Here is a 72,089-nt window from a genome sequence, read left to right as displayed (position 1 = left end):
ACACCAGACATAAAATAAAAAGTTCATTTTAAGCACCAAACAAAGTCTTATTTAATCTAATAAATCCACACACATGGTTTTGACAAACACACAATGGTCTTCAACAACGTCCTGCAAAGAAAACATTAGTAGTTTGTTATGATCATGTCTTCATCCCACAATTTCCACATGCTACAAGGAGATCATTAGTAACACAATAAGAATATACATTTCTTAACACCATTAATGTGTTACTAATTTTTAATTTAACTTCAATGCATCTATTAAACAACTTCACTAATGAAAGAAACAAATAAATAATTTAGTTGTACAATTTTTTTACCAAATTAATGCCTTCGATTTTGCGAACAAAATTCATGGCAAAGATAGACAATGCGCCACTAGTTAGGTTGATGGCAAATAGCTTTACAAATGGCAACTTTTTTGAGTCTTTTAGACTGTTCGCACAAACACGTTGACTACAGATGTGTTCACCTGAACATATGCCTAAATTTTTCTTTTGCAGCGTATGTTTGCGTGAACGTCATGTTCACGTGAACATGCAAAATTTGAAAAATTTTAACCTTTTTTCATATATTTTTTTTTTTTTTGCTCTTTTGACTTCCATAATTATAGGAGAATGATCTCCTACTATAAAATAAAAAATGTCAAAATGTGGTGCTCGGAGCAAGCTTACCAACAACTATAATTGTAATACATATTTTAATCATTAAGACTTTCAAATATGAGTTTAACTCGTTATAAGTTCATTACCGATTGAACATCAACCAACTTTGACACCTCGGGAAAATTAGTAAATTAGGTCAATTTTTTTTTGAAAAATATCTAGGAACTAGCTTATTGAGATACCTTTCTAATAAAAAAAAAAAAAAGGTTTATGATAAATTGACTTCAAATTATCTTTGTCAAACATAACGTATGTTTGAATTACAGTTCATGTCACTTCAAAACTTCATAAACTATACAATATTCAACCAAAATAAATCAAACCAAATGCATCCTCTAGATATTGATGTTACAAATCCAACGCCAAAAGAATTACTTCATTATCATTTCTAAAAAAAAAAGTTATGTGTGTCAAACGGACTGTCACTCTTTAAAATATTGAATTTTATTATGTACCACTTTTCGGAGGACATAAAAAAATTTGACATAAATAATTTTGTTTTTTAGATTAAAAAATATGGTTACAAAGTAGGAACAAAGTACTCAAAATTACTAGTTTATGTCATCTTGAAATTATTTATATTTTTGGAGATATAGTCACTTGAACATGATGTTTGTTGCAAAAATATTGATTTCAGTGTCAAAATTGGTCAAAAAGTGGAACCCATTATTGTGGGATCACCCAAGTTCATCTTCTTTAATGGTTGTATTGAGAGACGAGGTTTATGTAGAATAGCCACCTAGTTATGAAGTTTCAGGTGAGAAATACGGAATGTATAGATTGAAGAGAGCTCTGTATGGTCTTAAGAAAGCTCCATGAGTATGGTATAGTAGGATTGACTCATATTTGATAAAGAATGGCTTTGGTAAAAGTGATGGTTAGCCCACTCTCTACATCAAGGCAGAAAATGGTAAAGTGTTGATTCTTGTCTTGTATGTAGATGATTTAATCTTAACTAGAAATGACAATTTCCTAATTGGTGAGTTCAAAGAGGCCATGAAGGATGAATTTGAGATGAAAAATCTAGGTCTCTTGAATTATTTCCTAGGCATAGAAGGTAAACAAATACATGATAGCATCTTCATCTCTCAAGAAAAGTATGCAAGGTAGATCTTGGAGAGATTTAAAATAAAGAACAGTAAGGTAGCCCTAACACCAATAGTAATAGGTATCAAGTTTAGCAAGGAAGATTGCAAAAAAAGTGTGAATACAACACTATACAAGAGTATAGTTGGAAGCTTGATATATTTGACAACAACTTGGCCTGATATAATGCATGTAGTAAGTCTGATTTTCAAATTTATGGAAACACCAAAGGATTCCCATTGGCAATTGGGAAAGAGGATCCTAAGGTATGTGAATGGTACCAAGGGATTTGAGATTTTGTATACTACACATAATGATTTTAAGTTGTTTGGTTATACGGATAGTGATTGGGTTGGAGGTTTAGATGATAGGAAGAACACTTTGAGATACATGTTCCATATATGATTAGGTGTAATTTCATGAGCATCCAAGAAGAAACCTATTGTTGCTCAATCTACAATAGAGGCTAAATTAATAGTAGTGAATGCAGTAGCATGTCAAGCTATTTGGTTAAGGAGGATGTTGACAGATTTGAATGAAAGGCAAGAAGATGGAGCCACAATATTTTGTGACAACATCTCCTCAATTGCACTATCTAAAAATTTAGTCTTCCATGGGAGAAGCAAACACATAGAGATCATATATCACTTCATTAGAGAGTTGGTAGAGAATGGGGATACCAAGATGGAATTTTGAAAGTCAGAGTAGTAGCTAGCAGACATATTCACTAAACCTTTAGGCATTGGAACTTTTATGCACCTAAGAAAAAGTCTTGAAGAACTTTCTAGGCATAGAAGTAAAAAAAATGCATGATGGCATATTCATCTCTCAAGAAAAGTATGCAAGGTAGATCTTGGAGAGATTCAAAATGTAGAACAGTAAGGTAACCCTAACACTAATAGTAGTAGGTCTAAAGTTGAGCAACGAAGATTGCATCAAAAGTGTGAATCCAACACTATACAAGAGTACGGTTGGAAGCTTCACATATTTTATGGCAACTTGGCCTAAAATAATGAATGCAGTAAGTCTAATTTCCAAATTTATAGAAACACAAAAGGATTCCCATTGGCAAGAAGGAAAGAGGATCCTAAGGTATGTGAATGGTACCAAGAGATTTGAGATTTTGTATACTACACATAATCATTTTAAGTTGGTTATTATATGGATAGTGATTGATCTAGAAGTCTAAATGATTGGTCTAGAAGTTTAGATGATAGTGATTTGAATGAAAGGAAAGAGGATGGAACTAAAATATTTTGTGATGACATCTCCTCAATTGCACCATCGAAGAATTTAGTCTTCCATGGGAGAAGCAAATACATAGAGATCAGATATCACTTCATTAGAGAGTTGGTAGAGAATGGGGATATCAAGATGGAATTTTGTAAGTCTGAGCAGCAACTAGCAGACATATTTACTAAACCTTTAGGCATTGGAACTTTTGTGCACCTTAGAAAGAGTCTTGGTGTAATTTGTTTGGGTCAACATTGATCCTTATTTTGTTAGCTTAGGATGAAGGGGGGATGTTGGAATATTTAATATTTTTGGTTGTCTTGTGCCCACCTACCAACCTGGCATCCCAAGTTTCTAGCTCCAATAGTCAAATGCATTTGTTGTGGTAGGTGAGTTCAAATATGCAAAAGAGGGTGGAAATTTTTTGTGGACAACAGGAAAGAAAAAGAGAGGGAATGTCCTTCATTCCATAACTAATAGTCATTCTCATACAAAGTAAATTTTTGTATAGCAACAATAGTAGAGAATGTTTTCGAGTATTTTGTGCAACAACACCTATGAGAGTTTGTCCTATTGAAGTAGTGATTGCTCCAATCTCTTTGTATGCAGCTATACATGCTAGAAGTTTATTTTATGTACAATAGTTTTAGTTAGTTTTTGTTTTTACATTCTAGATTTGTGATAGTTCATTTTCAATTAATAGAAAGCAAGCAATCAATCTTGCATACTTCCTACCTATTACACTTGTGTTGTCTCCTTCCTTGTTTACTCGTCTGTGTGCTTGGTTGTAGGCAAAATAGAGCAGCACTCTATTCCTTTTGTTTGTGTTTTTTGTGAAATGAAATTTGTGATTTTCATGTGGGTTAACACGCTATTTCAATAGGTGTTAACTTTACTCGGTATGCTCTTGGTTTTTTTCTTATGCTGAGTAGTTTCTTTGATGACCAGGTGATTTGGTCCTTCATCTTCCTAGTTGTGTGGGGTTAACATACAAATAATCCCCATTCTGTTTGGTGTATTTTACAAGAGCAAGTTAATAAGCAATTGTATTTGCATTTTTCCTTCTTTTGTTGCTAGTATATGTTAGCCAAGTTTCTAACGGCATCTGCATTTTATGTTCTTCGATGGAGTTCATTTTGTCCTTCTCTAGATATTTAATTGTAGTTTGACTGATACAATTTCATTTTTTCTCCCTTCAATTATTTCACAGTGGTTTCTTAGGTTTAGATATGTGAGATTGAACAAAGGTGAGCAATCAGTAATTTTTGCTCTTTGAAACCTAGAATGAAAAAAAGACTTTAAATACTAAATTCGCTCAAACAATAGATTTTAGATCTTTTTTCTTTTTTCTTCACCTCATTACAATTTGCAAGAAACTAAAGATATTTTCTCCTTGGGATATTTCATTTAACTTAATTTTTTAATTATAAAACTCTGCATTTTGTATATAGAGTTACAATGGAAAATTAAATTTTTCAGGTATAAGTTTTTTTAAAGTTTAATAAACTTTTATTTTTAATATTTTTTTCTTTATAATATTTCTAGTAGCTTAACTTTCTATCAGATATTTTCTACTATTTTATTTGTTGGGAAGGGTAAGTCTTTATGTTTGAACTTATAGATGCCCTTTTCTACTACAATTCCAAAAAAAATTCTATTATATGTGCTATTTAACGTTAATGTAAACCAAATTAGTTATATTCATAAGAAGACTCAAACATATGACTTTTTGTGTAACAAAGATTAATTACCTCTAACCATGAAATGCACATCAAGTATGTATATTCATATATTGTCTTTTTGAAGGAGGTGCAATATATTGATCATGAAATCAATTAAAAAAACATACATGTACATAGTTACTTTGAATCAACAATATAATAAACCTACTATATAATAATAATATCAATATCTTGTAAGGAAAATCCAAATTTAATGCCCTAAAATAAAGAATGGTAGTACAAAGAAATATATTTAGTCATTTTAGCAAAATAAGTTTTGTCTATATCAAAAGTATATTAGAAACATTATTTACCGTCATAAAAACACCTTTATATTTTAAATATATGACATTCAAATTCTAACATTTTTTTTATTAAGCTCAATAGCATAAGGATATTGTCTATTACTCACCTTAACTACCCAAGCTCTATGCCCTCTCTAACCTTGGGAGGATGGTCTCCCCCCACCTTTACCCCCACCCCCCCACTAGAGTTAGGGTGTGTGTGTCTAGATCTGGAACTGGTATTGTTTGCTACAGACCAAAATTTTTGTGACCTAAACCAAGAAGATATTCCTCTGACGAAACCTTTAACTATCCCTGATGACTATGCTTGCTTGGGCCCCAAACCCCTCTATGGTCCCTAATTGACATCTATATCAATGGTTTTCTCTAAGTCAAACTAGTTGAGTGTTTTTGTCAGATCCAAATTTCCTATGGACTATGGTGCAAAACCCATGATCTATCTAAGGACCACTAGTCTGATGATTGCTCTACCAGATTTAGTGGCCGATTCAATTGCCTTGAGGTTTACCTTTTGTCTTGTTGGAAATTTTGTCTCCTTCCAACCCACGGTTGATATAGTAAGGAAATGGTACTCTATGAAGTGGAAACTCTTTGGGATAATATCCATCTTTGTGGTGACTGGTCCCCTCTTCCTATTTAGAGTCACTACTAAAAAGGATCGTGACTCAGTCATGATGGGCTCCTAGAATTTTGGCAAACACCCTTTGTTGATGGTGAAATGAAAATTGGGATTAAACTAGGAAAGGGACCTCTACAAGTATGATCTGGTCTAGATATGGTCACCTAGTCTCCCTTTAGAGTTCTAGGATGAGTGGGTCTTTAGATGGATAGGTAACTCCTTTGGGTAGTTCATCAAAATGGATGATATAACTAGCTCTAGAACTAAACTGGGCTTTGTTAGATTCTATATCAATGTAGGAATGAGAAAACCCTTACTAACAATGGTTGACCTAAAATCTAAATGGGCCAACTAGTCACAACTGATAGTCTATGAGGATGCATCCTGCTTTTTCCAAAAGTGCAACATGTTTGCTCATTTGGCTATAGATTCTTTGAAGGGTCAAAAACTCAAAGACAAAGAGTCCTCACCGAGTGTGGTGGTGGTTGAAAGCTTAATGAAAATTGTTGAGATGGCTAATAAGGAAAAAAGCCTAGTGAATAAGGAATGAATAGGCTTGACGGAAACATGGGAGGTGCCATCTTAGGACTTGATTGAAACCCCCACAAAAAATGGTGAGAAGATATGAACCCTTGTGAAGTTGGACACCATTGGAAAAGGTGAAGAAGTATAAATTTTTATGGATGATATAGTTGACTATGAAGAGGGGTGGGGAGGGGGGATTTTTGACATGCTCACTCTATAATTGTATGAACATGTGAAAGGATAGATGAATAAATTGATGGAAGTTGACTAGTGTGCTACTTTGTGTTGTTCATCCCTTCTGTTAGGGAATGGATCACAACTCATTGATGGAACCCTAGTGCCCTCACTTCTAGGTATTATTGAAATGCTTTCCTCAATCACTGAGCTACCGAATCTTTACCTTCTTAGCAATGATGTTGAATGGATAGTCTCAAAATGTAAGCCTAAAGGAGGATATAATGTGGATGTAGGTTCATCCATGAGGATTGAGAGACCTCTAATTAGGAACATACATCAAAAGGAAACAAAGAAAAATATAGCACAAGAGAAATAAAAAACCCTAAAGGAAACTCATAAAAGATGAAGCTCATATCTTGGAATGTGAGAGGGTTGAATAGCCCCAAGAAAAAATATGAAATAAAAAAAATGATCATAGAGCCTACATCTGACTTGATTCTTTTGCAAGAAGTTAAAATGACTGAGCATGTTTTCTCTAGAGTTGCTAGTTATGCTTGGCTAAGGGCTAAATTTTCTTACAATGAGGCTAATGGTGCCTATGTTGGCATTGCCAAGATGTGGAACCTAGACAAGGTGGTGGGAATGGCCACTTGTATTAATCCCTATTTTTTGGTCATGAATTTCACCTCCCACACTGCTAATTAGAACCTTTTCAACTTCTATGCCTTGAATACTAGGAATAGAAGACTAACTATCTGGGATGATGCTACTAAAGTGGAAGAAACTATGAGACAAGAAATAATTTTGTGTATGGGATATTTTCACACCCGTCTATATATGTCAGAGAAAATAGGGGGTTTGGAAGACTTTTCTGATAGTACGCAAGATTTGGAGGGCTTTCTTAGAAGGAATGACATGATTGATATTGATCTTCTAAGTGTTCCTTTCACTTGGTATAATAATAGATTGGGGAAAATTGTGATTGAGGTTAGACTTGATAGGGCTCTTATTTCTTCTAGTTGGGACATTCTTAAACATTCTTCCTTAAAGGTAGAGTCGAGGACCATTTCAGATCACTCTATGCTAGTGTTTTCCTGGTTAGAGAATCAACTTACTAGAGAGAGGCATTTTAGGTATGAAATCATTTGGCACTCACACACTAAGTTGAGAGATTGTATTGCATGGTGGTGGAAGGATCTAGTTGAGGGAATGACTATTTTCCATATCACTGAAAAACTTGAATGAATTTGAAATGATGTGCGGGGATGGAGAAAATTCTCATTTGGGAACATTTCCAAGGAGAAGAAATCAATTGAGAAGAAGTTGGAATCCCTCCAAAACCAAATTATTGAAGGAAATACTAATATTGAACAACAACAGGGGGAGATGGAGTGTCAAAACTTATTGAAGACACTCCTAAATCGGGGGGAATTTTTCTAGAAACAAAGATCAAGAGTTCAGTGGTTGGAGGAGGGTCACCAAAATACAACCTTTTTCCATAGATCAACATCAAGAAGAAAAATATGTAATACCATAAATTTTTTGGTGGACGATAATGGTCAGGAGATTAATGATATGGAGGAGATAGAAGGTAAGGTCAATCTCTATTTCAAGGACCTTTATAACTCCCCTACCTTACAAGTTAACAGTAACATGTAAAACGATAATTTAAGATCTTTTTACCTTGTTGTGAATAATGAGATTAATGAGGACATGACTGCTAAGGTCAAGGATGAGGAAATCCAAAAAGTTGTGTTTAACATGAATCAGTACAAAGCCCATAGTCCTGGTGGTTTCCCCTAGATTTTTTTTCAAGAATTTTGGGATATTGTTAAGTATGATTTGATCCATGTTGCTAAATACTTTGTTGGAATAGGCAATTTATTGAAGGAACTCAACCAAACCTTCATTGTTCTTGTCCCTAAGACTGATAACTCTAGTTTTCTGGAAGACTTTCAAACTATTAGTCTATGCAACATGATTTATATAATCCTTTCCAAGATTATGGTAAACAAAATCAAGCCCCTACTTCATAAGTTTATTCATCCCTAGTAGAATGGTTTTTTCCCTAGGAGACACATTTTGGATACAATCATAACTACACATGAGGTTATCCACTCTATGGATAGGAGAAAGAACCTAGATATGGCTCTTAAACTGGATATTTCCAAAACTTATGATAAGGTTAGGGGGAATTTATGATTTCTATTCTCTCTAAACTTGTTTTTAATGAAAATTCTATCAAAATGATAAAAATAAATTTTTAATACTATCATGTTTTCAGTGCTTGTTAATGGGACTCCTAGAGAAATATTTTCTTTGTCCCAAATGGTTGCACCAAGGTGACCCCCAATACCCCTATCTTTTTGTTATTGTGGCAGAGGTCCTTGGTAGAAATTTTCTTTCCATGAAAAATGTTGGCAACTTAAGATGTGTTAGACTTGCATCCTTGTGTCCTCCAAAAAGTATTCAACAATTTTAGGATGATACCTTCTTATTTGGAATCTCTTCTATCCATGAATCCAAGGAGTGGAAAGTTTTCTTAAATCAGTATGTGGAGGTCTATGGACAATGCATAAATTATTAGAAAAGAAAAGTATATTTCTTCAACGTTGTTCCTAGCTTAAGAGGTAAGGTTACTCAAATTCTGGAATGCCAGGAGGCATTTCTCTGAGACACTTATCTTGGCCTCTCACTCAAAATCAAAGAAGCCTCAAATAAGTTTTGGAATGATCATGTTGAATGCTTCCAAAGAAAATCAGTGGGCTAGAAAGGCAAGATTTTGAGTAGTGCTAGGAAACTCCAACTTCTCTCTGCTTCTCTATGGGGCATCTTGATTTACTTCCTTTTGATTTTTAAACTTCCTAGTAGATTCAAAGATAACCTTGAAAAAATATAGGGAACTTATTATGGTCTATCACTAAAGAACAAACTAGGATGAGTTTGGTTAGTTGGGAAAAATTTTGTCATCCTAAGGATCTCAGAGGTTTAAATATAAGAAGGATTGGACATATGAATAAGGCCCTTCTAACCATAGTTGAATAGAGGTTTCAATAATTTGATGATTAATTGGTCCAATATTGTAAGGGCCAAGTATCTTGGATGAGAATTTCTTCATCATGGCCTATGGACCCAGGCTCTAAAATTTAGAATAATATGATGCACACCCAAATTTTTTGAAGATGGGGTGTTATTGGATTGTTGGGAATGGTGACAGCATTGATTTATGGGAAGATCAATGGCTCCAAGATTACCCACTCAAGAAAAATAAATTCCTTCCTCTGTGTGAGATATGCACCAGAGCTAATGGATCCATTACCTGAAACTATATCACCTTGGATCACCAATTGATTGGGATGTAGCACCAAATTCCTACAAGGGTTGATCTTGCTCGAGAACTTCAAGGCCTACTAAACAATTATAGGATCCTCTCATCCCAATTAAGGAATCCTTGGTTTGAAAACTTACTCCCTTGGGGGACTTCATAGTGAATTCATCTTATCCTTATTTCCTTGGGGATGGGGTGACCTAGGTAGATTGGAGAAAGTTCTGGCACCCATGGATCCTTCCAAAGATATAAAAAAAATTCCGGTGGATGACTTTACACTGGTCTATCCTTACTATGGAAAATCTCCAAAGGAGAGGATTTCATCTTGCACATTGTTGTGTCCTTTATCTTCAAGATGCAAAATCTATACCACACCTTCTTATTCATTGCCCTTTTGCCTTGGAGGTGTGGAGGGATGTGCTTGTCTTATGAGGGATGTAGTGTTGTGCTAATGAAGGTATGCAACAATTTGTTCAATGGAATGGTTTTTCTTCAAACCCATAACTAAATAACTTATGTTTAATAACTCCTACTTATATTTCATAGGAAATATGGGGGTAAAAGTGTAGACCTATGTCACCATTTTACAAAGGAAAAGGCTAACAAAAGTATAGTTGTTCACCTTTCAATGAAATAAAATTGGTATTATTATTCTAAATTTGGAAATGAAGTAAACTAATAAAATGTGTAGAAATTGATGAAGTTTAAGATTACATTTTTAAATAATTTTTTGGAATAAGAAATCATATATTTTCCTATTTTCTAAAGATAAATTTTAGTTGCTGAAAAACTTTTGAAATTAGGGGTCTAGTTCCCACCACAAAAGTACATGGAAATAAACTTATCTCTCTTTGATCTCAGATTATGTTCTATATAACATATTTAGCTAGAAAAATCGAGAATAAAAATTGTCTTTGGATAGGATATTTTCTCTTTTATAACGATTCAAATTTCAACTTATTCATGTAGGAGTTGATGAAATCCAACTCCGCAGTCGCCAAGATCACCTACATGCAAATAGCTTGCTGAAGAGAAACCGAAAGAGCAAGAGCAAATATTTCACAATAGGAAAATGAAATTGCTATGTGAATGGATTGATTTACAATGAGAGAGAGACTGTTTAAAAAGGCCTCATGGAAGCTTGTAGAACAAGCTGGAAGGAGGTAGAGGACAAAAATGACAACTCAGCACATATCCTCAAAAAGTGGAATATGCTAAAAAAGGAGAAAACTCCCGAGTTGTCAACAACAACCACTACATGCATTAAATACTAAATATGCATTAACCTAAGTAAGCTTAAGCAATAGAATAAATAATTAAATATTAATTATTTACTCTAACACCCCCCCTTAAGTGAAACTTAGGGAAATGCCTTAAGCTCACAAAACTAAGATGAAATGCAAAATGGGTCCTGGCAACGAGGCCATTTTAGGTACCCATGTACAATGCAACCTCTGTAAAACGGAGAAAGAGGGAAAACCCTATGGGAAAAACCCTCCTCCAAAAAAGAGGTAAAAACAACATGCTAAAAAAACATGAAGTGAAGGAAGGAAGGCCTCAACCAATCCCCCCAAGGACAACTTCCGCCAGAAATGTTTCAAGAGACTCTCTCAAAACCATAAGTACAACCAGCCCCCCCATGAGAATAGACACCAAGCCCCCCCCATAATGATGGAGCTCCTGTAGAAATGATCGAACCAATGAAACTCCAATTCGGAAGGAACAAAGGCACGAAACAAGGAAATCCCTGTGTGAGAGGAGCAATTGGAAAGCCTAGCTGATGTCCAGAAGAGAATGTATGAACCGAAAAGGGAATCCCCAAGGCAGGTGTGATGACATTGTCATGAATGTCCACTGAAGTATCTACAACAAGGGTACCTGGAGTCTCAATAAATGAAGCTGGAAGATCAGGTAGAGCGGAAGGAGAATTTTGTAGAGAAGGAAAGCCCTCAACTGGATGTGGCATGGCAGTCAAAATAGGGATCTCAGGAAAAATACAAAGGTTCAAGTATCCTGACTGCACCACATGATGCTCCTGCAAAAGAGAAGTAGTGTGCTCCAACAATGGAGATGGTGGACCAAAGTGTGAGAAGGTATAGAGATGAGTGGAAGGATCAACTACCCCTGTAGCAATAAGATCTCCTGTAGCACTATCTCGAATGAAGACTGAATCAATAGTGAACTCAACTGTCTTCCCTGATCCACTGCGTGTAATCTGAGAAATTGAGAGAAGGTTGGCAGACAAAGATGGAACATACAATACATCATTGAATATACCATCTTGGATGTGAACTGAACCTTTCCCACAGACTGGTAATGCAGTGTTATTCCCCATGAGAATGTGAGGAATAGGAGAAGCCTCAAGAGTGGAGAAGACACCTTGAGAAGATGTCATATGGTGAGAAGCACCTGAATCCAGTATCCAAGGAACCTGTGAAGAAGATGCAATAGAAGCCTATAATGCATGATCCTTTCCAAGATCTGATGTAGATGTTGAAGAGGTGGAAGAAGCCTGAAAAGAAGACCCTTGTGAGGTAGAAGAGGATGGAGAGGAAATAGTGCTCTTCTGAAGGAGAGCGTGCAAATCAGCAATCTGTTTCTCATAGCCATCACATCTCTTCTGAAAACAACGTGCCTCATCATGAGATCCTTTCCCACAATAGGAACAGGTAGGAGTTGCGGTCTTCTTTTTCTCCTTCTTGTTAGAAGATGATGAACTAGTAGAAGAGGGATCTGATAGCTGCTTCAACTTTTGTTCCTGTGTAACCTTGGAAAGCAATGCCTGTGACTGAGAACTTGAAAGTGAATCCATTTGAGTAATCTTCGACTGTTCACGGGTTAACCGATTACAAAATATCTCAAATGAAGGCATCCTATGTCTATCACCCAAGGCATCCATAGTGGAGTAGAAAGTGGAAGAGAAGATCTGATACTGTCCCTTTAACTTTGAGAGTACCAAAAAGATACACTCATCATCTATTTTGTTCTTCCCACATCCCTGCAAAAGTGTACGTAGAGATTTGAACTTCATCAAGAAGTCCTCAATGGTGGGAAAGTGATCAGGTGTCAAAGAAGTCAATTCTGCATCTAGCTGAAGTGCCCGAAACTCATTCACTTGTCCAAACAAAGTCTGAAATCTTAGCCAATAAGCCCGTGGAGTAGTCAAACCATCCAGGTGAAACAACAAGCTGTCTGAAATGTTGAGTGCAATAAGCCCCATGGCTTCATCCATCTTGTTCCTGTGTTGTAGAATCTCATAAGGTCATTGGAGATCAGGCTGATGCTCATCCAAACAAGACCATAGACCTCTTGACATTAGAAGTCTAGTCATTTGTGCCTTCCATGTGTGGTAGTTGTGTGGTGTGAGACGGGATATAGATGGATCCGCCATTAAGAGAAAGAAGAAGACAGAAGTAGAAGGGTCTTAACTGAAGTAAATTATAGAAAAGAAAGACACCCCCCCACAAATGTATAAAAATATCTCCCAAATACCACAAAAAAAACAACTAAGGAAAGCAAAAAACTAGAAAGGAACCTGGATTTGTTGATGCAGAATAGGAAACAGAAGCCTCTACTTTGACACAAAAATTGGAAGCTCAAACAAACTCAAAATTGTGTGAAACTAGCACCAATGTGTTTGTCTCTAAGTCAGCTTTTCGACGCTTCTTTTGGATTGGAAAAAGACCTCCGTATGCTCAAGTTATAGCCAAAAAACCAACTGCTGCTCAAAAAAACACTTGCTGGAAAATTACAGACACGGGCATAAATTTGACGGCCGTATGCCCGTCACAAACCTGTCGCCGGCAAAAAAAATCCGTCACGGCAAGGTGATGTCACATGCCGGGAAAGTGACGTCAGCGGAATCTTTCAGCAGCCACGTGGCAGTCGGTGGTTGGAGAGGCCGCAGGGCGGCGGAGCAGCGAAAACCGCAGGTGGCGGTGGCGCCCGGGAGGAAAACCCGGCGGCGCCGCTGTTTGTGGTGGCGGAGATAGCTGTGCCCGGGCGGCAGTTGTTTCGGGAGGCGCCGCGGTCGGAGCCGCTGGCGGAGCGGCCTGTTGGAGGTGCGCGGGCAGAGATCGGGTGGCCCCGCGGTGGTGCGTTGGCGCTGCTGCGGTGCTGCCCGTTTAAAATTTTTTTTTTATTTTTGCACTGTCGCGCGTCCGTACGATGGTACGGCCAGACCCTGAAAAATTTTTTTGCCTTCCGGAGCTCTGTCTCCAAAAACGAAAAGTTTTATATGAATTTTGACTGTAAATGGCCTTCTGGATCCAATGGTGATGTCCGTTTGGGCTGAAAGTGCTCCAAAAATTTGCTCTAGCCCTGATTTGAAGAAAAAATGCACAAACAAACTAGGGTTTGTGACTTCAAATCACGGCTTCAAAAATCCTTCAAACAAGAAGCAGCAGGGAGGCTCTGATACCATGTAGGAGTTGATGAAATCCAACTCCGCAGTCGCCAAGATCACCTACATGCAAATAGCTTGCTGAAGAGAAACCGAAAGAGCAAGAGCAAATATTTCACAATAGGAAAATGAAATTGCTATGTGAATGGATTGATTTACAATGAGAGAGAGACCGTTTAAAAAGGCCTCATGGAAGCTTGTAGAACAAGCTGGAAGGAGGTAGAGGACAAAAATGACAACTCAGCACATATCCTCAAAAAGTGGAATATGCTAAAAAAGGAGAAAACTCCCGAGTTGTCAACAATAACCACTACATGCATTAAATACTAAATATGCATTAACCTAAGTAAGCTTAAGCAATAGAATAAATAATTAAATATTAATTATTTACTCTAACAATTCAAATAGATAGTTTTCATCTCCCACCACATTTTTCAAAATGAATCTATTCCAACCAAAAGAAAAATTATAGATTCTAGAAGAGGACTCTTTCCTCCAGAATTTCATATAATTTTCAAATTTTCTTGATAAGATTTAATATTTTTTTCTTTCTCAAAATCAACATCTTCTCGAGTGTTATACTTGTGGAATTTTTTAATTACAATATACTATATCTGATTAAAATACTATGAACTCTATATGAGAATATTATTGACTTTGAGATCTATTGAATGGCATTTATAAGTTATTAAAAAATATCATAAAAAGTAATAAGAGTTATTGAAATGTCAATTTTTTGAAATAATTTCATTTATTTAGTAATTGGATACTAACTTGTATAAAACATGCATTTAATAGACATTTCCAACTAGAAAGGTGTGAGACAATATATAACTTAGCTAGAATAAATTTATCAAAATCATATGCTTCAAAAAAATTGTTTTTTAGATAGAAATACTCATTTAATTCATTTGTTCTAATAAGTCAACTTGAAATGTGACACAAATTTATACTTTTACCCTTGGAAGGAATAGAATAACAAAATATTTAGGGATAAAGCTACTACCAGTTTAGGGGTGGCTCAGTAGGTTATCAAAATCCTAAAGGAATATAGTGTAATCTGGTGGTGGAACCCCCCCACCCCCCTAGGTAGACTTGATATGCAATGGGCATCACCTTGGGGAGTGGGCAAAATGGTGGCACTATTTGATAACTCCAAAACTTTCTCTAGGAAGAATACAATGTGGAACCCTCTGCCTAATACATGGTTTAAGTTTAATTTTTATGGCTCAACCATGGTGGGAATTTTTTTTGGTAGGGGTGTTTTACTCAATTCTATAGGTAAAATGGTTATGGCTTATTCTAGAAACTATGGAGGTGGCTACAATAATGAAGATGAAGCCTTAGCTCTTCATTTTGGAATGAGACTCATGAGGAAACATGGAATTAATAGGCTAATGGTTGGGAAGGATTTGATGTTAATTATCAAATCTACTAAAGGGAATAGTCGAAGTAGTTGGATGATCAAGGTGATAATTGAGGAAATTTCTAAGTTGGTGGAGGAATACCAGGAAATCTAGGTGTGTCATATTTACCATGAAGGTAATGGCATGGTGGATGAATTGCCTAAATTCAGACACAATGTCATGAGGCTAACTAAATGGGAGGACATCAGCCTAATTCCATCATCAACTAAATTATTGATGGAATGTTAAAATACTTCTAAGATAGCAGTTGGAATCATCACACCACATGGAAGGTCGTCAAGTTTTCATGTGGGTGGAAAAGAAAATGGCCTCATAAAATTTACATTTGGAAAGATTATATGTGGATAAGCTTTTATGATCTCCTTGCCATAAATGCTATTTATTTCCATAAAAGGATAGAGGTAATGGATTTTCTTAGATTCAAAAAACTGATTGAAAAACATAATAATGACACCTCACTTATACCCCACTACAATTATGGTTGCAATTGGGTGATTATGGAAGAAAAGGGACAATTAACATGTGCCATGGAAAGAGATTTTTTGGGAATTGGGAAACCTTGTGGTCTAATGACAACTTTATACTACCTCTACATTTTTATCTTGAGCATATTTTATTTAACTTTTGAAGACTGCCTTACCTGCAACACGGTGATGTCAAAAAATTCAGAGGAGTTGGTGGTTGGGTTGGGTGGCGGTATGGGCACCAATGATTGTATTGAACTTGTAAGAGTGGAGGAGTACATTTGCAAGAGTGAAGCAACAACTATTTATTTGTGGGAGGGTGGCATGTTACCCTTTATGGAAGGGATGATAAAACATGAGGAAAACATCTCTATGAAGTACTTCAATTTGTGGAATGGTAGAAGGGTGGTCCTCAATGGGATGAGTTTTGAAATCACTAAAGATCTTATTGCTAGTGTTAGTGGGTTTCCCATGGGTGGAAAGAACTAGCATAAATAAGCTCGTGTGAATGATGAAACCAGTCTATGGAAATTCTTCAAGTTTAATGAGTAATTAGTTCATATGCGAGGTGGGTTTTCCAAGGAACACCTTCCTAAGCCCTACAATGTCATCGGCTATGCTATTATGAGATACATTACCTTGGAGGATCAACTTCAAGTACTTTATTTTTTCCATTTCTCCATTCTCAACCATTTTAGAAATCAGGATCAAATCTCTTTTCTGTTCCTTTTGCTAAATTCTATGGAAGATAGTATTTTTAAGGCAAGGAGAAAGAAGGAGGAGGGAAAACCCTTTTACCTCATCGACTAGGGTTTCATGAATAAGTAGTATACCCATCGCCTTGCCCAAAACCCACCGCTCCTAGTTAACCCTCTAACTACTACTACCACCCAAGTCTCTCTTGACCCTTCCTAACCCTAGCCATAAAAAATCAAGAAAACCAATCCTGAGGTCAAAATTAGTATCATTGACTTTGACACAAATACAAGGAAGAGAAAATAGAGTGCTTGTAGAACTAGCAAATGCCTCCAATCAAAGAAGTTTAAGTCCCCTCCCAAATAGGTCTTCAACTTGGAGTCTACTAAAAGTGAAATTAAACCCCCTAAGAGGAAGAAACCCCATGAGGACAGTGATAGGAAGTCTGGCTCCAATCCCCCCAACACCTCCCATATTTCTAATACCCTAGAGGCTAACCCTTTCCCAAGTAGAAGTGGTGGTGATATCGCCTCCCCCATGAAGAACACGCCTAAAGCAAGGGGGAAGGGAAACATATCAATGACCAGAGTCTTTACATGGATCGATTTGATAGGATTGAACAATCAATGAAGGATTTGGCAGATAATCATACTGGAATCTGCCAAAGATTTGTAAACTTGGCTAAGTTCTCCACTAAAGTGATGCATTCCATGGTAACCACTCTTTACTTTCTATAGGTGAACAAGGATGTGAAGGATCCAAGTAAGGAGAGAAAGAATTCTTGCTCTGTAGATGATTTCCTAGTAGAGGACAAGATGAAGACCCTCCTGGTCAAACCTGTCAAGGAGGAGTGGGTGACTATAGACAGGGATGGACGTGAGGCAAAGGGTTTTGAGGAATCAAATAAGAAGGAGAGAAGTTAGCCCTGTTGGCTATTTTTCTTTTTTCTATAATGATATCATTTAATTTTAACTAGATGCCCTATGGGGCTTTTATTTATTTATATAAGTTTAATGTTGGAATATTAATAGTAGTATGCTATTTTACTGGTAGATTACTTTTCATGTTTATCTGCTTGATCATAGTAGGACTGATGTTGTTAGGACTGTTATGGATTATGTTAGTATTTTGAAGTATAAAAATGTTATTGGTTAGATGATAGGGAGTTAACCACTGGCTGATCTTTCAGTCTTTTTTTACCCTATGGTTAGCCCCCATCTCTCTTAGCTATTAGCTATATTCCTAAAAAAAAATTGTATTGGATGTTACAATTGAAGGTTACAAAGGGCACACTATAAACATAATTATGAACCTTTCTTATTAAGGCTTTAGATAATAATGGGTCATGACTAGCCACTTAGGGTAAAGAGGTTCATAAAGGATAGTAATAATTTTACCATCCAAACAACATACTCGTATAGGGATCCCTAATACATAATCAAGGATGCTCCTTCATGTGAGGAATTCCATGACTTGTAATTTTCTAGATAGTTGTTCCTTCTATCCTTTAGTTTGGCCAATGCAATAATGGCACCTTTGAAAAAGTCACCATAAAATAAAAATGAGCCTGACTAGTAAGCATGATTTTACTAACCAATCAAAAGGATAAATTCACCAATAACATATTGAGTTGAGTGACCCATACCAATTTTTTGTCATGTTGATGAATTGTAACAAAATCATAATTATTCTTTATCCTGCCAATAGGCCAAGGTTGTTCTATAAAAATTCAAAACCTTTCTAAATGAAATAGATTAGAAGTATTGGAAACTAGATCAGTAGTTGAATAAAATATAAACTACATTATTTGTAGATTTATATTAGTAAGGAAAAGAACCTATGCTCTATTGACTATGGGAACCTATTCTAGCAATGATTTACTAGGGAATTCTTTCTCACCTTGGCATATTTCATCTTAATAAATCATTGGGATTGTGGCCTTAGTGCCTTTTTTATTTAATAATTGTGTCATGTGCTAAACTCTTAAAGGCATAGTCCAATTTATGTATGTGGTGCAACAATTTCTATTTGTTAAGCCTAGCACATAAGATGCATTTCTTATTTTTCAACCTTCTCTTTAAGAATGTGAATTTAAGGAAGTGAGGCATTTTATTGTGATTATTATAAGAACTATTTATGCCTATTTATAAACATCTCCCAATACTATGTGGTTGGCTAGAAAGATTGGAGCTCTCTTTAGTACTGTTGTGTCTTAATTCAAATCCTTGTAGATGCCTCCCACGACTAGATATGAATGTGCATGCCTTATGTCCAACAACTTTGGCTTCTCATTTTCCTTTCAACAATAAAGGAAATGTTGTAAATCATGTTGCAAGAAAATGAAGGTATAAAGTGTTGACTATAAATGGATCAAATTTCAAATACCACACAAATTATTAGCCTATCAACCAAATCTTTGAGTTATTATTTCACCTCCTCTTAGGTTAGGTTGTTTATTGAAGATAATATCATTTCTTTTCCCCAAACACAAACATTGAAGAACCGACTTTTAAATTACTAGATTTTGTGTTATAGGGTGTACCTCATCCAACTCCTACAATATAAAAGGACTTCCCTTATCTAGGATGGAGCCTATTTCTTGGATAAATAAGTTTTAACTCTAATTTTCATTTTTTACACAATTAACTTGAAAACATGACATATTTAATCTTTATTATACACTTGCAATAATTTCTTCAAAGTTCTTATTACTCTCATTACAAAGACTTAGAGAACTCATTATTAAAAGAAAATAGACTTAATCAATTTGATAGACAATAAAAATTACATGTAATACATAATGTGAGAATGCAATTAGAGTTTAGAAACCAAAAATTAACTATAAAATATAGAAAAATGACTTATAAGTATTTCAATTTATCAAGGTAAAAGTAAAAAAAATTTGGTCAAGATGATGTATGACCTACTTCTATTGATCTTTCATCCCATAAAGCATGTCTTAAAGAGTAAAGCTATGATTTTACTTGAAGTTATTATGGTTTTCTCTTATTTTATTAATATTCAAAATCAAATAGAAAATATACCATGTCTCAATATAGACATGTTGGCATGAAAAGATGAGAGGGATTACAAAAATGTTAAGAAAGTGATAAATCATTGTTTGAAGAGTTCAAAGGCTTGTATGAAAAAGACTTCTAAATAGGGATATTGACTATTTTAAATTGTAAGTCAATTTTGCACCATGAAATTTTTATATGCTAGTAGTAAATTTGAAAATTTATTAGTTGGGTTGTTTTAACTACTTGTGAGAAATAATTGAATACAATAGACATGCATTTAATATGCCATTTTTTTGTGAAGTGTACAAAGATTGACTCAATAGTTAAAGAGTGATGTAATGCATTGTACATCTCTTCACAAATTGTTGTTCTAGATCTTTCATATACTAGGGTACAAGACAATATGGGTCCAATGTGAAGATTTGAAGTAAAATTAATAGAGATCAATGTCAAATTAGAATATTAAATTTAAAAAATTGAAAAACACATTTAAGATATTTCTAATCAAGGGTCACATTCTATTTAATCAAATTAAGCTAAGCATGTCATTTATTGAACTTGTGAACATCAATTGAATGTAACAAACTTTCACACAATGTTATTACTTTTTGTTATGAGTACTATGTTTGATGCAATAGACAAATAATGATGTAATGTGTAATGAAGCTCTTGACAAATGGATGTCCCACATTCTAAATATATGCTCTATACCTCTTGGATATGATCACTTCCATTAGAATGTACCCTTTTATACTATATAAAAAGTAATTATAAATATTATTTATTCTTAACTTCATAAATAGTAACTATCTACAAAGAGAAGATTTGAAATAAAATATGCAATAATCAATGTCACACCACAAAATCGAAATGATCTCAATTTAAGATTATGAAGTTAAATTAAACTAATTTAGTAATAAAATCAAGATTAGATTTCTAGAGCTTTTTAATATAAAATGTTATGAGAACGACATTGGTTTTATATCTGACACACAAATACTGTAGTGAAGTGATGAGTATCTATCCACCCTTGCTTGTCATGTCTGAATGACAACACAGTGTATAAATGAGAAAGAGGATGTCATTGAATGGTAGAGAAGCTGAACTGCACCGACATTTCCTCCAATGGCTCGCCCTGCGGGAGACATTGTTTGTTTCTGTGTCTGTCTATCAGATATCACTGATTTAAGTAATTGACCATTGCAGACCCGACAACCGTTGTATGCTGCTTCTAATCCAACCGAATTTATCCTTAAGAATGTCATTCATTCACCTAACAATAATTATAGTGGAAATGATTCAGTAGTCGTCCGCACACTTACTGTTCTTAATTTTTATGTCTAAATTTTTTTTTTTTCTGGTGAACTGTAGATGAGTGGATAGATTAAAGGAGATTAAAATCCTTTAGCTTTTTCACATTTATAGAGCTCTCTGGTCTAAAAAATGTTAATTTAAAATGTTCGTCTGAAACTCACACTTTGACTCTCCAAAATTTGCCAATAAGACTCTCAATAGTAGTTTACCCAAAATAGTAGTACTTTTTGCACAAATGGACCAATCAGCAATGAAGAAAACTAAAAAACGATCAACTATTAGTACATTTGTAATCTTATCATCATACAAAAAACAGATAATTTCTGAATCATTTGTTATGAAAAAGATGCTTCCTACTATTTCTTCAGACTTCTGTGAATGTTTTACTCTTCCTTGGCTTTATAAGAGATCCCATGGTGTGACCCATTTCCATACAAGCCTTTCTTAATTCCTCTCCAATGATAGATATATGGAAGAATAATTTCTTGCTCATCTCTCATGTGCGTCTATGACCATAAGCTTAGAGTTCTAACAGCCATGACCTCTTATCCAAGGTTTTTTCCCCCTTGTCTTCTCTTCGTATTTTCTTTAGGGGCATGACATTTTTTTAACTGCACCGCATTTCTTTGTATTTGGTATTTTCAGATCTGGGAATGGTGGGTGGATAGAAGCAGAACTGAAACGAAAACATATGATAATATCATCTTTAGAGTTTAAGGGAAGGTGGTAATAGATCTTTGTAGTTTCGTTAATATGTCGGTTGTTACTCACAAACTGGTTCTATCTCCCCTTAGCTTATCTATAAATGTGATATGAACTTTTTGCATCCACATTTACCTGTTCCATAACCCCGTCTATTATAACTTCCTCCTTCATCTATATTTCGCATTGTCCTCCTTCCATGCTTGCCATGTATGTTTATATTCCATACCACACGTCATTTTTCCTAGAGATTCATGATATCTATGAATCACATCTTCTTTGACTCTAAATTCCTTAACAGGTATCCATCCTCAGCTTCTACTCAGTCATTCCATATGGCATAAATTAATGAATGCGTGCCACATTGAGATGAGGCCATATTTTATTGTTCCATTGTAACAAGCAGTTTTTTTTATCAAGAAAATCTATAATAAAATATACTTCTACCTTCAATTCTTCATTTTTTTTTTTTTTGACAAAAGATCATAGTTTGTTCTTTAAGGTGAAAAGATAGTTTATAAACAATGTCTGAAAAATAGTAAGCACTTTTTATTTAAGAAATTCACTATTAAAAGATATGTCTCGGATTACTTCTGTTGTTTTCATTCTTTCTCATGTCAGTTCATAAATTTGATCTTAGATGTTGTAAAATATGACTGTAAGGACATTTTACTGAAAGTTTATACTGTACTTTCATTTTATTACGTACTCTAATTGGATATAAGTTTAGTTCATCTGGCTTTCTAAATTTTTTTCATTAGAGAAAGGTAATAACCAAATGTACTTACCTTTGTCCTTCTTTTGTTCTTCTTTTCTTCTCAGTATATTATGCTATCTATGTCTCTAACTGAAAGAGTTAAAAATATAAACGATTGATATTATTGATTCAGATTTTCTCAATACATTCAAATACAAATTGAATTGATAATAAATGATTCACATTGATATGTAAACAACTTTATATAGCCTCATTTTCCCTTACAAAAACTACTTATGGGAACAACTTCCCACAAACTATATATCTAACTAATTTATTTATTCCAACTAAACTTAGAAACTAACCTAATTAATGTAATAAATCTAACATTCCTCTCTTATTATATCAATGATGAAGCTTCTTCACCAATATTCTTCATTGGATCCTTTCATGAAATGCTTCACCAATCCTTTCTTATCGAAGTACATATTCTCTCTACAACTTTAGATTTCAAATCCTCAAATCCTAAAGTTGTCCTCATAAGAAGATTTTGTATCCCAACTTTAGACTACAAATCTTGAAGTTTTCCTCATAATAAGATTGTTTCCACTTCCCTTGTACAATGAGACATAGTTCCTCCAAAATTTCACACCTCCTTGGAGTGTTTCTAATGCCTCCTCCAGTGTTGCACATGAGACGCCTTTCCTCCGAAAGTCCACATCTCCTTCGAGTGTGTCTAAAGCCTCCTCAAGTGTGTAAAGACCGACTCTTACAACATTATGCCAAATCATCCACAAAACGACAAATACGGAAAAAGAAAGATACAAATCAGAAATAGAGTTGAAAAGTCAAGACATTTCATTTAGTCAACTGAAAAAGATTACATAGTTCAATACAACTCCAATAACAATGTTGTTCGGATGTATTTATGCACAAAAGATAAGACTTCATTACATCCATTGAATGAAATGTCAATGTAAATGAATATGGTACAAAGGTACATTTCAAAAGACACATATACATCATATAGAAAGGATGAATGATCAACCAATAGGCATTTATAGCTTCCAAGTATTCACTGCCCTCCTTTTGAGTGCTCCAATCCTTTGCCGACAAATGATGTCAACCTGCTATCTGAAATGGGGGTGTGGCCTAGGCGCTTTTACCATGCCAACAACAGAGTAATTACTCCCTTGGGGTTCTTCCTAACATGAAGAACTCACCGACCCTGGCACGAGAAGGTTAGCTTCCTGGAACAAGATGGATCAGATGGATCTGGTGTAGCTATGAAACTTACTGCAAACATCCATGTGCTAAGTAGACTAATCATAGATATATGGAAGGGAAATAAAATAACATTTTATATATCAACACATATGCAAAAAGTAAAAGAACATATCTGCCCATATGTACAATTCAACATATCTACACATACACAATGTAAGAATTAATAGTATTTCAATTGAAATAATAAAAGATGGCTTGGCCAACCACAAAATTTGTCAACATGATGCATGGAGAGTTAAACTAAAATGAATCCTACCATGCAACACTCGATAGGTTGAGAGAAGCAAAACAATAAGCATCCATCTCCATCCTCCCATTGCCTTATACACCCATCGATAAGGAAATAAGAACAATCATACTTAAGACTCAACAAATTCACAATAAGTTTCTAAGTTATATATTGGTTTTCAACACTACTCAGTGTTTGAAAAGTATAATAGTAGTACCACCATTATACCCAAGATTACTTCACAAAACTGTAATCTACTCTTTTATAAAAAAAAATAATGAAATCTGTTGTATCTCTTCTAATATTAATCAGTTGTTGGGTAATTGTTATCTCATTTTATACCCATTCATGTTAACAAGATTTGTAAACTGCCATAGTAGGGTACCATATACAAGAACACTATGTTTAGAACTATGCTTCTTATATCTCAAGCTTGCAAAATGTCATAACCTTAAGCATCAATACTGGCATCATCATTTAATAGACGACAATAGGTTATTCTTTGCTAAGTCGATGATACGCTATAATTTCTATGGTTATATAGTCCATCAATGTTGTTATATAGACATATGCTTTAGTTGTGACAGAAAATAGAATCATTAAATATTGGAAACCACTCAAAAAAAAAAAAAAAAAAGATAATTTACTTAAAGCAATGCACTCTTTCTCTATACTACAAGTTAATTCGCACCTTTCCCATGGTTTTTATTACATTTTTTCCTAACAACATGTTCAAACTAGTAGGGTATTTGTATTTAATAACTTTTTTCCAACCATAGATATTGTATAGAAACTGTATTGTTGTTTGTCTAGGACTAAAATTTATCTTTTTTATAATAAAAAACAAACAAAATTTAGGAAAGATTTTCTTTATTTGACTTAATTGCAATCCTAGATATTTATATTGCTCAAGTCTAGTAACTCTTTTCAAATCTTTAGTCAAATTTGACCCCATTGGATATAAAACGTAATGTAATATAAGAATTTTCATACTATAGCAAACAGTGAGTTTGAATGGAATTTGATAGTTGATCAATCCTTACTACTGTGAGAATATTAAAACTTAATACATGATTACTACCATTGACCATTATTAATATTACACCATTGACCATTATTAATATTACATCATCATAATCCTAAAATTTTAAAAATCAATGACTTAACATAAACAACAACTTGTTTTATAGAAACATATGCTTAGATAAAAGAAAATAATCAGCTAAGGAAGTTAAAATAATGGTTCAGAGACCTTAATTAGAAGATGAGAATAGAGCAAAACAATCAAAGTGAGGGATTAACAAAATCAACAATTTATATCAAATTCTTTATGAAATGATAGGGTTTCATCAAAAAGCTGTCTAGTCTATGACTGTAGGGTTTTTTGTGACAAGCATAAGCATTTAGATTTAATTGGTACTACAGGCCAATGATCTCAAGTTAAGTTTTAAAACTATTCAAAACTTCAAGATCGTTCAGGTCTCAAGCATGTGGGTTTTTAACAAGTTGGAAAGATATGATGTGGGTCTCATTGAGCTGGCTATAAACAAACTCAAGCAAAACCCTCTTAAAATTTGGAATGCTATTTAGATGAAACAGCCACAACTAGATAATATGTGCTTCTTCATTTGAAAACATAATATCAAACTCCATGCTAAACTAACCACAACAACCTAGATAAATAATTATTCATCATATTGGTCGAATTTAAATGAAGAAATAGGAAGAATTTTTGTTCTTAAAAATGGCAATGGACAGAAAAACCTGAGTATGCTCTGCCCCTTTTGTCTTCCCCAATGTAGCACTATCCTACAGCACCCAAATTTCCTCCCTTAATTGATATCTCCTCAATGCTAGGTTTCAGTGATACTCCACACTCTTCTAATCTCTAGTCACAAGTTTCAGAGCTACACCTATATCTATTTTGGATACTCAAAGATTTTTACCAAGAAAACCCCCCAAATAAAAAAAATTATCGCTTTCCATGAACCGTTGCTTTCCCCCTTATTTATTCCCTCAGGGTAAAAGCATAGATCTGTGTCACCGTTTGTGATACAAAAACCTGTTTTGGTCAAATCTCATTTCTCTATCAAAACTCAATTTTAAAAAAAAACTAAAAATACCCTTTTATAGATTTCAGATTCAATATCATCATTATATAAATTTTTGAGTGTTTTGATTAGTTATAATATGTTATAATCTAAAAATATTATAAGTCGATATTTCAACATTTCAGAAGATGCTCTCTAAAAAAATGAAAAAAAATAGTAAATCATATCAAAAAAAATTTTAAAAATGCATTTATCACTAGAGGAGAGAATCCTCTTCATGAATATGTAATTTTTTTTCAAGAAGGTATAGATTTGATAGGGAAGTTTTGACGGGAGGAAAAAACTGTTGGATTCTGACAAGGTCGAACTTGAGTACTTATAACAAAGAAAATATACATCAAAAATAATTATTTCTTTTTTTGTGCACTAGCTACACATGTCATCTATAAAATATTTTCAAATCATAACAAAAAAAGATGATTTGCACATACTTGTTTGACGGGAACTACATCCTATATTTTTTACAGTTAAAAAAGGGACTTCAAAATAAAATAAAATGAATAAATTCTTAGTCAAAAAAATAATAAAAATTATAGGCATAAAATTCATACAATTCTACACATTTCATCAGTTTACATCATCTTCATATTTTAAATGCAAATACCATTTTTTTTGTCATTAATGTTGAACTGTCACATTCAGATATCACTTTTCTTTATAAAAGGTAACACAGGTTTGTGCTTTTACCCCTCAACCTTTACCATAATGTTTTTCTTAAAATGCCTCCTAATTCATAGCAAAGAGGGAACTAATATACCCCAAATAGAAATTTTCATTTAAACTTCATAAAGAGCTCTCATGATTCCCAAGAATGCTCTCCGAACAATGACATTCATAACCATTTTTATTAAATGAAAGAACTAGTAAACAATAAACTTTAGGGTAATTTATTTTGGTTAATAAAAATATACAAGCATGGAACAATGATATTTATATTAGCAAAGATGTAAAACAAAATAGAAATCATTAACTATTTAAGTAAACACATGTAGAGATATGGGTAGGAAATTGATTTATAATGTTTAATACGTAAGGAAAGAATCTAAATTATAATAGTTAATAGAGAAAATGCAACTTTTTCTTATATCATTTGTAATTCTATGTTTGTTAATTTAGTTTAAAATACGGCTATCTTACTAATTAAAGTTGTCATATTCATTTAGCCATAAATGCACATTCATTTACTTAGACACTAAGAATAATAATCCAAATTAAGCATATATTTAAAAACTAAGTGTTGTGTATTTAACTACTTAAACCCATCTATTTGTCCCCTTCTGAGAGGCTAAGCCTCTCTACCTCAACCACACCCTCATCTTTGACAACCTGCAGCCACTCAAACACTCACAACCAAAAACATGTCAGTAACCATCAAAATAATAACCAAATTCATCATAATGACATCATATCATCTACGTAACATAAATCATTACATCATCATCTAAATGAGATCCAACATTAAAAAAAAAATGTAACCAAAACTTCTAATGCATTATTAAACTAGTTAACCATGCCAGATAATCACATCATTAAGTAGTAGTCAGCATATCATTATTTAATCCTAATTTCAAGTTTTAACCAAGTCAAAATCGACAAGGTTGCCATACAATCACTAAGTACATGCAAACAAAGAAGTTGTAAGAGGATTTGTGACATCCCTCCCCTCTAAGAAAAGGCATCATCCCAATGTCAATCAAAATAACAACATAATAGAGTTCAACTAATGTCTAGGAAAATAGTAAACATGCTACTCAAAATAGATGAGGAAAAGACTATTGTAAGTCATCTATGTCCTCCCAAGTGGCACTATCCTTGCCAAATTGGTCCCATTGAACCTTGTACTGGAGAACATCTCGATCTCGTACCTGGATGGTACACTTCTTAACGAGTCTGATGGGCTAAACTACCACCATTCTCAGATCCTGAACCTGCAATGCATGCTAGTCAAGCACATGAGAAATGTTAGGGTGGTACACCTTAAGAAGAGATACATGAAAAACATTGTGAATATGAACAAGTGTGGGTAGCAAAGCAAGTCGATAAGCAACTGGGTTGATAACCTCCAACACCTCAAAGGAGCCAACAAATCTAGGTGCAAGCTTTGAACTCTTGCCAAATGAGATGGAACTCTTTTGCAGTCTAACTCTCAAAAACACCTTATCCCCAATTTGAAACTACCTAAAATTGCACTTCTTGTCAGCATAACTCTTCTGTTGATCAGTTGCTTCCTTTAGCCGACTACAAATCAAGACCATTTGATCCTCCATTTCCTTTACCATTTCCAAGCCTACTATTATCTAGTCTTCTACCTTATCCCAGCTAATAGGAGTACAACATTTACATTCGTAAAGGGCTTCAAAAGGTGCCATGCCCAAAGATGAATGATAGTCCTGGAGTTTTTGTAAGAAAACTCCACTAATGGAAGATACTCCTCCCATTTGTATTGCTGATCCATGTAGTACATCCACAATAAATCATCTAACACCTGATTAACTAGTTCAATTTGACCATCTGTCTCTGGGTGATAGGTAGTGCTGAAATTCAACAACGTACCCAAAGCAGAGTTCAAGGTAGTCCAAAACCAAGAAGTCATACAGGTGTCCTTGTCTGAGATAATGGTTTCTGGAATACCATGTAGTCAAAATATCTCCTACACAAATTTCCTTGCCAAAATTGAAGAACCATCTTTCAGACTACTAGGAATAAAGTGCGCAACTTTAGTTAATCTATCAACTATGACCTGTATATGAGCAATGTTAGTATGCTAATAGAAACCAAATTTAAATAAAGCTTCTACAAACTAAACAAAATTCATAAACTTCAAGATAGACTAAGATGAGATCTCAATTGAGAATATGAGCCGTTAATGGACTCTCTCAATAAGAAGCTCTCTTGTTTGAGTGGCTTTTGTCTAAATAGATAGGATGTATGCTCAAGCTTATGCTTCAAAAAGGGCTTCAAATGGAGTTGGAATTTGGGTATGAGTGTATGGTTTTGATGTAAAATGGCTTCTTAAAATGGCATTATGACTTTACTTCATGGATAGTGTTATTTTGCAAAGGGGAAGGATCCAATTTATAGGCAAGAGGCTTGAGGGATTGAGGGCTAAGATGCAAGGATGGAAAAAAGCTCATGGAGGGCTCAGATTGCTTGAGAGGAGAGCACATGGATTTTGCTTCCTTACAGCCAATCAAGGAGTGACACATGTCACATGGTGAGAGGATGGAGGAAAGGGGAAGGATGAGTCAACAAAGGAGGCTCAAGGGATAAAATTTTCATAAAGACCCTCATAATGACTTGTAAGAGCAATAAAAGGGCTTGGAAGAGTCATTTATGACCTTGTGGGCTTCATAAAGTTTTATGGTTGAGATATTTTGAGGGAGATGAGAGCAATTTTGACTTGGGCTTGATTAGGAGGGTTTTAAGCTCACTTAGGATTGTGCAAATGATTAGAGGATGGATTAGGATGGTTTAGGATTAGCTTAGGGATAGGCAAGTGGATGGCATTTAATGAAGGTGGGTGAAGGAGGAGATATTTGTTAACTTTGTCTTGGGTTAGTAAGTCTTAACCCATGTTTAGGGAATGTGACAAGGTTAGGAGGGGATTAGGATTAGGATTAAAGACATCTTCTAGAAGAGTCTAGACTTTGGATGAGGATAAAGACTTTCTAGAATAGTCTAGAATTTCCTAGGATGAGGATGAAGACTTTCTAGAAGAGTCTAGAACTTCTTAGGATGAGGATAAATTAGATTTTTAGGAAATAAATAAAGTTTTATTTATTTCAAGGGTTTGGGTTGAGGAGATATTTATTAAAACTTTTTTAATAAACATGAGGATTAATATTTAATCTTAATTAAATATTTTGAGTTGGGATTAGGGGTAGGAAATGATGGGATTAGCCTTTAATCAAAATTAAAGAAGGATTAGAAGATTTTGGAAGAGGTTAGTGGTCTTAAGGAAATTGGCTAAGTTTTGGGCAAAAAATAAATTTTTTATTTATTTTGGATTTTTTGGTCAATTTATTAATTAAATAATTAATAAATAAGGAAATAATGTTTAAATAAGATTTAAACATTTTTGGGAGGGATTCCTTAATTAAATATTTTTAATTAAGATAAAGGGATTTAATGGCATAAAAATAAATAAATTAATTAAATAAATAATTAATTAATAAATGATGATGTCATCAAGAATTTTTTAGAAAATAAAAATACTTTATTTTCTAAAGGTTTTTAGGTGTCTACATGACGAAGATAACATCATGCTTGCATCACGTCATGGGTAAACCTTGCATAAAGTCCATACTGATAACTTGCAATTTATATTGCAGAATCTCATGTGGGTACAAAAGTCTTGCCGGATGGATATGTTCAGCCTTGACACACTAACATTTCAAACACTGAGCCACATATTCTACCACATCTCAATTGAGTCCCAACCAAAAATATAATGGTCTCAAATCAACCATCATCTTGTTTACCCTAGGGTGCCCTACAAATGGAGTGCAATGCATCTCCTCGAGAACCACCTTCCAAAATCCTTCATAGTCAGGAACATATATCCTATTCTAGTATCTAAGGAAACCATCATCATCAAAAGAATAATCTTCAAATCGAGAATTCGAAGAATCCACATCCAAAACTAATTTCACCCAATCATAGTGAGTATCTCTAGGGAGATACCAAAGAATGAACTCCATCAAGCGAGTTCTAGAGGTAGTAATAGAGGTAATATGTCATTTGCATCTCAGTGCATCTACCACTCTATTCTCCTTCCCTTTAATGTACTCAATGCCAAAATCATACTTACTAAGAAACTCGAGCCATCTTCTCTATCTGGCATTAAGATTTGGTTGGGTAAAAATGTACCTCAATCCCATGTGATCAGTTTTCAACTCAAAGGGTTTCCCTAATAAGTAATGCTACCACATCTGCAAGGCATGTACTATTGCAGCCAATTCAAGATCATGTGGTGCATAGTTTATCTCATAGTGTTTAAGCTTCCTGGACTCATAGGTGACTACCTTACCATCTTGCATAAGTACACCTCCTAGTCCATCCCCTGAAGCATCTGTCACAATCACAAAATGTCTATTTGGATCTGGAATAACTAAAATAGGAGTGGATGTAAGCTTTTTCTTTCGCAATTGAAATTCTCTCTCACATGCTTCAGTCCACTCATACCATTTTCCTCTCCATTGCAAGGAAGTGATAGGTGCTGTAATTTTTGAGAACCCTTCCACAAACATCATGTAATAACCTACCAACCCCATAAAACTCCATACCTCACTGACATTCTAAGGTACTAGCCACTCAAGAATGGCTTTAATCTTTGCTAGATCCATTGTGATACCATCTGCTGATAAGATTTGTCCCAAATAATGGATCTCCTTTCGATAAAACAAACACTTTGAGAGTTTTCCAAAAAGTTTCTTCTCTCTAAGGTGTTGCAAAACTATACGCAAGTGCTCTTCATGTTCCTCCATAGTCTTAGAATATATCAAATTTTCATCAATGAAAATGTCCACAAACTTATCAAGACAATCCTAGAACACATTGTTCATCAAGTTCATGAAAACCACAGGGGCATTCATTAGTCCAAAAGGTAAGACTACAAATTCATAATGCTCGTACCTTGTCCTAAATGCTATTTTAGATATGTTTTCCTCCTTGATCTAAAGTTGATGATATCCAGATCTTAGATCTATCTTTGAGAAGATGGTAGCCCCTTTCATTTGATCAAACAATTCATCAATATGGGGTAAAAGATATCGATTCTTTATGGTAACCTTATTCAGCATATGGTAATTAATGCATAGTCTTAAGGTACCATCCTTCTTTTTGACAAAGATTATAGGTGCTCCCCAAGGTGATACATTGGGTTTGATAAAACCCTTGTCTAAGAGTTCCTATAATTGAGTGTTTAACTCATACATCTCGGTAGAAGTCATGTGGTAAGGAACCTTTGATTGATGTTCAACCCCTAGTACCAAATCAATAGAAAACTCAAACTCCCTTTGTGGAGGTAGTGCTAGCAAATCATCTGGAAACACATTGCTGAATTCCTTTAAGATTGCATAATCCTCTAAAATAGATGGGGTTTCTTCTTCCAAATCCTTAACAAGTGCCACATACAATGACACCCCTTTCTCCTTGCTTTCTTTAATTACATAGCAGAGATGTGTCTTAGCTCAAGTGGTCTTTTGACACTATTCAGTGTCACTGAGTGCCCTATGTTATCATGACATTCAATTACCTTATCCTTACAATTTACCAAGGCCTTATGTTCACTTAACTAGTTAATGTCTATGATGACATCGTAAGAACCCAAAAGAGCTACAAAAAGATTGACCTCTATTCGAAAGTTGGGAAGTTCCAACTCACTGCAAAAAAGACATTGCTCTACCCACCACTAAGCCCTATTACCATACTCTATAGTCCATGGTTCAACTATAAAACCAGCTCTAATAGGTAATCTAGCTACTACTTTAGGATCTACTAAACATTCAGTAGCACCAGTATCAATTAGAATAGAAACAGTAATACCAAAAAGTGTACTAGTCAGCTAAATAGGTGTAGCTTGAGAATCTACTTGCCGATGATCAACTACAACAAGAATGATATGTTGTGATGGAATTTCCTTTCTATCAGACTGCTACATCCATTTAGCAGCAAAGTGATTACTACCACAGACAAAGCATCCAGTTCTAGGACCCTTCCTATCATCATTTCTGTTATGATTATTCATATTATTCTAGTTCCTTTTGCTTTTCTCATTTCCATTCCTATTTTTTTTGTTAGTCTAGTTCCTATTACCATTCTAGTAACTCTTTTTCCTATTTCTATCAAAACCTTCTTGTCCTTTTTCCATATTTATGATCTATTGTTTCTTCCCATTTCCTTTATATCTACCATCCTAGTACCCCTTGTTATCCTGATATCCTTTGTTACCCTGGAACTTCCTCTTATAATTCTGGCTAATGGATTTAGATGAGGCCACACCCTTCAATCTTTTCTCCTACTTAAGAGCCTTATGCAATGCAAAGTCCATTGTTTCAGGTTCCTACATCTCAACCTCATTATAAATCTCAGGTTTCAAACCCATCACAATTTTTTGAGTTCTGAATAGTTCATCATGTTGGTACTATGAAACATACTTCATCAAATGACAAAAGTGCTCATGATACTATGTGAAATTCATGTTCCCTTGAACCAGTTTATAAAATTCTATTGATTTCTTATCATAGTAGAGTTGTGGTAACCATTTCTTGCAAAAATGTTGAAGAAATACTTCTCAAGTCACCTCTTCATGCTGAAATTTCTTTTCAGTCATGACATTCTCCCACCAAATATCTGCCTCACCCATGAGCTAAAAAGTAGCCCAAACTACTCCAGACTTCCTTGTATAGTTATGCATAAGAAAATACATCTCCATGCTTTTAATCCATGCCTCAACATCTTCCCCAAAAGCTCAATCATAAAAAGTATGTGGTGCGACCTTCTTGAGGTCCTTACTTAAATCAGCTACAATATGCACCCTATTTGTGTTATTCATAGCCATACGGCAATCATCTTCCACCTTTCACTCTTCCTTTGGCCTCCTAAGTGCCTTAGCCAACTAATCATCCTCAAGTTTCTTCCTACGTTCCTTCTCCTATTGATGCAAGGCTTCTAGACGCTGATCGCCTTTATGCTTTCTTGCCTCCTCATCAGAAGGTCTACCATGAATATTTTGTTCCAAGGTATCTATCCTTTGTCCTTGTTGTTGCAACAAGGCCCCTTGCTGAGTTAGGAGTGCCACAATATGATCAAGTCTCTATTTTCGTTCATCATCTTGTGGACCATTATTGGATTCACCTCTATGATTAACTCTTGTAGCCATGGTGATAATTCAACACCTGCGCACATTTGCATTAATTAGCATAGCAACCCCAAGGCCTACGTTTTAAACCTTAGGCTCTAATATCAAATATAAAGACCAACACTTACAACATCATGCCAAATCATCCATAAAATGAGAAATATGGAAAAAGAAAGATACAAATCAGCAATGGAATGGAAAAGTCAAGACATTTCATTTAGTCAACTAAAAATGATTACATAGTTCAATACAACTCCAATAACAATTTTGTTCATATGTATTTATGAACAAAATATAAGACTTCATTACATCCATTGAATGAAATGTCAACGTAAATGAATAGGGTACAAAGTACATTTCAAAAGATATATATACATCATATAGAAAGGATGAATGATTAGCCAATAGGCATTTATAGCTTCCAAGTATTCGATGCCCTACTTCTGAGTGCTTTGATCCTTAGCCAGGAAATGACATCTATTTGCTATCTGAAACAGGGGTCTGGCCTAAGCAATTTTACCACCCCAACCATGGAGTAATTACTCCCCTGGGGTTCTTCCTTACATGAAGAACTCCCTGACCCTAGCACAAGAAGGTTAGCTTCCCAGAAGAAGACAGATCAAATGGATCTGGTGCAGTTGTGTAACTTACTACAAACATCCATGTGCTAAGTAGACTAATCACAGATATATGGTAGGGAAATAAAATATAATTCTACATATCAACACATATGCAGAAAGTAAAAGAACATATCAGCCCATATGTACAATTCATCATATCTACCCATACGCAATGTTAGAATTAATAGTATTTCAACTGAAATAATAAAAGATGGCTTGGCCAAGCACACAATTCGTCAACATGATGCATGGAGAGTCAAACTAAAATGAATCCTACCACGCAACACTCGACAAGTTGAGAGAAGAAAAATAATAAGAATCCATCTCCGCCCTCCCATTGTCACATACACCCATCCATAAGGAAATCAGAACAATCATACTTAAAACTCAAGAAATTCACAATAAGTTTCTAAGTTATATACAAGTTTTCAGCACTACTTAGTATTCAAAAAGTATAATAGTAGTACCACCATTATACCCAAGATTACTTCACAAAATTGTAATCTACTCTTTTTGAAAAACAAAATAATGAACTCTGTTGTATCTCTTCTAATATTAATTAGCTGTTGGGTAGTTGTTATCTCGTTTTATACCCTCATGTTAACAATATTCGTAAACTACCATAGTAAGGTACCATATACAAGAACACTGTGTTTAGAACTACACTTAATATATCTCAAGCTTAAAAAATTTCATAACCTTAAGCATCAATACTGGCATCATCATTTAATAGAGGACAATATGTTATTCTCTGCTAACTCCATGATACACTATAATTTCTATGGTTATACAGTCCATCAATGATGTTTTATAGACATATGCTTCAGCTATGATAGAAAATAGAATCATTAAATGTTGGAAACCACTCAAAAAAATATATATATATATAATTTAATTAAAGAAATGCACTCCTTCTCTATACTAAAAGTTAATTTTCCTCTTTCCTATGGTTTTTATTACATCTTTTCCTAGCAACATGTTCAAACCAGTAGGGTATTTGTATTTAATAACTTTTTTCCAACTATAGATATTGTATTGACATTGTACTGATGTTTTTCTAGGATTGAAGTTGATCACTTTAAAAAAAAAAAAAAAACAAAATTTAGGAAAGATTCTCTTTATTTGACTTAATTGCATTCCTTGATATTTATATTGATCAAGTCTAGTAACTCTGTTCAAATCTTTAGTCAAATCTAACCCCATTGGATATAAAACATATTGTAATATAAGAATTTTCATACTGTAGCAAATAGTGTGTTTGAATGGAATTTAACAGTTGATCAATCCTTACTGTTGTGAGAATATTAAAACTTAATACATGATTACTACCATTGACCATTACTAAGACTATGTCATGATAATCCTAAAATTTGAAAAATCAATGACTTAACATAGACAACAACATGTTTTATAGAAACATATGCTTGTATAAAAGAAAATAATCAGCTAAGGAAGTTAAAAGAATGGTTCAAAAACCTTAATTAGAAGATGATAATAGAGAAAAACAATCAAAGTGAGGTATTAACAAAATCAACAGTTTATGTCAAATTCCTTATGAAATGATAGGGCTTCATCAAAAAGTCATATGGTCTATGACTGTAGGGTGTTTTGTGACAAGCATAAGCATTTAGATTTAATGGGTACTTGAGGCCAGAGATCTCAAGTTATGTATTAAAACTATTCAAAACTTTAGGATAGTTCAGGTCGCAAGCATGTGGGTTTTTAACAAGTTGGAAAGATATGATGTGGGTCTCATTGAGCCAGCTATAAACAAACTCAAGCAAAACCCTCTTAAATTTTGGAATGCTATGCAAATGAAAACAATCACAACTAAATAATATGTGCTTCCTCATTTGAAAACATTATATCAAACTCCATGCCAAACTAACCACAATAACTTAGATAAAGAATTATTCATCATATTGGTCGAATTTAAATGAAGAAATAGGAAGAATTACTATTCTTAACAATAGCAATAAACAGGAAAACCTGAGTATGCTCTGCCCCTTTCATCTTCCCCAATGTAGCGCTATCCTGCAACACACAGACATCCTCTCTTTATTGATTTCTCCTCAATGCTAGGTTTCAGTGATACTCCACTCTCCTCTTATCTCCAGTCGTAGGTTTCAGAGCTGCACCTCTATCTATTCTGGCTGTTCAAATATTTTTGCCAAGAAAACCCCCCCAAATAAAAACAAATTATCACCTTTCATGAACTGGTGCTTTCCCCCTTATTTATTCCCTTAACCTTTACCATAATGTTTTTTCTAAATGCTGCCTAATTCATAGCAGAGAGGGAAGTAATATACCCCAAATAGAAAATTTCATTTAAACTTCATAAAGAGCTCTCATGATTCTTGAGAATGCTCCCCCCACAATGACATTCATAACCATTTTTATTATATGAAAGAACTATTAAACAATAAACTTTAGTGTAATTTATTTTGGTTAATAGAGATGTACAAGCATGGAACAATGGCATTTATATTAGCAAAGATGTAAATCAAAATAGAAATCATTAACTATTTAAGTAAACACATGTAGAGATATGGCTAGGAAATTGATTTTTAATCTTTAATAAGTAAGGAAAGAATCTAAATTATAATAGTTAATAGGGAAAATGCAACATTTTCTTATATCATTTGTAATTCTATGTTTGTAAATTTAGTTTAAAATATGGCTATCTTACTAATTAAAGTTGTCATATTCATTTAGCCATAAATGCACATTCATTTACTTAGACACTAAGAATAATAATCCAAATTAAGCATATATATAAAAACTAAATGGTGTGTGTTTAACTGCTTAAACCCATCTGTCTTTTCCCTTCCAAGAGGCTACCCCTCTCTACCTCAACCACACCATTGTCTTTGACAACCTATGATCACTCAAACACTCACAACCAAAAGCAAGTTAGTAAGCATCAAAATAATAATCAGATTCATCATCGTGACATCATATCATCTATGTAACATAAATCATTACATCATCATCCAAATGAAATCCAACATAAAACAAAAAAATTAACCAAAACTTATGATGGGTTATTAAACTAGTCAACCATGCCAAATAATCACATCATTAAGTAGTAGTCAGCATATCATTATTTAATCCTACTTAAATCAAGTTTTAACCAAGTCAAAATTGACAAGGTTGCTACATAATTGCTAAGTAGGTGCAAACAAAGAAGTTGTAAGATGAGTTGTGATAAAGTGTCATAGAAATAATCATTATTAATATGTTTACACATGGATGCCTTTTCTCTGAAAGTCGACATCTCGTTCGAGTGCCTCTAACACCATTCTTCAAATCTAAAAGAGCTAAAATATAAAGATTGATATTATTGATTTAGATTTTCTGGATACATTTGGATACAAACTAAATTGATACTGTATGGTTCACATTGATATGTGAAAAACTTTATATAGTCTCATTTTCCCATACAAAAACTACTTACAGAAATAACTTCCCACAAACTATATATCTAACTAATTTTTAAACTAAACTTAGAAACTAGCCTAATTAATGTAATAAATATAATGTTCCCCCTTATTACATTAATCTAACAGATCTAACATTCCCCCTTATTGTACTTGCCATAGGCTATACTATTGCATTCAGTTTCTACAATTTTTCAATTACTATATTTGTTTACAACCATTCAACACTAACTATTTTTCTATAAATTAAATTTTTTAAAGCTTCAATACTTATTTTTTATTATCCATTTTATTTTTTTGAAATATGATTGGTTGGATTGATTTCATGTTACAGGAGCCCTTCTCTTGGAGGCTTCTCTATATTACATATTTTTTGGCCAAATTTTAGGGAACCATTTATATCAATCCTTAATAAGAATTAATTATATTCATAAATATTTTGTGATATAATAATTAAAGTGATATAATATAGTTATATTCAACAAAGCTATCAATTATATAAATAAATATATTGACAATTCATATGTATAGATTTGAATTATATACTATTATTATAATTTTTGAACAATATTATAACATCTCATAATTACAATAGTACTATATTATATATAATAATTTAAAATAAAACTAAATATTTATTGCAATATGTCTACATTTTCTAATATATCTTATCATTTACAATACATTATAATATACAACTATTCACATGGCAAGTATATGCCACTACGTGGCACTTCTTAGAAACTAACCTAATTAATGTAATAAATCTAACACTAACAACATCTGCATTTGATGTTCTTGGATGCAATTCATTTTTATCATTCTAATACAATTTTATTTATTCTCCCTTAAATAATTTTGTAGTGGTTTCTTATGTTTAGATACATATAAGTGAGATTGAACTAAGATGAGTAATAATTAAATTTTACTCTTTGAAACCTAGAATGAAAAGAGAAACTTTAAATTCTAAATGCACTCAATCATGGTTTATTCAAACATTAGATTTTATATAATTTATCATTTTTGTTCTCTTTACAATTTGGAGGAAGAGAAAGTTATTTTCTCCCTAGATAATATTTAAATGAGGATAGTTGATTTGATTTAATTTTTTATTATAAAGTCCTACAATTTGATATAGAGGTATAGTGGAAAATTAAGTTTCTGAATATACCTTTTTTTTAAAACAAGAAAATAAAATCTTCTTCTTTGAAATTATTTTTAGTAGCTTAAATTTTTAGATATTTTCTATTTTGTTATTTGTTCTTAAGGGTAGGCCTTTATATTTGGACCTATGGATGCCTCTTTCTACAACATTTCAAACTTTTTAAATATATTACTAGTTACTCTATATTCATGTAAATTTAAATTCATTATATTCATAAGAGAACTCAAATAATTTATGATTTTTTGTGTTAAAAAGATTAAATTATCTGTAAGTTTTATCAAAGAGTAACAACAATATAATCATTAAATAAATCAAAGAAACATATATGTACATAGTTATGTTGAATCAACGATATAAAAGGAATGGTCGTACAAAGTCTAAATCATAGACATGTACATAGTTACATTGAATCAACTATAAAATATTCCAAAAATGATTTTTTTTTTTTATATGGAGCCTAGATAATTTTGGAAAAAATACATTTATACATATTGAATGTATATTAAAAAATTTATATACATATTACAAAAAGATCTTCTTACACACAAAATTTTGTTGTGATATGGAGGCTAATCAGACTTGGAGGTTCTAGGGGTTTGGGAATAATGACCCCAAGATAGTTTCAAGGGGTAGCAACCCAGGTGCTCCCCATCGTAGTATAGGGTGGGGTCAAACAACAACACCCCCATGGAGGTTTTCGAGGGCAACACCCTAAAGCCAAAAAAGACTCCACTATTGCAACTTATATGTTGACTATTATTTTTATATTGGACAACTTTTTATAGCCATAATTTTGTAATTAACAAAAGCTTCTATAAAATGACTTAGGGTTAGGGATTTCATAATGTATGATGAGATTGTAGCTTGTTGTGGTGATATTGAGCTATGAGGGATTGCAAATTGTAATCATTAGATAATAATAATATTGGACTTGTTGTTGGTGGATGTAACCTAGGGATTACATGAACCATGTCAAATCCTTGTGTCTTGTGTTCTCTTCTATGTGATTTATTATTTTATGATATTGGTTATATTTGCATGTAATTGTTATTTATATATATGGTTAAATCCTAAAAAATTTATCCTTGTGGTTATTTGATTTTAAAATTTGTTCTCTTTTCCTTTATGACAATCAAACTAACAATTTTTTTATTAGGCTCATTAGCATAGAAAATATTTTCACCCTTGCACAACTAGTTCCCAAAGGATATTAAGAGATCAACAATACATTAACAATGGTATTGGATGTTACATCTCAAGGCCACAAAGGTCACACTATCAACATAATTATTAACATTTCTTATAAAGGCTACTTAAAGAATAAGGGGTCATGACTACCCTACCTATAGTATAAAGGTTTATTAAAGACTATTAATAATTATACCATCCTAAATCATAAGAATCCATAACTAGATGCTCAATAAGGCCCTCTTATATCCTATATAGAATTTTTCCTTGATTTTTAGTACTCCATCCCTACATTGCCTACAATTTTGAATTTCTATGTGCATTCCCAACTTTGAAAACAAAATTCAATACTTTTTGGATGAAGAGTTTTCCCCAACTGATCTCTTCCCTTTTTTTACCCAACATTAAAATTAGGATCCCATTTCATTAGTTAAGAAAGATATATAAAATTTCATTGGTTAAGAATGAAATCTAAAATCTCATCTATTAACAAAGAAATCTAAAATATCATTCACTTCTTTTGAGTTTTGAGCTAAAAATTTTGTAAGAAGTATATAGACAATAGTTCTCTCCGCATTTGATCATCAAGTGATTAGTATTTAGGATTAGATCTATAAATTTAGATTCAAGAATTCTAAGGTACACTTTAACAAAAATTTAAGGTGATTTCAGGGAAATATTCTCCATGGATCAAACTTCTCTACTTCATTGAAGGTGAAGACAGGATTCTATCATCAAGGAGGAAGATCATAGAACATCCATCTACATGCCTTTGAGAACTCTCTCTCTCTCCCTCCCTCCCTCCTATTGTGGTAAACTAGAACATTTGTTATAAGGCATATACTTGATGATTTATTTTTAGTTTTTTTATGGAGTTGGTACTATTCATTTACACTTGTGATTACATCCAAATTAGTATTGCACCACATAGTGTAAGGTAAATTGTGAGTCTAGTTTAGCTTCTATTATAGATCAACTTTATTTCCTTTCAGGAACATTTTATTCTAATTTCAAGGTTGATACTATAATTAGTGTTTGAGTGAGGAAAAACTCTATTCACAATATTTCATCCCTTTTCATGTGTGCACAAATAGATGGCCCTTACATTGGATCAAATTTGGGAAGTTTACTATCTATAATTAAAATAATCAAAAAATCCTAGGAATGGGTATGTCCAAGTGACATGTCCATTGGAACAAGTTGGCCAAGGTGACATTTTCCCTCCATTTTTTCTAAAAATTAATTTTGTCCCCTAAACCATATTTTTTTTAATATAAAGTAAGTTATATAGTTTATATTAATCTGTGTACACAAAAATTTGACCATCTACTCCTTTTCATCTTACTTATCATTTTACCATATCAATTTGCATATTAGTGAATGGATTTTAATTCTCATTCAACACTTTATTAGAAATTCAAGCCAATCTCTCATTCCTAATATATGATAGGGTGTAATGCCCCTCCTTTTCTATCATTTTCTAGATACAATTATATATGACTCTTCTATAGATGTGTTAGTCCTTATTATATATTTGAAATGCAATAATTTTATATGTTGAGTAATTGACTACATTAGGTTGTAAGAATTTCCTACTAGTAGTGATGATGCTTTAATTTCTCTTAGTTAGTTAATGAAATTACTTTTATGGTTCAATGCCTTATGGTGTGACTTGGAAAGATGTTTACTATGTCCTCGTGAGAATGAGATATTCATGTTAGAAAATGATATTATTTATACTTAGGATTTATTATTGGTACTTACCTCATACTTACATGTGTATGGTGTGCATGTCTATTTTACCTTTGTGTTTGATGTGTCAAATATGGTTAAGGGAGGGAGTCGTAGTCACTTGCTGATTTGGATCTACATGATGTATCACTCCTTGCCATTATCTATTTATCTCAAATATATATGCACATGTACATTCTCATATTTTATACATATTTGTAGGTACCAAACATCAAACTTCTCAGGATTGTTAGGGTGAGCATTCCCTATCACAATAACTCAATGGAAAGAATGGGGAGATAATGTTCAAGTCCAATCCTAGCCATAGCCTAATTACTTGTCCTAAGAAGGAGAACATATATCTGACTTTCCAACCTTTTTAAACGCATGAGTTTATCTTTGTCCATGTTGTTTACTTTTTTGATTTGCTTAGTTTTCATAATGTTGTTTTTATGTGGATTTGACTATGTGATTTATTTGGTAAATGATTAATTTATAATGTGTGGGTTAATCATATAATATAGAGAATTATTAAATATTATTTGATTAAAATGAAAATATTCAATTAATTAAAAAATAATTAAATATATTCTTTGATTTAAAAGATTTAATTTAGAAGTCTAATTTAGAAAATTCATCAAAGAGAAATTAGAATATAATGATATTTAATTAATTAGAAATTAATTAAATGTGTGTTTCAATTCAAAAGATTTAATCTAAAAATTTGATTTAAAAGGTTGGATAAAAGAAGAGTTAAAATATTAAAAGAATAAAGATTTAATATTTCTTTATCATAAGTATTGAAATAATAATAATTAAATTAGAACTTTGTATTTCGATAATGACCTTTGTTTATTATTATTAATTTAAACAATAAACTATGCTTTAAATAGTGTTTGCACTAATTAATAAGGTTGAGGAAAAGAAAAAATAATAATATTTTAATTAAAAAGTTCTTGAAGTGTGCATGAAAGGGTTAAATAATAAAATTGTATTTTAAGGAGAGACCTTTACATGTTCAAAAATTGGAAAACCAAGTTAGAGTCAAACTATTTATTAAGAGGTTTGAGCTCATTTCTATAGACACAAGGTTTGGGGAACAAAGTTTAGAATGGGATCAAAAGAATTGTTAAAAGCTTTGAAGGGGTTGGATTTGGATGCATTTAAATATTGTCTCAGAATTTAGCTATCATTTTGAGGTAGGGTTTGAAAACCCATTATAGAATTTTTTTGAAAAATATGTCTAGTTTGTGTCTTCCTAGGTGCTTACATAGTGCTTATTAATTTATTGCATTAATTTTTGGATAAAGAAGTATGTTGTAGATTTTGAAAAAAGTAAAACTTATTAATGAATAAAACGTGACTGAGGAAAATTGTAGAAAATCCTAGAAAATTATTATGCTTGTATTATTTTAAAATCATTTCTAATATAAGGAAAATTTGATTATAGAAAATTGGAATAAAATAAAAAATTGAATAGCGAAGGTTTCAACTTTAAATTTGTCATTAGAACCATGTGATTATCATTAATTTTCTAAATAAAGATAAATATTATTCTTACATCTAAAATAATTTGGTTGCAAAATTTATTGGAAAAATACAAGATTAATTGAGAGGAAAGAATATTGTAACTAAAATTATACATGCATGTAAAAATAAATATACTAAAAATAGAAAACTAAGTATATTATGGTTGCATGATTTGAGAGATCAATGGAATGTGAATATACTAATAGTATGATTATTTTTATCTTATAAAAATATATTTTAATTTTTTAGATTTATTTTCAAAAAAAACCTTTTTAATGATTAATTATTAATTTCAATTTTTAAAAAATAATATTTAAAACATGTATTTATTTATTTTGAAAATTAAATAAATAAATAAATAAACATTTTATAAGTGGGTTTTCTAATATAAATTATATTTAAAACTCTTAGTCAGATATAACTTATTATATATTTATTAATGCAAGTGGAGTTACAAATTAATAAATATATAATTGTGATTTTGTTGTATTTTAAGAGAAGTTATTGTGGAGTTCACTATATAATCATTTATTTATGAATATTTAATATTATGAGAAAAATTATAAATAACTTAATTATAATTTTTTATTTCAAGTTTGAGTTATTTCTAGTTGCATTATGAATTAAAAGAAAAATAAATATTAATATTAAACTTAAATAGAAGTCAAATTTTAGACATAAAATTGATATTAATATTTAATCTAATAATATAAATTTATGTTATTAATTAAATCATTTGTGATTTAAGATTATTTAAAATAATAGCATGATAATATTGCATGATAGTTTACATGCACAAATGGATTTGACATTTAAATACTTATTGATTTCAATAAGTATATTAGTATAACAATTTATATTAACATGTATATTCTTACCTTATTTCTAATACATATTAATGACCCAAACTAAACAAGAGAAAATGATGGAATCAAATCATATGGCTGAAAACTATGTGTTTTCTTAAATAATCTATGTGTAGTCTTGTGATGTTTATTTTCTTAATGGTTTTTTTTTGTTGGTTGTTTAGTTGGCCAAGTTAGGACATGCACCAGAGCCATTTTTGAGATATTTTTTATGATTATTTGACTAGATGTCATGGCATATGTTATGATTTAAATTGAGATTTCTTTTATGAGATTTCTTTTGATGAGAATTAATGAGAACTTGGGTTTTGAGAACCAATGTTATTTTTAGGTTGCCTATTAAGGAATCAAATTTGATCAATATTACTTTTGTGGTATGAGACACAATTGTGGTTTAAGAGTTTTGGGAATGTAGTCTAGGTGCATGTCTATGAGAGTGGCTTGCAATGGGGGTCAAGGACCAAAGTGGCTTCCTGGATAACTCATTGTAAGTTGTGTAACAAGTAATAACATAGTGACTAAAATACTTTCCTCCTAGATGCCTTGAGATAAATTAGAAGGATAACTTAGAGATTTCTCCTCATACATTCCTTTAGTTCTTATATAAGATAAGTATGGGAATGTGATGATACCTTGAGAGGTGTGACTAGTTTCCTCATCTTCATGAGAGGGTATTCTGGTTCTGCACAAAGTCACTAAGGGGCCGGTGTCCTGAGAGAGTACTAGCAGAACTTTAGAGTTGGCTCATGTGATGACACTTCATAGTATGTAGCCTAAGTCTCCTTCATATTTTATTTATATTTTCTTATGGTGGTGTGCTTGTGAGATGTTACTTTTGATGGTGTATTTAATGTGAGTTATTATTTATTTATTGGATGTTAGTTATCATTGACACTTCACTTTTATTGATGAATATTAGTTATTCATTGTTCATATTTTTATTATTGGAGTTAGTGATTGGTGATTTACTTTTATTGATTATAATTTTTATCTATTGGTTATTGTGCTTGTGACACTTGACATTGATTTGGAGGTGGTTGTATGTGTTTATTGATTTGGAGGTGGTTCTATGTGTATATTGGATTGTTTATGTGTTTAATTAAAATTTTATGATTATGGACATTGTAATTAAGAGTTAAACTTATTGATAAAACTTTCTTAAATGTGACTTAACATGTTGGTACCCTTTAGGAATAATTTTATTATTGTAATAGCATTTTTGTAAATGTTGTGTATGTGTATATTGCTTCCATATTGTTACTTAGATGTTGTTTAAAAATAAATAAAAATAGCATTTTAAACTTTGTAACATATTAGATTTATTTATTTTGGGTCCTTGAGAGGGGCATTACATAGGGGATTTTAATAAAAGATAAAATTACAAAGTTGGCCATATAAACCTAAACCATAGAGAATCATGCAGAAGATGACTAGAAAAATATTACTAATAATATAATGCAAAATAGTAGAAAAGAAGAAATAAAGGATACTTTATACATAACAGATAGATAGGTGAATCTATCTTAAAGAAAAAATAAATTGAACGAAGAACTCATATGAATGCCACAGAAAACTAGAACCACCATTGATATGATTGTTCGAGCACTAGGAGATGTGATTGTTCCCACATCGATCCAAATTCCTTATTGTACAGCAACATACAACCAACAACCCATTGAGTGGGATAAACTAATAGAGAGATTTTAAACAACATCCAAAGTCTTCATATTAGATAACAAAATAGAATTTGAAACCACCCTATAGGAGAAAACAACATCAAATAAATAAAAGATTCACTCCCATCTAAAAAATTTGTTTCCACCATAAAAAAAAGCTAAAATGTTTATAAAAAATATTTTTAAAACAAAAATATAAACAAGGGTTATATTCTCTTTAATCAAATAAAGCTAAATGAGTAACATTTTAAACCCATAAATTTAATTGAATATACCAAGCTTTAGTTCAATATGAGTATTTATTGCTATGCATACAATGTTTGATGCAATATTTAAATAATGATGTAAGGTATAGTGGAGCTCCTTGTTAGTGAATAGTTTTTCCTTCCCAACTATTTAATTTTAATTCACAAGGAAAACTTCCACAACACATGAGTCTTGATAACTATGAAGACTCTCTATGTTCAAAGGCACAACTCATTTCTAAAATGATTTCGCAATACAACTCTTATTATGAAAGAATTATAATTATCATTTTTTTAACCAAAAAGAACTTAAGAAGGATATAAAGATTCCTCTATAGCTATAAGAGAATGCTACAAATTTGAATAATCATGATTAGATATATGCCACATGACATACTACTTTAGAATTTTAGAATTAAGATCAATCTCACTAAACGAAACAAAAAGAGAGCAGTAACAATAGAATAAATGAAATAGAATCTACATGGGAATGAATCTCATATGAATTTCATTAATCAGCAAGATAACCACACGATTATATGATATATGCAATAGAAACAACCATAAGATTGATATCGATTATCATTAACTTTGCTATTTTCATTAACAAAGGCAGATAACTACTTAGTTAAAAAAAGGGTACTATGTTATGTCAAGAGACCGACCCTTAAGGTAACTTAAAATATTACATATATAGTCATACAAGGCTTTCCAAATTCCATCAAACAAAGTAACTCCAACATGGAAGTTCAAACATTTTCAAACAAAGAGTTTTAAAACACAATTAACTAAAATAAGAGAAAAATGATCTGAGTCACTCCTGACTTCTCTTTCAAGTTTCAGTTATATTATCAGTATTGGAATGAGATTTCTGGGCATCAAAACAATTGCCACCACCTTCTTTCCAGACCTTGTGCGTGGAAAGAATACTGACCAGCTCCTTTTGTTGCGAGACACCTAGTTGTGCCAGCCTGAGCTTCTACATCCTCATGATTTAACCAATATGATCCAAATTTTTATCTTCAACCTCTAGGTGATTAGTACAAAGGAGCATCATTGATTCTACTTTGACATCAATAGTCAAATCATGAAACAAAAGTTCACTTGTTTCCTATAGCAACTTGATTTTGGAGAAAAATGTCATCTCCGTTTCTTTAGGGGGCTTTTTATTTCTCTCCTCATTTCTCATGATTTTGACATCAATACATTTTATGTCATCAATCAAGACCTCCTTTAGACACCTAATCTCTTTAACCAACTTAGAACACTCCTCTAACCCTTGTTCCATCACTTTGTTTTTCTACACCAAATTGGCACGAGCAATGAACAAAAAATCAACATTGATCTGGGCTCTAGGGACCTCATTTTTGAATTTGTCTATGTTTTATTCTTGCACTTTAGAAATATCAATGATGTATTCATCACACCTAATCTTTTTAGAGTCTCCAGCATTCATTTCTGACTCCAAGGCTATTGTTAGCTTATCTACTCTAGCATTGGTACTAGTGAAATGGGAGAAATAATAGGTTGCTTGAGCATGAATAGTGCTCAACCATTCACCATAGGCTTGGGAAATTGAGTGGTCTCTCTTAACCTGATCAAGGAAGCATTTATTCAAGGGAGAATCTACATCAATATACTAGATAACATTATGCAAGGCTTCTGCATTAGGCTATGTAGCTCATGAATGTATTGAGCCATCTTCTACATTGATTGCTTTAATTCTTTCTTAACATTTTGATCCTTCCATATTCACTAAGAGATCTTGGTATTCCCCACACTCCATATTTTCATATTGATGGCTCTTGAGGTAGGACCAAGGATGGTCTTTTCCACTACATAGTCTTGAGGTTACATATTTCCTCTATGCTTTTCCTAGTTGTTGGCTTCATAACCTCTACAACCCACTAACCTCTTTCATCATCAATGTTCAAAATAGATGTCTTGAGGTTACATATTTCCTCTATGCTTTTCCTAACTGTTGGCTTCATAACCTCTACAACCCATTGACCTATTTCATCATCAATGTTCAAAATAGTCTTGATCTTTGGTCTTTTAGTCTTAGGGGTCTACCCTAGAAAATTTCTCACCATGTCTCCCATAGGGAGAGTCACTGGTACTAGTATTCTCTTCTTTCTTAGTGATAGTTCAAACTAGTTAGGCACAGGGTGGTTGTCCTTGGGAGGAGGTGTCTACAATACAGGTGATAAATTGAGTGCCATCCAACTCAAAGTAGTGGTTCATTCCCTAGTATGTTGACACCCCTATTCCATCTCGTTAATTATGGATTCCCCTATTTCCTCTCACTCTTCTATTAGGTTGAGTTCTATCATCACTAACTTGTTTGGAGGTAGGTTCACATTCTTCACTTGTTCTTGCTTCCTCTTGCTATTAGATCTGGTCCACTTGACATAAGTAGGGAGGTGAATGGAACCTTGAACAAGGGGTTCAAGTTTAGTCATATTTCACTTTCCTCCATCAAAGGAATCAAACACCTTATTAAAACTGATAATAGCCAAGGGTGAACACAAACTATGATGAATCCTCTTAACACTACAAGTCATTGATCTTATCTTCCTTTTGCATATTAGCCATTGGTGTATTTTAACTAGGATAGGTTGGGCTCTTATTTCTAGTTCATCTTCCTCTAGCTTAGTCTAGTCAATCTATGGTAAGGGATAAGATTATATCTTCTCAATGTAGGTAGGGTCAATGATCTCTTCATCCTTCTCTTCAGTCACCCTTGAGACATCTAAAGGGAGATTAAACTATTCAATATGTGCTAGAGTTAGCCTAGACCAAAGCATCTTTCTAACTTCAAAATCATCTTTGACAATTTTCCCAAAAATCCTCTAGGTGGGGAATGTGCTAGATAGAAGAGGTTGTTTTAGAGTACTTCATAGAAATTTCTTGACTGTCAAAATTTGGTCTAGCAAGATAAGTCAGTAAGCTCAGATATTTGATGTCATCTTCAAGTCCAAGGGCATCTTGAATAGTTTTGCATTTATAATGTCTAGGCTCAATAAAAAATGTGTACCTTGAATCTTTCCTCATCTTAAAATGTTTATCTAATTCTACCAACTATCTACATACTTTCTTTAATACAAAATGATCTAGAAAATGTAGATGCAACCTCATTGGTTAACCTTCATAGCCTCCAATCCTAAGATAGGTGAATTGGGGAAACTAGGTGAAGTAACTGCCATAGATATCAATCAACTAGGTGATTTCTTCTGTCAACCTCATGTTTTCCTTTCCTTTCAACTCAAACACCAATTTGGCTAAAAAAGTGTCTTGAACTATTTTTAATCCATCTGGGTTTCCACTCTTCTTCAAGAGAGGGTAATATTCATAAATAGGGATACTCAGGCTCCAATTTGAGTGGGATATACCTTTCCATTCTTTACTATAGGCTAGGATATAGAACAAGTAAAAATTCATGTAAAAGCTAAAGGTACCAAAAGCTAGGGATAGATCTTCTTGCAACCAAGTTGCTATTATGTCATCTTAGACAATGTATTTATCTTCCCCTAAAATAGTTTGAATTAAGAACTACATCCAGTTGTCCTAGTGGAAGGCATGTGGATTTCCCTTTACCCTGTTAAGAAATGTAATGACATTCTTGATTTTAGGGATCATATGCTCTCTAGTCAATGGTTTTGCAAGATGGGAACCTCCTCTTTCAGAATTTAAAAGCCATCTTTTAGCAATGTTATTGTTAAACTCTATGACACTTGTAAAGAATTGGGCATAGGAGGAACTGATGGTCTAGTCTTCATATAATTTATGCAAGGGAATTCTTAGAGCACCCATAATAGTTACCCAGTTCACATATACCATAACATCATCATTAAAGGCATGAATGCATTTTTCAACAACATTATATCTATCTCTACATGCTAGAACTAACTCAAGATAGGAGAAAGCTTTTGGGAAAGTGGACGCTTGCAATAAACCACTTCCTACAACTTTTTGTGAGATGGAACTAGGTTTTCTAAGGTTTCTAAATCTAGATATAAACTTGTTCATATCTTCCTTGGCAAGGAAAATCTCTTCCATATCTGGAAGGATACTGGTGATAATTGACTCTCTAACTTTGTCAAGTAGTTTCGGGTAGAAATAAGTGGCCATGATAGAAATAAAACTAGAGAAAAATGATATGGAAGAAAACAAAATTTCTCAACAAATTCAGGACAAAAAGAAACTTGGAAAATTAAAGTTTAGGGACTCATTGAGTTGAGTGCATGCAAGTTGCAGAATAGAGATTTAATCTATAGCTATGTACACCAGACGAGATAGAACAACTTTACCAAAATAGAAATAGCAAGCGAATGAAAACAAGACAAGCTTTATTTAAAATAAAAGACCATGCTTAAAGAATGCAAATGGATGACAAGATAGGGGTTACGATCATTAACAACTCACCTAAGTTTTGAAAGTGCCACAACATACTTCTTCATTATTACTCTTAACTTCTCATTAACGTGAATCCCTTCATTAGATTTAGCATTATTGCTAAGCTATTGAATTATCCCATAAGATACATGGCATCTAAGGCATCAAAATTTATGACCAAGTTAACATGACCAATTGAATTATAAAATAGTTCAATGTTCAAATTTAACTTTGATGATGAGCATTAGTATCCAAACAAAACTAACCTTCATAACTCGACCAAGGCACCCAATGAACCTATGAACCTTGAACCTTGAACAACATGTTCAATGTTCAAGTTCACTTATTTTTTCAACTAAGAGGCTAAAAACAAGGAATGCTAAAAAGGTTAAGCTTCACAATTAGAAATCAATAAGAGATCACCTCTTTATATAATCAACTATTACCATGATTATGTATAAAATAAATGTGGACCATACATGGGTAACACTCCTAATGAATGGATCTCCTAGATTCTTAATATATACCTTACCTCATAGATATAATAATAGTGGATTAAGTTTTTTCTTTTTGTATAATGAAAAATATAATTTTAAATATTATATTCTTAACTTCACAAGTTGGGACTACCTATACGCAGACAACATGGATCCAATGTAAAGACTTGAATAAATTTCAAAAGGGTCAATGTCACTTCATCAAATTAAATTAACAATGTTGATCAAGTATAGCTAAATGGGACATTTTTTTAAACTTGTGAAACATGACTGAATAGAATAAGCTTCCATGCAATGTACATATTTGTCTATGATGTATATATATAGCAGCCAAAAGAGTGGGGTTGACTCCATGTTTCAAAGGGCTAGAGACCAACCAAAAATTACCCCCTACTATCTAACCAATCCCTTTTCTAGACATATAAACATTAAAAAAAAAAATTAATGTTTAACCCCATAGTATTAACCTTTAAAAGACTAACATTAATATTATGCCAAAAATGATACAATAGCCAATATTATATGTGCTTCTTACAAAATGTTTAATATCCATACTAACTTAAAAAGCCACCAAGGGCATATAGTTCATAGCTAAACATAACATTAAAAAAATGAAATAAAATCAAACATAGGGGGTAACTCCCCTCTTTTTCCTCCATGTCGTCCTTCTTTGCATTAGGATCCTTCATGGTTAGTTTCTCCTTGTCTTCATTAATAGGTTTCCCCAAAAGAGTCTTGAGCCAATTATCCACCTAGAAACTATAAAGAGAGTGAGTGATTTCACTCTCTTTTCTTTTGACCTTCTCATCCTTGTTCACCTACAAAAAAGAAAGAGTGGTGGCCACTAAGTGCATGACTTTAGTAGAGAACTCCACAAGGGTTTCAACCTTATGACACAGGGCCTCCTAATTATTAAATAGGTCATGCATCCAATTCTCTAGTCTCTCTAGTTAGGTTTTTCTCTAGTCCTAGCCATGGTTGTGACACCTTTTCTTACCCCAACTCTTAGCAACATCTTTGATTAGGGAAGTGATATCTTCTCCTAAGCTTTTATCTAAGGATGGGTTGGATTCTAGAGTTTCTAAAACATGAAATGGGCTAGGAGCCTCCTTACCCCTTGAACAGGTTGTATGACCTTCCTCTTTCTTTTGGTGGATCTCCTTTCATTTTCTATAGACTTATATTTCATTTCTTTCTTGGGGGGTGTCTTAAAATTTTCCATTTTGAGTCTTTTACTAGACCTTGTCATAGTTTTATTACTCCAACAAGTATCAGTATCAATTTCAATAATGTTTATTTTTTCATACTAACCAAGGGCTTATTGTCCATCTTTTTCAAGGACTAACTAGGGATAGGGTTCATAGAGACTTGGGGAGTAACGATGGCAATAGGGTAAAATGAAAGAGGTAGGTTGAGGGCAAGTTTGAATTTGTACAGTTTGAACATGAAGGTTCGATGTAGAATATGAAAGGGTCTTTCTTCCTCCTTCTTTCTCCTAACATTTTACACACTTTCTTCCATCGAATGCAAAATAAGATGTAGGAAGGAAATCATGTCCTAGTTCCTAAAATGGTTTAGAATAGGAAAATGGTAAAAATACAACACCTGGTGTCAATCTTTGAGGGTTATGTAGTGCATAATGGCATAGCACACCATGTCCCACGGTTTGGGAAGCTCTTCCCATGAAAATCCACCAGTCATGCGAATAGGATCTTCCATGGATCAGAATATACATACTTGTTGCTACATGGCATGGCATAATATACATATTTCTTGCTACATGTACAAACCTTTATAAATTAAATAAATAATGAGGTAACTTATAGTGGAGCTATTGACAACTAGATGTCCTAGATTCATAATTTATACTCAAGGGTATGTGCAAGATCATGGTGTGCCAAAAAGTGGTGGTCTAAAAAATATGTAGGTTTGAAATGCCTCAAATAATTTCAAAATCTATTCTGACATTTTCCCACCCATCCCAATACCAAACCAAAATATTAATAGCTTTATAAGGCCTAGTATTTCTTTGGATACCAACCCTACACGGAAAACTTTAAAAATGTCCCATAAACATCTTTTTGGCCTATTCTTATGTGTTTTTTACTTGAAACATCTATCTGATAACTTTTTTCACCCAAATTTGATGAAATGAAAAGGATTTCTTATGAATGGTCTTATCTTTCCATAAATGTAATGTCTATCAAATTACGAGTTCAACAAGTAATTATTATTCATTTTCTAATGAAATTATGTGTAAAGTGTTGATTGACACAGTAATTGAGAAATAAATATAATTTTCAAATAGTATAAGATTTTTGAAATTCAAAAGATGTGTCACATTATATACTTCTTCTACTATAAGGAAAATAAATGAAAAAATAAATTTTTTAAAGTCTTGAATTAGTTAAGGTGGTCAGACGCGGGAGTTTTTTTATTCCAAAAATACTATAGGAGAAAATTTATAATTAGTTATTTATTTGGAATAAAAATACACAAAAATATGTATCACATATGGGCGTGAGTCCACTTCTTATATCTATAATCTTATCAAAATATATTTACATTTCATTTTCATTAAGATGGTCACACATACACCTACTCCTTATTTTTGTTTTGAAATTTTTATACTATTGTTTTAAAATTCAACATTTTGATAAATCAAATTTTAATTTCTTTCGATAAGGCCTAGTAGTTCATAAACTAAATTTAATTTCCTACATATTCTTTTGTAAGAACTTTTTGATTGAAAGTTTACACCAAGTTTAAAATTGCATGTCAAATTGACATAATCCTGATTTTCTTATTTTTCATTACCACTTAAAGGCATAGTTTGGTTGACCATCATATTGCACATACCCTCAATCCCTCTTGGATATAATCATAGAAAATTAGAATGTGTCCTTTAGTAGAATATAAAATATAAGTTTAGATGCTATATTCTTATCTTGGTAGGGAGTGACTATCTACAAAGCGACACATAGATGTGAAGTGAAGATATAAAGTAAAATGTATAAGGGTCAATGTCACACAACAACATCAAAATGAGTTCAATTTGACATTATGAAATTAAATTAGCATAGAAAAATAATAAAATCTACATTAGAACCAGACCTTTAAAATGTAGAAAATCAAAAATCAATAAAAGATATTTAGTTTACTAGTTTTTATTAAAATATATATTATTTTTATATTGATAATCCTTTACAAATCTTGTGCACCTTATGAGAAACTACATGAGTCTTACAAGTTTTATTCAAGCTCCTTAAGAGCCACCACATTAGAAACAACAATCAGAAGGCTAAGAGACACAACTTAGAATCCACCTTTTATAATGAAACAAATACAACTAATGCAAGACCAAGAATCAAAATTAGAATTATACAAAGATGTTCATTTGGAATGTGAACCAAGGCCTTCACAATAAGAAATCATTGCTTCCATCAAGCTAAACCCCTTGAACATTAAAATATATTAGTTTTATTCATTTGCTACATTATAAACAAAATTAAACCTAGAAATAAAAATTCAATAAAATAATCAATTCAAAGAATTTCTCTTTTCTAAAAAAAAAAATTATGAAATTTACAATATCATTTTAACAATATGATATTGAAACAAAATCCTAGATTAAAATCTCTTAAACTATTTTAAATACAATCAATTATATATTTTCTATTAATCTACTTATACCAAAGAAACTAAGAATTTATTGACTTGTTCCTATTCAACAACACTAACACGCCAAAAAGTCAATAAGTATCATTCCCTATATTCAAACAAAAGGAACGTTAAAAAGTGGGGGAAAAAGCCAGTAGTAACCAGCAATTTTTCTGAACAAAATTGGGATTTCGCTGAGTATACATGCTTCTCGAATTGTCGCTATATGTGAATAAAAGGTGTGGTACCCAATTAATGCTGACACCCAAACACTGTAGTGAAGTGAAGAGTATCTAGTGTGGCAACACAATGCATAAATGAGAAGATGATGCCATTGAATGGTAGAGAAGCTGAACTGCACCGGCACTTCCTCGGAGGCACTGTTTGTTTCTTTGTCAGGTATCTCTCATCAAAGCAGTTGACCACCGCAGACCCAACTATCGTTGTATTTTCTTCTTCAAATCCAACCCAATTTAAGCCATAGGAATGTCATTCGTTCACCGAACAATAATCATAATCATGCGGGAATGTATGTGCAAGAAAAAGTCAAAAAAATGTCAACAGAGTTTTAATTACTTTGCAGAGCTTTGTTTATTCACGGTAGATGTATGAGAATCTTTCTAGACCTTCAATTTATCTACGTATCAGAATATGAGAATCATTCTTGTGTAATTCAGACTTTGCATTACTTTGAAGTGATCTACAAAAGAAATTCTTAGATTTTAAAATACTCGAATAAGGAAATATTAGAATTTCTTTAATAACATTCTTAATTTACTTTACTATGTCTTGATCCAAAATAGAAATTTTAAGATTTCAAAATACTCAAATATCGTGATATAAAACTTTAGAAATTTTAAGATTTCAAAATAATCAAATATCAGAGTATAAAACATTTCAAGCATGGAATTTTCTCTTTGGTTTACCTTATCTTGAAGTTTATATCCAAGTTTTAGGGTTTGAAAATACCCAAGCAAGGACATACAATTTCTCTATCCAACCCGTGACTCGCACTTTTCGGAAGTTCCATGTTGTGAAAAAGATACTCTTCCTCTTTCTTCGCTGACATGCATGGATTTTTGTGGATGATCCAGTGTTCCTTGGCTTTAGAAGAGGCCCTACAGAGTGACCCATTTCCATACAAGTCTTTCTTCCTCTCCGCAAAGAGAATGAAGAATAACCTCCTCTTCTTCTTCATCTTTGATGAGCTTCTCCAGAGATAGAGCTCTTACACCATGGATTCTTCTCCAAGGTCTTCTTTCCCCTCTTTTCTTCATATTTTCTTTTAGGGGATGAATTTCTCTTGTGTTTAATGCAATACCATTCCTCTTTTTAACTGTACCACTTTTTGATTTATTGGGAATTTGCAGATTTGGAAATGGTGCGTAGAGCGAAGAAGTGGAAGTCCCTTCTAAGTGTGAAAACATTTCATATTATCTGCTGCAGTGTTTCTGTGAAGGTGGTAACAGTTCTTCGCTGTTATTTATTACAAACTGGCGCTATCCCCTCTGAGCTTATTTACAAGTGTGATGTGAACTTTTGCATCCACATTTACCTCTTTCATCGCTCGGATTATTACAATTTCATCTTTAATCTTTATTTCTCTTTGTCCTCCTTCAATGGTCGCCTTGCATTTTTATATTCCATAGTGCCCGTCTTTATTCCACGAGAGTCATGATACCCATGAGTCACACCCTCTTGACGTCCTGAGCTTCGATCATTCCAATTTCTTTTAACAGAGTACATTTTATTGACATTCAGTAAAAAATGTATGGCATATTCAGTTGAGGTCATATTTGATTTTTCTATTGTAATAAGGAGGTTTTTAAATAAAGGACTTCTATCTTAAAAGATAATTCTACTATTATTTTCTTTTATTTTTGTAGTTGATAGGCTATATGTGGAAGCTTTGCTAGCTGAAAAAAAATTCATTTGATTGAAGCAGAGTTTCAGAAGTGACATTAGGCAGTGAAGCCATTTTTCACATTTATTAAAAGGGCAGAATTCATGCATTTATATTGTCGCCTATTTTATCGAATGCCATCTTCAAAGAATTTCTAGATTGTAATGAGGCTCATCTATTCTGCACACAACTTAAAACCATGTGCTCATCCCCCAACCCTTATGCCATTTGTCCTTTATGTTGTCATTTATGATCATGCTTTTATTAAATATGAAATTTTGTTTCATTTTGCTTGACTCATGTATTGCATATGCTCATAATTTCCCTTCTCAAGTAAATGATTTGTGTCCATGGTGAAAACATTTCATTTCTTTCTTATATAAAATTATTAAAATATCATGTGTAATGTGAAATTGCTCTACTAGGGTTTTGCATGCAATACAACTTTATTTTTTTAATTCATAAATGGTTTTGTACCTATCATACCACATTAATTATGACAGCATTAGGGGTTTTATTATGGCTTCAGCCAACTTTAGCCCAATAGGTAATATTGGCACTAGAGTTACTATGATAGATGTTCATGGTGCCTCCTTTGAACAAATGATTGTGAAAGTTCATTCCGAAAGTGTTTCATGAGGTAAGACTTTCCCTAATATTGTTCTTAAAATTTAGGAGTTCGATGATGCATGCAGCTAGTTAGAGAAGCATACCTTAATAGGTTACTTTGTGGATTGGTCTCCTCCTGAAAGAATGCTAAAAGAATGGGTTACCAAGAATTGGACTCCTCGTGGAGTCCGCCTAGAGGGCATCTAAAGCCTTACTAAAGGATTTTTTTTATTTCAGTTTGGTAACCCTTCCTAGGCTAATACAGTCTTCAACCATGAGCATTGCTTAGTGAGGTCTTCACTATTCATTTTCTAGTAGTGGTCTCGAGATTTGTCTAACTCAGATGACAAGAAACTAAAAATCCTTGTTTGGGTTGAATTTTTGGGTCTCCCTATACCTTGCTAGAAGTTTATTCATACTATTGCTCAAACCATTGGTAAAGTGTCTTGCATGGAACCAAAGAAAGTCTTCAATGTGTGTCCTCAAAAGAGGGTTTATGTTGAAGTGGACCTCTCTCATGACCGCAAAGAATTTGTTGATAATCAAGTCAAAGTGCATACCTTCACCTAGAAGGTGTTATATTTGAACCCTCTTAACAACTATTATCAATGTCAATAAGCTAAACACAAGATCAAAGACTACCCTCTAGTCATGCCTCACAAGCTGGCTCATGTCAAAGAAGCCTAGGATAAGCCTCATGAAAATGATAATAAATGAGAGTTGACTATGGTAGTTTACAAGGGCAAGACTTCATTTTTGTCCAAGCAACAAGGGTCCTCCTCTACCTAGTCTTAATTGGAGATTGCTCATGTTACCTCTCCCATGACACAAAGCACATTTTTGGTTTAACCCCCCATTTCAAACCCTATCAACTAGGGGATGACATCGTTTGTGGGTGCTTCTTGACCCATGTGAGTCCACACTCCTTAGGCAATGTCCTTGGTGGTCCCACTTGGGTCTCAGCCCTTGCGATGCTCTTGTAGCCTAGATGATCATAGATTAAACCCTAATGGTGGGTTGGAGAAGATGGGAATCATCTATGGTGGTGAATCTTCTCCTACCTTCACCTACGGTATGTTTTTGCACAACTTCTCCTCTCTTGGGGACAAGGAAGACATGCAAGAACTATTTCCATGAATTTTCTCTCATGGAATGTATAGGATCTCATAGAACTCCCTTGAAAATTTTATGTGAGAGATACTAAATGCTGACTTGGATTCCTGGACATCCTCTCTGTACAAGAAGTTAAGATTGCAAGATTTTTTCTCAATGATGCTTGTCATATTATTTGGCCAAACAATGTAGCTTTTTCCACCAGCATGTAGTTGGTCAAGGTGGTGAAGTTACTTTCCTTTCACCTAATTTATCTTGTTATGTTATTTCTCATGGTTCTGACCCCATGCATAGGATTGTATGGATTTCGTTGTCCTTTCATGATCATTCTTTTTGGATAGTTAATTTTTATGCTCACAATGATATTGTGGAATGATCCCATCTATGATGTTGGATGGTGGATTCCTTGCCACTAGTCACTTGGTTTGTTTGTAGTGATTTCAATATGATTATGTTGGTGTAAATAAGTATTCACTATTTACACTTACTTAAGTTTACTTAGGTTAATGCATTGTCTTTTTATATTGCATTATTTTATTATTTATTTACGTGAGACACTTAGGATTTTGTGTACTCTCGTGAGTTTTCATGATGACAACACAGAAGTATGCAACTCTATTTCAGCACATGGTGTCTACAACATTGGAGTTTGCATCATTCATTGAGTTGTCATATAGACAACATATTTATTCACACTCTTAATTTAGCACATGTTGTCTATAACATTGATTTGCGTGCTACATTATTGTAGGCTTATCCTCTCATCATCACACTTACTTCCATGCTTAATGGAGGATAACCTATATCTGGTGGACATGTGCCTGGTTGTATGACTTATCATGTTGCTAACTTCTATGCATTCTAGAAGCTCTCTAGAGGCCTTTATATACAAGCACTCCTAGTGTACTTGATATGGCATATTGAATGAATATATCATCATTCTGATCATACTCTCTCTTTGGTCTACTATTGTGCTTGTGTTTGAGTTCCTTGGCCTTGGGTGAATTTTTCCCTAAGCCAAATTCTTGCATGGTATTAGAGCTCAGGGAGATTCTCTACAAATAACTGTTCGAGATCATTCATGCTTCAGCACCTCAACCCGAATTCAGAGAATCTACAAAAATTGGGAGCATCTAGAGCCAGATTTGATCTTGCCATTGCATTCAAAACATCAATTTGGTGAAGATCAACTATAAATATGCCTATTTTGGGCTAAAGTTGATCATTAGGCAATTTTTTTTTCCAAACTGGCACCCGAAGGCACTGATTTACAAACTAGGTATGGTCATTTAATCGATTTGATTATATTTTTTTCAGAATTGAATTATTTTAATTCTTTTTTATTATTATTTTCTAATTTTATTTTTAGAATTTTTTCGGTCAGTTGGCCAGTCAAAGAATTTTTTTTTGCAAAACTAGGTAGTCACACCCTAGCTCTGCAATTTTGGAGGAATTTTTGTATTTATTTTGTAGGAATATTTATTATTGCATTTATCAATTGGCAGGTCATACTGCAACTTTCACCAAGCAACCTTTGCATAATATGTAGTCAGCATTGAAATCTGGCTTCAAATCCTATACCAGGGGCCATGACAACAAATTCACTCAGTGGCCAGACAATCTACCACCAGTGGCCTTTTTATTTTGTTACCCTTAGCATGAGTGTTTTAAACACTTTGTGCATCCTAATCCCCATGCATGTGGGAAAATTTTTTCTAAAATCCACTAGTCACTTTTCATAACTTTAACATCCACTAAATTTTTTAATCATCGGTGACTATTTAAAAGTTTCGACCTACACAACTCCAAATTTTAGCCACTATCCAAGTACTTATCGACATAGAATCTGGTGCCACTATTGACACACACATCGCACCCTTCGGTGACTCGAACCACCACTCAGTACCTCATCTAGTTAGCATCATGCACCATACAGTGCAATTTAATTCACCTACATAGAGTACACACAAACGACCTGTAGGGAACCCATGATAGAGCTAAGATAGACATGTAGCATAATATCTTATGCCTACGTCACCCTGCACCAGCCACTATGCACATGGCACATGGCAATACACATAAGTAGATGCTAGTGTAGATACATACGCCAACTCACCCAAACACATTGTCACTATCAGTACGGTCCATATGATGTGACATCATGTTGATGTCATCATAGGGGTAGAAAGTTGCTGATATCATCATTTTACGAGCCTAAAATTAATGGCCATCTGACCATCATCCCAAGGTAAATTTGAACTACTATGATGGTTGTATGACCATCAAATTTAACCTCATCTTTTGCTGAGGCAACCTCTCTCTAGATTGTTTTTTGATTTTGCAGTCCAACTTTGGAAGGCCATATCTCAGTCATCTAGACTCCAAATCAAGTGCAATTCTTTTTGAAATTGGGTAGAATCTCCTAATATTTTCAATGATGTAGCTCTATTCTAGTTTTGGTATGCAAATTTGTTAGAAATTACATCTTTTCTTGACTATACCTGCATAATCCTTCATTTTGCAACTTAAAACACTCCATACGGGCACATCTAGACTTGAAAATAGGTTCCATTTTTTTGAAAGTGCATTATTTTTGTCTGCTTTCTAGATCTATAGTTAGATTGTAGGGTTGTATGGAAAAAAGTGTCACTTTTAGAAATAGGGCCTTTCTTTGCTTTGTATTGCTTTAGAATTGTAGCACATTGTAAAGTTCCATAGTTCTAATTCATCAAGAGGTTGTAACAAGAAAAATCAAAAGTCCATGAAAGCCAAAATTAGCAAGTGGCCATTGTAATTGCACTACTTGTAAAGTGCCAAAAACATCTATTTGGGGGGGGTGTTCTTGGTGTTGTGTTCCTTCTTTTTTGCAATTTTCTTTCATTTTCTACATTATGAGAAATTTTAAGTTTCCAAAATTAACTCCACATAACTATGCTACATGGTCCATCAAAATGTGGTCTCATTTAATGCACAATGGAGTTTATCAATATGTAGATGGTACTCTTCCTAAACTAGCAAGTGATAATGTATCAGCCAGTGATATTTCAGCTTTGGTAGCAATGGATACGAAAGCCCTAGGTGATATATGTTTGGGGGTTGATGACAAGATCATGTATCAAATTAAAAAGTGTTCTACATCCAAGGAAGCTTGGGATACCCTCAAAACCTATATGGTAAAGTGTGTGAAGAGGATGTTTACAAAATTGAAGATGAGCTTGTCTCCTTAGATCCTAAGTCATTTGATTCCATACAGGATTTCATCATTAAGGTGAATGAACTAAGGAAAAATCTTACTGATTGTGGGAGTTTTATCAAAGATGATAGATTGATCTATCTTATACATAACAAGTTGCCATCAGAGTATTCCACATTTGTTTCTTCTTATAATACCTCAAAGACTACATTAGGGTCTACCTATAAGAAAGCCTCCTTTGATGAATATGCTAATTTTTTGGATACAAAAGAAAAGAAGTTGAAATTGATGGGGATTCTCAATTCACCTAAGTCTAAAGCATTGGTGGCCAAAAATGAGGCTTCTCAAAATTCAGTTGGATAGTCTTCAAGTAAAGGAAAGGGTAAGAATAAGAAGTGGAAGAAAAAATTAGAGGATGCAAAAAAGACAACACCACAATCCAATCAACAAGGAAAGTATTCCTCAAATTCAAACAAGAAGGGGGACAACAATAAGGAGAAGACAAAGTGTGCTTATTGCCAAAAAATGGGTTATGAAGAACATGAGTATTATCATAAGAAGATTGATGAGTTGACCAACATCATAAAGAAACATAATGTTCAACTACCCAATGCATATAAGGATAAAGGGTCTTCCTTAGATTCAAAGGGTAAAGGGCAAGCACTCATGGAAAATTCAAATTCTTCTAAGGAATGTATATTTGACTCTGGTGCCTTTTATCATGTGGGTTCTTCAAAGGAGGCCCTTTTTTCAATGAAGCAATCAAAGGTACTGCACATCTTAGTGGGAGATGATACAAAAGTGGAAGTTGAAGGAAATGGAAAATGGAGATTCAAGATGTTCTCTATGTTCCAAACCTAAGTTCAAATCTCCTCTCAGTTTACCAAATCACTCACCTTGTAGATGGACATATAGTTAATTTCCTACCAGACTTAGTACAGGTGAATAGTCTAAAAGATGACTCATTGGTTATATTGGGGAAAGTGAATCATGACAAAACGTTGTATTCTTTCTCCCATTTTGTTCCCAAGTCTCCTTCAAAAGCCTTGTTGACACAATCCAATTCAAAACATCAAATTATGGCATTAGCAGTTTGGACATCTCTCCTTCCACTATCTTTAGCAATTTTACACAAATAGAATGGTCAAAGGTCTACCCCAAATCAAATTTTCCCATGGTGAATGTTCAACAAATTTAGTGGATATGCATCCATAGGGGAAGTTATAGAGAGAGAAGTCTTCAAGAGCACCAAGTTTTCTACAAATGGTTCACATGGTATTAATAGGAGCTTTTGTAGTCAGCTAGGGTCACTATATACTTACTTTCATTGATGACTTTTCAAGACACACTTGGGTCTACTTTCTTCATAATCAAAATAAAGTGATGGACAAGTTTCTAGCCTTCAAGACTCATGTAGAATAGAAATCAAGGAAAGCCATCAAAGTTCTAAGAATGGACAATGGAAGTGTGTACTGAATAGAAGACTAAAAGACTTTTGTAGACTCAAAGGAATTAATCTTTAGAATCCAGCAGCATTTAGTTTGCATAAGATAGATGTTGTGGCATTGAGGATCCACACTTTGAAGTCTATAGCAAGTTGCATGATACAATCCAAGTCTCTCAATCCATCATTAGAAGTGGAAGCAATTAGCAGTGGTACTCACATTCTTAATAGGTCTCCTCATCCATCCTTAGATGGCAAGATTCCTTTTGAGGTATGGTGTGGTAGAAAACCTATTGTGACATACTTTAGAGTCTTTAGTTGTCTTGCATGGGTAAACACATCTTCTAGGGGATACAAGGCACAATCATCTTGATCTTGTACTTTCATTGGTTATGAAGATGGTGTGAAGGCATACAGACTATTGGATCTAGAGACACATCAGATTTTTTTGAAGGATGTACACTTTGAGGAAAGTTCACCAAGCTTGTCCTCTAATCCTTTATGCACATCATATTGTGTGGAAACTGATAGTGAAACTAGCAATAGTGCTTCAACAGATTTAAACACGTGGGGTTCTATTGACAATTGCAACAAGAGTTCACTATCTCAGTATTCACCACATGCATATATTTCCATAGTGATGGGTCCAACATAGTAGGGTAAATCCAATCTTCCAAGTCCAGCTTTAGTAATAGATTTGTGGGATAGTATTGATGATCTGCCTCTTCTTCTTGATGAAGCAACTTCTTCTTCAATTGTCATGAGGGCTCCATCTAACCCTCTTGTTTATTCTCTACATGGTCAATTATTATAGGTTGAAGTGATTATAGATACTTATGATCACCAATTGTAGAGAGCTTCTTCATTAGCTAAGGAGACAAATAGTTCTTTGAGACTAGTTGTTTAGCTAGTTGAGTAGGTTTCAGAGACATTACTTACCTATGGGATTCTTTCCATGCACACTAAAAGTGTCTCATTTGTACCCTTGGCCTTGTTTCTTGCTAAGGGGATGAACACCATATTGCAGTCTTGGATCAGCTTCTTCATTAGAGAAGTCATAGGTAGGCATTCTTCTTTGGGGGGGAGGAGCCTATTCTGTCTCCCTTCCTCTTCTCATTTTTCTCTTATGTATATACTAGATGTATGTCATAATGGGGGGATCTTGATTACTCCATCCATCCATACATAATATGTTTTTTTCATCTCTCTTCTTGACAACACAAAAGTACTCAACTCTATTTTAGCACATGGTGTCTACAACACTAGAGTTTGTATCATTCACTAGGTTGTCATGTAGACAACATAGTTATTCACACTCCTAATTTAGCACATGTTGTCTACAACATTGATTTGCATGCTACATTGTTGTAGGCTTATCCTCTCATCATTGCATTTACTTTCATTCTTAGTGGAGGATAACCCATATCTAGTGGAAATGTGCCTAGTTGTATGACTTGTCATGTTGCTGATTTCTATGCATTCTAGAATTTTTTTAGAGGCCTTTATAAATAGGCACTTCTAGTATACTTGATATGGCATATTGAATGAATATATTTTTATTCTGACCATACTCTTTCTTTGGTCTACTATTGTGCTTGTGTTTGAGTTCCTTGGTCTTGGGTGAATTATACCCTCAGCCAAATTTTACAGATTTAGTTGGCCTCTAATAAAGAAATTATTCTTCCATTTCGATAGATAGATGAAGAAAGAGAATCCTAGTACTACGTGTAATAAATTAGACTTTTTTGATCCCAATGACCACCACCATTATTCTAGTAAGAATCAGCATACTTGGTCTAATTTCAAAGCTATCTCTAATAGGGTTTTTAGAAAACTTGATCATTCGATGATATTTGCATGATAATTTTTTCTTTCTTTTTTTGAAGAAAGAGATCTTCCTATCATTTCTTTGTTAGATGTGAACTTGTCAAATCATTTCCCCATTCTTTTCACTATCACCTGGCAAAAAGCTCAGAAGCATCCTTCAAAAAATAATTTTTTCCTCAACACATCATTGCTAAGTCATGATCCCACTAGGGATGACATATTGTGTGTTTGGAATTTAGAGTCTCAGACCCACACCTATTTTGGGTGGATTTAATGATGGAATGATGCTATTAACCATAATACATATGACAAGATTTCTTCAAATCTATGGTAGGAACATTGATGATATCTTGAAGATATTTTGCTGACATTAGATGTTATCAATATGAATGAGTTTGAGGATGAAACCTATATAATGATGTTCCATTGATTTCTAGTTATTATGACCATATTTTGGGATTGATCAAATTTGGTATGTATGCCTATGTAGAAGTGTATTTGTTTCATAAATTTAGTTAATTTAGTTAATATATATACTCATGTACACGTTAGTTAATATATATACTCATGTACATGACACATGGAATTTATATACATATACTTTGTGTAGGCAATGTTTTTGCAGTCATGGAAGAATCTAAAAATGTAGAAGGTGTTAGCTATTATTTATTGCATTGCACCATACAAAGAGAGAATCTAACAAAGATTGAAATAAGTGATGGAAGTATGTTTCCCACAGGTTAGTATATAGTTGGATCATGTATGTACATCTATGTTTTTATGAATTTAAATTTATTGACTTATTGGATTGATGTGTGTGTGTGTGTGTGTGTGTGTGTGTGCGCGCGCCCACGTGCACGCGTGCACATGTGTGTGTGTGTGTGTAGATATATTCAGTAATTAATTAATTCATGTGATATTTTTTTAATGTGTATGTAGGTTTTGTCATTGTACAAGGAACATATTTGAAGTAAAGAAGAGTACTTAAGAATGAGATTCATTTCACTGATTATCAACCTAACAATAAGGTATATCAGTATGATAACCATGTTATTGCCACTAGTCTAACTCTTCATCTAGTCAAAGGACCTAGAATACATAAGTGGAGGGTTAATATTGGTGATCATAGGAAAATATTAAATGTTATCCAACAATGAGATGACCCACTTGACACAAGATAGAAACAACTTTTAATTTGAAACAACTTGAATATTTTGAAATTTGGTTGAACTATCTGAAATTTGAAATTTATTTCTCTAATTTGAAATTTGGTTGAACTTGACTGTTTTCAATTTTAATTTTGGTGGACCTAGTTATATATTACTTTTACTCTTTAATGTAAATTTTCAAGTTAAAATTGTCATTTGTAACTAATTATAGAAATTAGGAACTTATAGGAAACTAATTAGGACATGTTCTTTGAGGGAAAGAAATTCAAACACTTGTCTTAAGGGGATGAAATTAGGACTTGTAACTAATTATATATTACATTTACTCTTTCATTTAACTTATCAAGTTTAAATTTTGATTTGTAACTAATTATAGAACTTAGGAACTTATATGCAACTAATTCAGAATTTATTCATATCTAAATATCACTTTCCTTAATTTTACTCTTTCATTTAACTTGATTAGGACTTGTAGCTAATTATATTAAACTTTTACTCTTTCATTTAACTTGTCAAGTTTAAATTGTGATTTGTAACTAATTATAGAAATTAGAAATTATGTAACTTATTAGGAATTTAATCATATCTACATATCACTTGCATAGAACAAAATTAACAACATATGTATAAATCAATTTCATAAACCACTTCATAATCTAACATGTAAAAGAACAAAATCTAACATAATCAACCATAGTCTAATATAATATAACCTAATAGAACATTATCCAACATAATATAACATGTAAAATAAATTTCTAGAGAATGTATATGAACCTAAACATAAACACATATGTTGAACATCATTCTTGAGTCTACAATGTGTGTATCAATCATCAAACAAATAACAAAAACATGTATAATGTAGATCTTAGAAGACAATATCAAATATAAATAGTGTGAATGTATACATCCTGGTACCTATCTAGAATCTATGAATGCCTATCTAGATGAAATTCTAGATCAAATAATCTATATTAATATATATATATATATATATATATATATAGTCAAGTTGAGGACTATCATCATGACGTCTCCTCACAATGTAGTCTGAAGATGAAAACTATTAGGGTGCTCCTTAGGATGTGTTGGTCCATGTATATATTCAAGAGAAAGTGATATCAATTTACATGATTTCATGTTAAATTAAATGTCTTTTAAATTTAAAAATTTCATGGAATTTATATGTACATATGTATGCATGTGTAGATGTGTTTGATTAAAAATATTTAAAACTCAATTGTCCACTACTAACATCATTGAATGAGTCCCAATGATATACATGATCTGGCTTCAATGATGGAATAAAATGAGGCATGTCCCCTCTACAATACATACATACATGGGCAAAAAATAAAACTAAAAAGTGTATTATTACAAAATCACGATATGTATACATGCACAAATTATTAGTTTCAAATGATTGAAATTTAAACATGAACAAAAGAGTATAGATTTACCTATGTAGATACTGGCATCTGATAATACTTAGACTACCTAACATTGATCATGTCCACTAATATATCCTGATTTTGTTGGGCCTTATCTAGCTCCATCTTTGCATCTACGCTAGCATGATTGGTGACTGGCACACATCCTAATAATGATGAGCTAAGTGGACTTACTAGATAAGATGGCATGGAAGTAGAATCATTATGTGTCAACAAGTCCATCCATCTTGTGGTTGACAAGATGAAGTCAACATCATCAAGGCTCACATCTAAACTTTGACCATGCCCTACACTGGTCAAAGGGTTTGTACTAGTATGTATATGTCCTTGTGTAGAAAAAGAGTGGTCAGTAGGTGGATCATGATGTGTACTACCACCATGACCACTACTTGATCGATCAGAGGAATGTGGTAGGGAATGTATCCCAATACTACCATGGACACGATGTCAAACATCTGATATGGGTATGCCAGGATGCTTTGATATGAATCTATATGAATATAATAGATCCTCAACAAGACTAGTCATAGTATCTCATGTCAACACTCCAATGAGACCCTATAAGCTAGTCAATGAAGGGATGCCTATTGCACTATACAAGTCTCCTAAAGATGAAGCACTAGATGATGATCTGTAACACCAACAAGACATCAACTACTAGCCAACCTCATCACTTGAAATAGACTTGATAGTTGTGGAAATCTCTCCAACTCCTTGAATCACCCCCCATAACTAGGTGCTATGCATGGCCTCATCAGTTGACAGACCTAATATAGGGGAAATAGCAGGCAATCTCTCTCCGATAATTGACCTATGTGTCTATGGTGGAGAACCTAGCTACCTATCAGCTAGTGGGTATGTGCAGGATCATGGTGTGCCAAAAAGTGGTGATGTGAAGAAAAAAAGAGTTTGAAGATGCCTAAAAGCACTTCAAAATCTGCTCTGACTTTTTTTCACCTATCCAGGAACCAAACCTGGAAGGTAAGGTCGAGCCTTATCGGATATCCGATATAATATTGGATATCTGATTTGACTTCGGATATCCAATTTGACATCGGATATCCGACATGGAAACTATTATTATGCCACTATTATTATTATTATTTAATATAATATTATTATTAAATAATAATAATATTCAATAATATATCATACTATTATATTATAATAATATTATTATACTATAATATAATATTATTATTATTATTATATTATAATCATATAATATTATACTATAATAATAATACTATAATGTATTATATTATAATAATATAATATAATATTTAATATATTATAATAAATAGTAATGTAATATTATATATATAAGATATAATATAATAATAAAAAGTAATATCTTATAATATAATATATAATAAAAAAGTATAATATATTATAAATTATAATAATATAATATTATAATAATATTATTATATAATATAATATTTTATATTATGATATATAGTAAATTAATATAATATATATATAATATAATAAAAAATATATATAAAATGTAACATAATGTAATATATATTATATGTTATATGTTTTTGGGGCATATCGGATATCCGATACCTGTTGCATTGGATAAATAAAATCACAAACCCGCGAGCCCTCATTTTATGCGAATTTGGGGCCAGTATTACCACTGTGGATCGGATATTGGATACGAGATCGGATATCAAATATTTAGGTATGTTTTTTTTCCCCCAACTCATTTTTAACCTAAATTTAATATATTTTAGGATAATTTTATTTATTTTTAGTTGAATGTAGGGTATTTTTGACAAAAATGGTTAAAATTTAGATTTTTTTTTAATATATAAATTACGTTTTGCAATTCAATAGGAAAGGCTGATCAAAATGATAACACTAAGGCAGGGAATAATATTCCTCGTAACCCACCACCAAATGATCTAGTATCCCCACAAAACCATCCACCAAATGATTCTCTACCTCCTCAAAACCCTCCTCGAATCGAGGATTTGATAAATGAAAATCTCACCGAGTTGAGAGTTTTGCATAGAACATATAATAATGTACCTGCACTGGCTCCTATGTTATCCATGTTAAACACCATAGGGATAACATTGAAACCCTTATGAACCAACAAAATGCCGCTCTTCATTGGCATGATGAAATGCACCGTATGTTTGATGATGGTTTGGATTATGATGAGGTCGCGGCCCTCAACATAACCAAAGATGATTTGGCTAGCCTTTTTGCTAACCCAAAAATGGGTATACCAGTTGACCCAAAAAAAACCAAACTATCGATTAAATGGTGAACAAATGATGCCATACGTGCAAATTTTTGGGATCGTTGGTTGATGGTCTTTGATATCCCTCCACATGGAAATTTAGACATACCAATTTATTTCCTTAGAAAATTATATGCAGAATTTGTGTTGAAACTTAAAGTGAACTATTGGAGCATGAAGCCCAACATGGGCTTAGGACTAGGAGCTCCTCAAGATAGACCCTCTTCCCAGCAAAAGAAACTTGGCACTTTTGTCCCCCCGCCCTGATATCTCCCCCCCCCCCCCCTCCTCGAGTGCAGCATCCAGATATTATGGTAGAGGCTAGCTCTCAGACCATTAGAGCCATTCATAGGCTGAGTAGCCTAATGATATCTCAGGTTAGGTTAGTCCCGCCTCCTCGTGTTGATGATGTTGGTGCCAGTTCATCATCGGCTAGCTCATCACACATTTGTGTGCCTCACACTTGCATTACATGCAAGAATATTTTCTTGGGATCCATAGGTGATCTTCCTCAGTATCATTTTGTATTAGACGAGGATACACCAGACCCACGTGCAGAGGCTACAGACCCTGATGTGAGAGAGGAGGGAAATGCAGAGGCATGGACTCCTTCATTTTTGGTATGTGTATACATTTTTTTGCTATGACATATGCGATTTAAAATTAATTTTTATAATAGAGTAATTTTAATTTTTAAGCCATTCTGACTTTTACATGTATGTGATCTTCATTCATGTTTAGTTAATGACCGAGGAGGAGCTGAGACAGATAGATGATGCTACACTCTCGACCATTTCATTTGTCCTTGAGACATCTATGGTACATTATGTTGTGTTCGCATTTTTTTTTTCTATTTGATATTGTAGCATATATGGTTGCTAATCTTTCTTTTATCTTGCAAATACCACCTGCCCCGAGGGGACAAACTGTTGGGGATGAGCCAGCATGCACTAACAAAGGAAAGGTAATTAGATGTTTTCTAATTGATTAAATATCGATGCATTCTTGTAAAATGTTTTTGGTAATCTCATTTAATTACATTCTTTATTGTATATAGGGTGCGGCTACTGGCGATGAGCCTATATAGATTCGGTGTCCTAGATCATCAGGGATTTCCATTTGCACAGAGAGCCCCATTGTATGTATAAGTATCATTTATTTTTTATTTTTCTTATTGATGTAGAGGAAAGTATGATTGTTGTTCTATACAATTTCTATGATTTTTTACGTACCAATAATGATTCATGTCTTGGATATGTTCATTACAACTTAAATAGGCTTATATGCACCTGTCCAACCGACCAAGTTGGTTACAAAGTTTTATTTAATCAAAGAAATACCAAATTACTACTTTCCCTCCAAAACTAATATGACCATTTGAATTTGAAATTCAAATTTCAAACTATAGTTTTTATGAATTCCTTAACTTTCTAAACTATTCCATTAACTCAAAATTGGTCATATGGATTTATTAAATGCAACTAAGTATGAAACTATCCTAAGACTACCCCATATGGCTCTTTTGGCCATTTTACATCATGTTGCCCTTAGGTCCTTACTAGGAATTTTATGAATTTTGTCTTTCAAAGTACATTGTTTATTACATAATTCCATTATTGGTTTTAATATATCCCAATTAACAATCAATGATGTCTTTGATCCTCTATCTTCATCTGGTACCAAGGCTCTCTTAGATGATTTAATAGGTGCCCCTGCACCAAACACCCCACCTTCAAAGTAACTCTTGTCCCAAGAGTTAAGGGGTACTATCTTCTTTCCTCCCATCCTTCTAGAGGGATGTTTGCAACTTTGCACCTGCAATGTATTACTGTGCACACCTGCATACAAATCATTAGAAACAAAAAACATTGGATCCTTGTTACCAGTCATGGTAACCTTACTGCCTGTTGATTGTGAACAGTCATGTTTTATCCTTGACAAAGGCTAACTAACTTGTTGTCTGAGGTCATGCTGACCCTGTCTCTTATCGTCCATGGATATGTTCACTTCTTTGTTCACTCTCATCACCAAAGGACACCATACTATTCCTATCATCACTCCTTTTTTTGTCACTGTCTGCTTGTAAGCAGAATTCTGAGTTTTTTTTTGAACAATCTCATCCTTCATAACCAAAAGAGATGGCTTCAGTGGTAGATCTATCATATCATGTTTACTCTCCCTCTGCTCCTGCAAGTCCACAAACTCTTTCTTGCCAAAACAAATAACTCTTTCCTCA

This window comes from Cupressus sempervirens, chromosome 9 (assembly GCF_028749045.1).
Source record: "Cupressus sempervirens isolate cs-2001-9-10 chromosome 9, ASM2874904v1, whole genome shotgun sequence".
Taxonomy (NCBI): domain Eukaryota; kingdom Viridiplantae; phylum Streptophyta; class Pinopsida; order Cupressales; family Cupressaceae; genus Cupressus; species Cupressus sempervirens.
Note: the sequence above shows the minus strand (reverse complement) of the source record.